Source organism: Thalassophryne amazonica, chromosome 12 (assembly GCF_902500255.1).
Source record: "Thalassophryne amazonica chromosome 12, fThaAma1.1, whole genome shotgun sequence".
NCBI lineage: Eukaryota > Metazoa > Chordata > Actinopteri > Batrachoidiformes > Batrachoididae > Thalassophryne > Thalassophryne amazonica.
In genome coordinates this window covers 56,654,826-56,718,886 of record NC_047114.1, presented here as the reverse complement: position 1 = coordinate 56,718,886, position 64,061 = coordinate 56,654,826, and the positions used below count along the sequence as shown (strand labels likewise).

The window sequence follows — 64,061 nt, the reverse complement described above, 5'->3', positions numbered from 1 at the left end:
AGAATGAATTTGTGCTGCCGTGATGAAAATGAGGTGCTTTTTGTCACAATATCACAAACCAATAGATGAATGTATATTTCATGCTGCTGAATCACGACTTGCCGTGAGACCAGGTTGCACACGGGTTCAAACGGGACTGTGCTGCCCTATTGGAGTAAGCGGTTGAAGATGAGTGAGTGAATATCATTCGGAGTACTGAGAAGTATTAGTAGTCATAAGTTTTTTCTCCTGTGGCTGATCTTCTGTCAAACCTATATTCATGTTTTATGTGACAACGAAATTAATGATTTTATTTGTTGCTTTCGATTAAACTGAAGACAATCTTCTTGCTTTTATGAAGTAAGGTGAGCGTGTTGTGCCCAGCCTCACCTGTGCCTCCTCAGGTTTTTTCTCAGGAGGTGCAGGAGTAGGAGATTCCTGGTCCAGATATCTCTGGAACCAGTCATCCAACGTGGTGTCGACGTAAGGGTCCTCCAAGGCCGATCTCTGCATTAAATAAACCTCTTCTTCCATCTGAATAAATCCGCAGTTAATGTCGTCCAGATAATGTTGTCTATCCATTTGCTGTAACATGGAGACATTAAAAATAATAATCACTTAATTAATAGAAAATTACAAAGTGCTTTACACAATAAAAGCATCAAACAGAAAGATTAGAAATCAAAACAATTGTTTCCATGATTGATGTTTCTAAATATAACAGCACTAAGAATCACTCTCTGGTGTTACTGGCAGGAAGTTAAATAAGATCGTGTCTCCAACACTTCAAATAAAAGTTTGAAAACCAAAATCCCGTGGAAGACTTTTACTGTGAAAGTCACAGCGTCATTGTTCAATGACACTGAGTCTAACTTGACGGCACAGAGGAGTTCGCTAAAATCTGTTTTTTTTTGTGCTAAAAATCCATTCTTTTACTAAAAACGACCAGCAGTGACAACCCGAAGCTTGTATCAAGTTTCAATAAGTAGTTCAGCTAAATTAAATCTTAACTTTGTTGTGGGTGAAACACTGAAATAAAGTGTTCTGGGTCAGGTCAACTGACAGTTTACTGTTTGAAATATTCTAAATGTTCTGTTTAATTAATGTCTCAGTCCCTCCAAATAATCTGTATACTATGAATTCTTTTTATTTTCATTTGGTTTTAACAAAAAGAGCAACAAACTTTAGACACTTTTTACAAACAAATCCACAATTTACACAAAATACACTCTGATATTAACAGTAACATACGTATATATTTTATTTTAAAACACTGTTAAATGTAAAGAATCCCACCTCTGTGGTGTGTTAACAGATTAAAACTTCTGCTCCTGTGTTTCTGTCTTCTCTCTTTGGGGTTATGGCAGAAGTGATTTTACAGTTAATGAAAGCTTCAGTTAGTAAGTTAAGAGGTGACGTCGGAGCGTTAAGCCCCGCCCACTTCGTGGCGGGTGCGATTTTATGTTTCAAAGATGGCAGAAAAAACGTCAGTCACAATCTCTGACTGGATGTTACTGGATCACTCATTGGCCCACACACTCCGAACAATCCGCTGAAGACAACTGGCGGCCATCTTGCCACTCCCAACTTATGCAGACCGCACATAGAAAGCTTATTAGACCCACTGATGTTACTGGATCGCTCATTGGCCCACACACCGTGCGATCCGCTGAAGCAAAGTGGCGGCCATCTTGCCACTCCCAACTTATGCAGACCGCACATAGAAAGCTTATTAGACCCACTGATGTTACTGGATCGCTCATTGGCCCACACACCGTGCGATCCGCTGAAGCAAAGTGGCGGCCATCTTGCCACTCCCAACTTATGCAGACCGCACATAGCTTATCAGAACGTCAATTTCAAGTCACAACTGATCTGATTCTCTCATTTACTTATTTTTGTTCTTCGGATAATGAAAGATTGATCCCTCCTAATCTATGTCTGCCATGATTAGCTATTTCATTTATTTTCAGTCTCTTTTCTTTAACACTTTCTTCCCATGTATTCTCAATTACTGTCTCTCTGGGACAAATACTCAATTCTAAAAATTATCATTCTGTAATCAAAGTTCATGCAGGTTTTGTGGAATATGTGTGTGTGTGTGTGTGTGTATTGGTACCATATCATGAACAAAAGTGGATGGATAACAAAAGTCATGATGGATAATAGAGAAATAGTGGATTTTTTTTTTTTTTTTAAGTAGTTGCACTAAAAGAATAAAACACCACTTAACTAGCTACAGGACAGTTAGCTTTCCCTGCAATGACAACATTTATTACAGCTCTATGAGCTTCAGCCTAATATAAGTAATAAAGCTCGTAGCAACAACGCGTAAAGCTCCAAAACTATGCACAAGTAGACCTAATAAATGTCTTAAACTATTTCATCCAACACAAAACACAACATGTGGCTACACATGTTGTGTTAATAAGCCACTTATTATTATTATTACTACATCTCAAAAGGCCCGCTATACTGAGCATGCAAAGCAGACCCAGAAAGTGGCAGTAGAACCAATACTTTATCCCCTGGGGAAAAACACTCTGCAGCTTTCTTGTCAAATCTGTGTTTCATCTTCCCTTGAGCCTTCTCCAAGTTTGCCTTGACAAGCTCACATGCCCTCTGGAGTTTGGATCTGAAACTACACGCAAACTGCAAGAGACCAGACTGAGCAGATGAGTCCTCTAACCATCTCTCTTTTAAGTGTTTTAATGGCCCACGCACTGTATGACCAAACACGAGCTCAGCTGGGCTAAAACCCAATGACTCCTGAGTCACTTCCCAAGCTGCAAAGAGAAGCAAGGGAACACCATCATCACATTCTTTCTCAAACTCCTTGCAGTAGACTCAACATATTTTTCAAAGTTTGGTGAAACCTCTCCAGGACCCCCTGGGACTCAGGGTGGTATGCAGAGGATGTGCAATGTTTAATTGACAACTGCCGAAACACCTGGGAGAAAATCTTGGACATAAAATTGGACCCCTGGTCAGTCTGCACCACCTTGGGAAGGCCAAACAGAGTGAAAAACTTAAGAACAGTGACGGCTGTAATCCTTCTGAGGGAAATAGCCTCAGGGAAACAAGTAGCCATACACATAACAGAAGATACTGGTTACCAGATTTTGTTCGAGGAAGAGGTCCTACACAATCTACCAAGATGTGTTCAAAAGGCTCTCCAATAACTGGAATAGGATGTAATGGGGCCTTGGGAATCGTCTGATTAGGTTTACCCACAATCTTGCACACATGACAGGTAGGCCAATAGAAGTGTCTCCTCACTCTATCTAGCATTTTCTTTACACCCATATGTCCTGCTAAACTATGGTCATGAGCAAGTATGAGAATCTCAGTACGATAAACTTCAGGAACAACAATTTGATAAATAGAACATTCATCCTCACAGGTCAATGCTGGAGGAGTCCACTTTCTCATGAGAACCCCATGGCTAATAAAATAAGCACAAGGCAGCTTCTTAATTTCACTTTCAGAAACAGCATTGTCAAACAAGGCAGTAAGTCCAGAATCTCTGTTGAGCGGACTTCAGCTCATTGTGAGAAGGAAAATGTTCAGTAAAACCAAAAGTATTCCCTTTGGCTAGGAATGTGTTAGACAGATCAACCTCAATGTCACTCTTAGTCGAGAGTTGTTTAGACATGGCACGAGTGATCGCACAGGCAGGAAAGCATCAGGATATCGCTGCTGCATTTAATCTGGGAACTCACAATGTAGGAGTTGAGACCACCACAGGGGCAGCCAAGACCTTGTCACCGGCCAAGTCATTTCCGAGAATCATGGACACACCCTCCATAGGAATGGAGGAGCACACAGCAACAGGAACATTTCCAGAAACTGATGCAGTGTGCAGGTTAACAGTATGTAGAGGCAAGGTTAAACAGCCCCCAAAACCCTGCACAATCGCACTACATTGTCAATGTCAGAGTTATCTGACAGCTCAGAAAAGGGAAGAACATCCTGCAAAATTACTGGCTGAAAAGCTCCACTATCCCTCCAGATTTGTATTGGCCGTCTAGTGTAAGGATCTGAAACCAAAGACACAAAACCATCCATTAAAAATAAAGAGGAACAGGCCACTTCACTCCTCGACTCGGGCACAACCTCTTGACTCAAACGCGGACCTTGTTCAGTCTTTAGAAAAGCCAGAGGTTTAGATTTCTTCCTGCTTAGGATGGGACAGTCAGCAATCAGGTGGCCAGGTTTCTTACAATAGAAACAAAGTTTCTCATTTAAACCATTGCCAGTAGTAGAAGTCTTTTTAAAGCCAGGACCACGAGATGAAGAGTTCGGCCTAAAAGATTTCAGTTTAGACTCATTCTTCTCAGCATTAAAACTTGATTTATGAGTCAACAGAAACTCAACGCTTAGCACTGCAGCTTTAGAAAGTGTTAGCCTTCTGTTCGGCGATGTATGTGCAAACCACTCCAGGCAAACAGTTTTTAAAGTCCTCTAAGAGAATCAACTGTTTCAACTCATCTACTGATTCAACCTTTTGAGATGAACACCATCGACTGAAGAGTGTTTCTTTCTCTCTTGCAAATTCAACATATGTCTGGCTTTCAAGTTTAACTAGACCTCTAAATCGCTGACGATATGCTTCAGGAACCAGCTCATAGGCTTGAAGAATAGCATTTTTGACAATGTCATAATTTTCACTTTCTGTCACAGTTAGAGATGAATAAGCTTCTTGAGCTTTCCCAACTAGAATACTCTGCAAGAGTAAGGTCCAAAAATGCTTAGGCCATCTGGAAATCAAATCAAATCAAATAAATTTTATTTATATAGCACCAAATCACAACAAACAGTTGCCCCAATGTGCTTTATATTGCAAGGCAAAGCCATACAATAATTATGGAAAAACCCCAACGGTCAAAACGACCCCCTGTGAGCAAGCACTTGGCGACAGTGGGAAGGAAAAACTCCCTTTTAACAGGAAGAAACCTCCAGCAGAACCAGGCTCAGGGAGGGGCAGTCTTCTGCTGGGACTGGTTGGGGCTGAGGGAGAGAACCAGGAAAAAGACATGCTGTGGAGGGGAGCAGAGATCAATCACTAATGATTAAATGCAGAGTGGTGCATACAGAGCAAAAAGAGAAAGAAACACTCAGTGCATCATGGGAACCCCCCAGCAGTCTAAGTCTATAGCAGCATGACTAAGGGATGGTTCAGGGTCACCTGATCCAGCCCTAACTATAAGCTTTAGCAAAAAGGAAAGTTTTAAGCCTAATCTTAAAAGTAGAGAGGGTGTCTGTCTCCCTGATCCAAACTGGGAGCTGGTTCCACAGCAGAGGAGCCTGAAAGCTGAAGGCTCTGCCTCCCATTCTACTCTTACAAACCCTAGGAACTACAAGTAAGCCTGCAGTCTGAGAGTGAAGTGCTCTATTGGGGTGATATGGTACTATGAGGTCCCTAAGATAAGATGGGACCTGATTATTCAAAACCTTATAAGTAAGAAGAAGAATTTTAAATTCTATTCTAGAATTAACAGGAAGCCAATGAAGAGAGGCCAATATGGGTGAAATATACTCTCTCCTTCTAGTCCCCGTCAGTACTCTAGCTGCAGCATTTTGAATTAACTGAAGGCTTTTCAGGGAACTTTTAGGACAACCTGATAATAATGAATTACAATAGTCCAGCCTAGAGGAAATAAATGCATGAATTAGTTTTTCAGCATCACTCTGAGACAAGACCTTTCTAATTTTAGAGATATTGCGCAAATGCAAAAAAGCAGTCCTACATATTAGCTTAATATGCGCATTGAAGGACATATCCTGATCAAAAATGACTCCAAGATTTCTCACAGTATTACTAGAGGTCAGGGTAATGCCATCCAGAGTAAGGATCTGGTTAGACACCATGTTTCTAAGATTTGTGGGGCCAAGTACAATAACTTCAGTTTTATCTGAGTTTAAAAGCAGGAAATTAGAGGGTAATGCCATCCAGAGTAAGGATCTGGTTAGACACCATGTTTCTAAGATTTGTGGGGCCAAGTACAATAACTTCAGTTTTATCTGAGTTTAAAAGCAGGAAATTAGAAGTCATCCATGTCTATGTCTGTAAGACAATCCTACAGTTTAGCTAATTGGTGTGTGTCCTCTGGCTTCATGGATAGATAAAGCTGGGCATCATCTGCTTAACAATGAAAATTTGAGCAATGCTGTCTAATAATACTGCCTAAGGGAAGCATGTATAAAGTGAATAAAATTGGTCCTAGCACAGAACCTTGTGGAACTCCATAATTAACCTTAGTCTGTGAAGAAGATTCCCCATTTACATGAACAAATTGTAATCTATTAGATAAATATGATTCAAAACCACTGCAGCGCAGTGCCTTTAATACCTATGGCATGCTCTAATCTCTGTAATAAAATTTTATGGTCAACAGTATCAAAAGCAGCACTGAGGTCTAACAGGACAAGCACAGAGATGAGTCCACTGTCTGAGGCCAAAAGAAGATCATTTGTAACCTTCACTAATGCTGTTTCTGTACTATGATGAATTCTAAAACCTGACTGAAACTTTTTAAATAGACCATTCCTCTGCAGATGAGCAGTTAGCTGTTTTACAACTACCCTTTCAAGAATCTTTGAGAGAAAAGGATTGGCCTATAATTAGCTAAGATAGCTGGGTCAAGTGATGGCTTTTTAAGTAATTGTTTAATTACTGCCACCTTAAAAGCCTGTGGTAAAGATAGATTGATCATATTTAAGATTGAAGCATTAATTAATGGCAGGGCTTCCTTGAGCAGCCTGGTAGGAATAGGGTCTAATAGACATGTTGATGGTTTGGAGGAAGTAACTAATGAAAATAACTCAGACAGAACAATCGGAGAGAAAGAGTCTAACCAAATACCGGCATCACTGAAAGCAGCCAAAAATAACGATATGTCTTTGGGATGGTTATGAGTAATTTTTTCTCTAATAGTTAAAATTTTATTAGCAAAGAAAGTCATGAAGTCATTACTAGTTAAAGTTAAAGGAATACTCGGCTCAATAGAGCTCTGACTCTGTTAGCCTGGCTACAGTGCTGAAAAGAAACCTGGGGTTGTTCTTATTTTCTTCAATTAGTGATGAGTAGTAAGATGTCCTAGCTTTACGGAGGGCTTTTTTATAGAGCAACAGACTCTTTTTCCAGGCTAAGTGAAGATCTTCTAAATTAGTGAGACGCCATTTCCTCTCCAACTTATGGGTTATCTGCTTTAAGCTGTGAGTTTGAGAGTTATACCACGGAGTCAGGCACTTCTGATTTAGCTCTCTTTTTCAGAGGAGCTACAGCATCGAAGGTTGTCCTCAATGAGGATGTAAAACTATTGATGAGATAATCTATCTCACTCACAGAGTTTAGGTAGCTACTCTGCCCTGTGTTGGTATATGGCATTAGAGAACATAAAGAAGGAATCATATCCTTAAACCTAGTTATAGCGCATTCCAAAAGACTTCTACTGTAATGAAACTTATTCCCCACTGCTGGGTAGTCCATCAGAGTAAATGTAAATGTTATTAAGAAATGATCAGACAGAAGGGGGTTTTCAGGGAATACTGTTAAGTCTTCAATTTCCATACCATAAGTCAGAACAAGATCTAAGGTATGATTAAAGTGGTGGGTGGACTCATTTACATTTTGAGCAAAGCCAATTGAGTCTAATAATAGATTAAATGCAGTGTTGAGACTGTCATTCTCAGCATCTGTGTGGATGTTAAACTCGCCCACTATAATTATCTTATCTGAGCTAAGCACTAAGTCAGACAAAAGGTCTGAAAATTCACAGAGAAACTCACAGTAACAACCAGGTGGATGATAGATAACAACAAATAAAACTGGTTTTTGGGACTTCCAATTTGGATGGACAAGACAGAGTCAAGCTTTCAAATGAATTAAAGCTCTGTCTGGGTTTTTGATTAATTAATAAGCTGGAATGGAAGATTGCTGCTAATCCTCCGCCTCGGCCTGTGCTACGAGCGTTCTGGCAGTTAGTGTGACTCGGGGGTGTTGACTCATTTAAACTAACATTCATCCTGCTGTAACCAGGTTTCTGTAAGGCAGAATAAATCAATATGTTGATCAGTTATTATATCATTTACTAACAGGGACTTAGAAGAGAGAAACCTAAAAATTACAAAAAGAGAGTGTCTACACAAAAGCAGCAAACTACAAGCGCTCTCAACACACAGGTAGGCCAACACCACAACTACAAAAGTAGCAACCAAACAGTCTACTCAGCAAAACTGCTAGACTACAAATTAAGCCCACACTCGGTCAAGCTACATACCAAAACTTGACAAAACACAAAAGCTGCTAACAGTTAGGATCACAGACACCAAAAGCTCACAATACTCACCTAACTAAACAAATTCTCCCCAAACACACACTAAGTGTACAACATACGAATGGTCCCCTGGTACCTACCTAACCAGGACTAAAGCCTAAGCTATCTTCTGAGGAGTGCCGGGCAAGAGGTGGCTTTAAAAGCAAACATCAGCGACTGCAAGGCCCTGACTCGCTTACCCCTGACAGGGACAGATTCCCCACCCAGGATTTCCTCAAAAATAAAAAAGGCAAAACAACAAATGAGTGGCCGAAGGAAAGATGACAAAGTCAATCTAGCTGGCACACTCCCTGGTCTAACCAGAGGGACCAAACCAAACAGGAACTTACCTGACAGTTAACAAAAGACAACAGCACCTTAACCAAATTACCCCCAAACTAACAAACTTACCATGGGAAAACTAAAAGCCTTAACCCAAGTACAACAAATCCCAAACGAGTCCCCAATATGTTACACCCTGGCTCTTGGAGTACAACATAACGGAAGACAAAACTAACCAAAAGGGTTAAACAAATTTATTGTCACAAACATCTAGGGGAATTAATAACAAACAATGAGGGTAAAAAGAAGAAAAAGATTCAAGCTGCTACTGTCTTACTGCCAGGTGGAGTGTGAGCAACCAAGGTCTTCTTCTTCTTCTTCTTCTTGTAATTTATTGGCGGTTGACATCTGGAACATTGCATTACCGCCACCAACTGCGCAATTGTGTAACAACAGGAGTGGAGCATCGACGAAGGAGTGACAAAACAAACAAACAAAAAAAACTAGATAAATAAGGTCAACTAAATCCTATCAAAACGTCCTGTGTCCTTAAGGAACTTAAACACAAATTTCCAAGCTGACGGCACAGAGAAGGAAAGTAGTCCCTCAAGAGAGAGCCTGGTCACCCCCAGTTCTCTGACCTCCCCTAGCAGAATACTTCTTTCTATGCTGTACGCTTGGCAGTCTAACAGAACATGACGAACAGTCTCCATTTCTCTGCAGTTAACACAATGACCGGTATAGCATGCTTAGCAACCAAGGTCAGGTTCAAGGCGGGCTTTTATATGCTCCAGGACTCTGCAGGCGGGAAAACCTGGAAACTGGAACAAACAATTACTCTCCCCCATAACAATTATTATTATTATTATTAATATCTTTGCCTATATGCTGGAATAAGGGATAGAATTATTCAAATTGTTCATTACTTCCCATTTCAATCATACTCACAGTTGAAATGTTTGTCCACAGCCTTTGATCTGGCAATTTGCGCAGGTTATAGGTGCACATGAAAGTTTTTTTTTTTTAACAAAATTACAAAGAATAAAGTTCCATGCTCCTCGTTAAAGATCAATAGAAAAGAACGATCAGGAGCGGAATATCAGAGTGGTAATATGCCGGCCGGTTTGCTTCAAAAATACTGGCCAATGAGCAATCCAGTATTATATAGAGATCAGTGGTCACAATCAATCATTTTTGAGACAATAAATTTTAACTAAAATGAGTCAGTTTAAATGGGGAAAAAATAAAAGATGAAACAGTTTAACTTTTATGATTGTAACATTTTTGAAATAAAGAGAAACTTTATCAAAGTTCAATTGATTCCCTTAGTTCTGTTTGGTTTATGAAAAGAACTCAAAGGTTTAATGATACATTTAGAAAATTCATGAAAATATTAAAACTAGAAGAGCATTCAGACAGCACATACGTACCTCAGCCTGATAATCACCAACCAACTTTTTCTCAGTTTTTGTATGCTGTTTTCCATGTGTTTATTTTTAATATTTACTCACTTTATAACCTCTGATCATGACAATTGTTTTATAAATCAGCCTTTATGATGAGCAGATTAATCTGATGTCTTTAAAACATTTGATTAAAATAATTTGTTTTAACAAACAAACCCACAAATTACACAAAATACACATTACAGTGCATCAACTTCATTATCATTTTGCAGTAATATTTTGTCTGTATATTTTATTTTGAAACATTGTTAAATGTAAAGTCTCACCTTGGTGGTTGGGTGTCACAAAATCTTAAAGTCATAAAAGATCATTTTTGATCAAATAAATTCAGTTCCAGTGGAGCAAATAAAAACATGAAACATTAATGTTATTTATAATAAAACAGAGAAAAGTGTAAATGACTCATTTATTTCTACTTGATTCATGAAAAGAACAGAGACGATCCATGATCTTTTGTGAAAATTCATTCAATCTAAAAACCGGAACAGCACTCAGACACCACATACTGTAATATACCAGATAATAACAAGCCAACTTTTATTCTGTTTTTATGTGTCTGTATTCTGTTTTCAATGCTTTTAATTTTTACTCACTTTATGACCTCTGATCCTGAAAAATAAACCTTTATGGTGGGCAGATTCATCTGATGTCCTTAAAACATATGATTGGATTAAATTGTTGAGGTCCAGTCACACTGGAGGTTGCCGGTGGTCGCAACCCGGTTATGATCTCCGTGACACAGGTTCAGTCAAAATGTTTCAGGTGTGCACCCCTGAGCAAGCTCTTGTATCTTGGTTGATTTTGTTCAAGTGAGCAGTAAGCTGATGTCACGCTGCCTTTCTTTGCTCTGACTGGCAGTCACTGTGTTCTTCCCAGCATCCTCGCACTGATCAGTGGGAGCCCCCATGGGATCTCTGGCATCATTACCAAATGTAGATCATGGCGTCTTATTGCTTGAATTTCTCTCCTTTAGGGATCGAAATTCGACATTGTACCCAGACAGCGTGAAGAAAGGAATTAAAATGTTGTCGTCTGTTTGGCTGCTCCTGTTAATGTTCAGGGTCGCCAAGGCAATACAGACAGATCCGCATTGGATCTGTCTGAAGTTTTGCGCAGGATACCCTTCCTGACGCAAGTCCTGTTTCACCTGGAGAAATGCAGCGGCTGGTGTTCCGAAGAAGTCTCCCATCCAAGTACTAACCAGATGCTGCACTGCTTAGCTTCTGAGATCTGACGGGATCAGACGCTGACACAGAGCAGACCGGCTGCGAAGAAAGGAAATAAAATAAAGAATAAAATTATAGCGGTGCCAAAGAATTTTTTTTATGACTTAAATCTTTAAAACCCCAGAGACGTCTAACACCTGTAACAGAAGAATGAAAATCCAAGTTTTGAAGGTCCTGCTCCTTCTTGTCTTATTGTATGGTTGTCAGACTTGGGTGATAACCAGAAACTTAAGCTTACAGCACAGTGTCCTTGGTCTCTTCAAAAGATCCTTGGGTACTGCTGGAGTGATGATGCATCAATCGAGCAGTTACTGATAGAGACTCAGATGAGAAGCACCACAGACCAGACCCAATTAAAATTAAAAGAAAAAGAGCATCACAGGATGTGGACATGGTGAAACGTGCTTTCTGTAAGTCACATTTTGAAAAATAACCTTCTTCATATGGGATCATTTAGTCTTTCTCTGCAACATTAGATCAACTGTTTCTCCACAAAGAGAGAGACAGCACAACTGATGCGACTTATGATGGACATGCACCAGTGCACCCTGCAAGACAAGATTTGTACTGATAACTGGACCATGAATCAGGATAGAATCAAGCAGCAGGATCACAGTAGCTGAAGCTTTTATTTGAAAATATGCAGAAAGGTGAAACGTGTCGTTCTTCCTGTTGGTTGGGTTCAGTTTAGCAGTTTGTGGAGTTGGAGGCTTCTGAAGCTGAATCCTGAGGACACTGTGGAGCAGATTGGTCGGCTGTGCAGGAAGTCATCTGACTGCAGGCTGCGGGCTGAGCTCAGCCGATGATAACACACTGCAATCAAACACAAAGTATGGATTTTCCCCTTAAGTGCTCCTGGGTGAATGTCCAGGGAGGACCACGGGGTGTCTTCCAACTTTCACTTACACAGCCTCACCGACCACTGAGGGACAAAGCGGGACTCACTCCCACCCGGGCACATGCCAATCTGTGGGCCCCGTGCCCCGCCTCGCTAGAGGAGTTTAATTCATCCAGGAATAGTTTAAAATCCACACTTTGAGTGCGCCGTGGTGTGTGATCACAGTGGAGGTTACAAATTGGCCGATTTTCGATTATGACTCGGGAATTCTCACGCTTGTCTTTACTGAGGGACTGGAAGTACATTGTACAGAAGTGATTACACACACACACACACACAAATAAATAAATAAAAATAGCCTGATCTCATAATTACAATATCAGGATCTCGTAATTATGAGATCTTTTCTTGGAATTATGGGATCTTCTCTCATAATTATGAGATCCTGATGTCGTTATTACAAGATCATTGGTCATTTTTTTTTAATCCAGTGAATGCTTCCATAGGCACGCTTCACAAAAATCACTTGTACACAAAAACAAAACTCATAGACAAAGTAATTAAAATAATAATCCCATGAATCCATTTGATCGCTTTGGGTGAACAGACTCTGTCTCAGAGCTCCGATATGATACATGCGGAACGTTCAGTCTGCGACACCGGTCCCAAGCCCGAATAAATGAGCAAGTTGTGACAGGAAGGGCAGCCGGCATAAAACAAGCTAAACCAAGCATGCACAGTACACATTGAATTTCCATACCGGATCGGTTGAGGCCAGTGGCGGCTGGTGAAAAAAAGTTTTGGTGGGGGTGCTGTGCCAATAGATTTCCTTGCCTTGTCCAGTAGAGGCATTCAAATGAACAGTCGGAAAATTACTACAATTCCACTATAATCATTTCATGTCCTTCTCAAAATCAGCAGTTTCACAGATAAAGTTAACCATTTACAGCTATATTAGGCCACATTTATACTTTGGAAAGGAACATTATCAAATAAAATACAACACTCAAGATCTGGAGCAAGGAACATTTCACCATTTGACACAAATTACACACAGAGTACACCAAACTGTACTACACAGGTCCTGGCCTTCACAATGTTTTTCCTTCAGTTGTGCATCTGTTGTTGGGTGCGCAGAGGTTACGCAGCGAAGGGCCCGCTCCAGCTCCTGGTTAGCCCGTTCTGCCTGGCCGTTTGTCTGGGGATGGTACCCGGACGAGAGACTCACAGTGGCCCCCAGCTCCTTACAGAATCTCCTCCAGACCTGCGAGGAGAACTGGGGACCACGATCCGATATGATGTCCGATGGTATCCCATGCAGACGCACGACGTGGTGGACCAGGAGGTCTGCCGTCTCCTGGGCCGTCGGGAGCTTCGGGAGGGCCACGAAGTGGGCCGCCTTGGAGAACCGGTCCACTATCGTGACGATGACGGTGTTGCCCTGGGACGGCGGGAGGCCCGTGATGAAGTCCAGGCTGATGTGGGACCAGGGGCGATGAGGCACCGGCAGGGACTGGAGGAGGCCCGTGGTCCTCCTATGGTCTGCCTTGCCCCTGGCACAGGTGGTACAGGCCTGGACGTAGTCCCGGACGTCGGCTTCCAGGGACGCCCACCAGAAGCGCTGCTGGACAATTGCCACGGTCCTACGCACTCCGGGATGACAGGAGAGCTTGGACCCGTGACAGAAGTCCAAGACGGCAGCTCTGGCTTCTGGTGGGACGTACAATCTGTTCTTAGGGCCGGCCCCCGGGTCTGGGTTTCTTGCCAGGGCCTCCCGGACGGTCTTCTCCACGTCCAAGGTGAGGGTGGCCACGACAGTGGACTCGGGGATGATGGTCTCGGTTGGATCCGACAGCTCAGCCTTGGCTTCCTCTTCGTGCACCCGGGACAGTGCGTCCGATCGTTGGTTCTTAGTCCCGGGGGGGTATGTAATCTGGAAGTCAAAGCGCCCGAAGAACAGAGACCAGCGGGCTTGCCTGGGGTTCAGCCGCTTGGCGGTCCGGATGTACTCCAGGTTCCGATGGTCCGTGAAAACCGTGAAGGGCAACGCCGCTCTCTCCAACAGGTGTCTCCACTCTTCAAGAGCCTCCTTCACCGCGAGGAGTTCCCGATTGCCCACGTCATAGTTGCGCTCGGCTGGGGATGGAGAACCTTATTGGACTCCCCGCTCTGGGACAGCACGGCTCCTATCCCTGATTCAGAGGCATCCACTTTGACAATAAACTGGCGATCAGGGTCAGGCTGCACCAGAACTGGTGCAGTCGAGAACCGACGTTTCAACTCCTTAAACGCGGCTTCGCACCGATCCGACCAGGTGAAGGGGACTTTAGTGGAGGTCAGGGCAGTCAGGGGGCTAACTACCTGACTGTACCACTTAATGAACCTCCGGTAGAAATTTGCAAAGCCGAGGAACTGTTGCAGCTCCCTTCGGCTTGTTGATTGGGGCCAATCTCTCACCGCCGCAACCTTGGCCGGGTCAGGGGCGACGGAGTTGGAGGAGATGATGAATCCCAAGAAGGACAAAGATGTACGGTGGAACTTGCACTTCTCGCCCTTCACGAACAACCGGTTCTCTAACAACCGCTGTAGGACCTGACGTACATGTTGGACATGAGTCTCAGGGTCCAGAGAAAAGATGAGTATATCATCCAGATATACGAAGACAAACCGACGCAGGAAGTCCCGCAAGATGTAATTTACCAAGGCTTGGAACATCGCGGGGGTGTTCATGAGACCGAACGGCATGACCAGGTACTCGAAGTGACCTAATGAGGTGTTAAATGCCGTCTTCCATTCGTCTCCCTTCCGGATCCGAACTAGGTGGTACGCATTCCTAAGATCGAGTTTAGTGAAGATTTTGGCTCCATGCAGGGGCGTGAACACCAAATCCAACAGAGGTAATGGGTATCGGTTGCGAACCGTGATCTCGTTCAGCCCTCTGTAATCGATGCATGGACGGAGTCCGCCGTCTTTTTTGCCCACGAAAAAGAAACCCGCACCCATAGGGGGAGGTGGAGTTCCGGATCAGCCCGGCAGCTAAGGAGTCCCGGATGTAGGTCTCCACTGATTCGCGTTCCGGACGTGAGAGGTTGTACAGCTTGCCGGACGGGTACTCAGCGCCCGGGATCAAATCGATGGCACAATCGTACGGTCGGTGCGGGGGAAGAGTGAGTGCCAGATCTTTACTGAAGACGTCAGCAAGATCGTGGTACTCCTTTGGCACCGCCGACAGATTGGGGGGGACTTTGACCTCGTCATTAGCCGTCATGCCGTGTGGAACCGAGGATCCTAAACACTCCCGGTGGCAGGTTTCGCTCCACTGCGTCACAACCCCAGACGGCCAATCAATCCGGGGATTGTGCTTCACCATCCATGGGAACCCCAAAATCACTCGGGAGGTAGAAGGTGTTATGTGAAACACGATCTCCTCCCTGTGATTCCCAGACACAACCAAGGTCATGGGCTGTGTCTGATGTGTGATTAATGGAAGTAGGGTGCCATCTAGTGCCCGCACCTGCAATGGTGACGGCAGAGCCACCAGGGGGAGCCCTACTTCCCTTGCCCATCTGCTGTCCAGCAGATTCCCTTCCGACCCCGTGTCTACCAGTTCTGGGGCATGAAGGGTTAAATCCCCACTCAGGATCGTTACTGGGATTCGTGCAGATTTGCGGGGCTTCCCCGCGTGTGTGTTATGGCCCACCCTTAGCCCAGTTTCTAAGGACGGGCGTTGTAGTATTGACCGTTTGGGGCAGTCCTTTTGCATGTGCTCACATGAGCCACAGAAAAAACACTCCCCGTGGGCCAGCCTCCTTTGTCTGATGTTTGCTTTCACTTTGGCCCTGCTCGTGTCCATAGCTTCGTCAGCAGGGGGAGCTGTTGCCACACGGAGCTCTCTGGCAGTGAAGCATGGGGACGACGGCACCCTTTCGGAACCGGAAAGGAGAGGGACGGCTCGTGCCTGGCCACGCCCCCCGGCCTGCTCCCGACGGCGTTCATTCAAACGGTTGTCTAAGCGTATAACCAAATCGACAAGCCCATCAAAATCCCGCGGTTCCTCCTTAGCCAGCAAATGCTCCTTCAGGACCGGAGACAGTCCGTTTATGAAGGCGGCGCGGAGCGCAACGTTATTCCAGCCGGACCTCGCTGCCGCGATGCGGAAGTCGACTGCATACTCAACTGCACTCCGGCGCCCCTGTCTCATTGACAGTAGCACGCTCGAAGCAGTCTCGCCTCTGTTGGGATGATCAAAAACGTGTTTGAACTCCCGCACAAACCCAGCGTAAGACGTTAGGAGCCGTGAGTTCTGCTCCCAGAGCGCCGTAGCCCAGGCACGTGCCTCTCCTCGAAGCAAATTGATCACATAAGCCACCCGGCTAGCGTCTGATGCGTACATGATTGGACGCTGTGCAAAAACGAGCGAACACTGCATGAGGAAGTCTGCGCACTTCTCGACACAACCTCTGTATGGTTCCGGAGGGCTTATGTATGCTTCAGGGGACGGTGGGGGGGGGGGGTCGTTGAACGACCAGTGGAATGTCTGTGTCGGGCCCAGGACCAGCAAGAGGAGGGACTGCAGCAGCGCCTTGATCGTGCGCTTCCACCCTGGCGGTGAGAGCCTCCATCCTCCGATTAAGGAGTACATTCTGCTCGGTCACCAAATCCAACCGAGCCGTGAAAGCGGTTAGAATATGCTGCAGATCACTCAACACACCTCCCGCTGACGCCTGCGCCTCTTGCTCTTCCATTGGCCGTTCAAGCTCTGGTTGACGCCCCTCAGGATCCATGACGATGGCCGAGAAATCCTGTTGGGAAGCTGTCGTGACACGGACCCACAACAGGGGGCGCTAAGGAACGGACAATGGATAAGCCAACGAGTACAATTTAATGTTGTGGAAACACACAACGGAATACAGACAGAAATACAGACTGCCAATTATACACCAGGTGACGTGTGGGCAGGCTCGAAGATAGAAGACCTCTGGCGAGAGAAGAGCTGATTCCCACACAGCTTCCACCACCAACGGGCCTGAAGAACACCGGAGCCGCCAAGTCCTGAGTCCCCAGGTGGCCTCTGCCTTCGGCTGTTGACCCTGGTACTGCTGGCAGAGAACAGAGAAAATCCAGGTGAGTGTGAATCCGCACACTCAGTAGTCCACTCACAGATAAATGTTCTTTAAGGAGGGAGCACCTCCACCTCCAATCACACACTTGTGCAGCTCCTGTGTAACCACTTAGCTGATATGGAGCGTGATGCGAAGTCGTCGCGGTCACGCCCTTACTCCAGCTCTGATAAGTACACCACAGGGCAAACGGCTGCAAAGAAGAGTTCAGTTAGCAGAGAAATTACCGCAGAGAAGGTTACCTCTTGGTTGCTGATTTCTCGGCGGGGAGGTGGAGTTGTAGTCCGGCTTTTATGGTGATGTGGAAGATGAGTGACAGCTGGTGCAGATGATGAATGACAGCTGTCACTCTCCGTTGCTCCGACGCCCTCTCGTGCTTGAAGCCCGCACTCCAAGCAGGGCGCCATCTGGTGGTGGCGGGCCAGCAGTACCTCCTCTTCAGCGGCCCACACAACATCTGTGTCAGCTTCTTTTCATAAGTGAGTGTTTTTCAGATAAAATGCTGATATAAACGGCTTCTGTGATGATACGAAAATAATCCACTTCAAAGTTGAGAACAAGTTAACACACTACATACACCTTTGACACTACAAGAGTTAATAAGATTTCAACTTGTTGCAAACATTGCTGTTAGTTTTGCTCGCTGGTTATGATGATGATAATAAACAGCTGAGAAATGCAGTTTGTTCCTTTTGCTTCTGAGTCAATCAATCCATGTGATATTACCAAAGGCCTCTGACTGATCATCTCAGATTTGCCTCATACTTAAAAACAACTGTCATTAGCATGGCCGTGGGAAGAGGATTTGGGTTGAGGTACTGGAGTCAGTGTTCCGCTATAGCCCCTTTCACACCAGGGCCAACGTAGAGTTGCGTATTGTGGCATACCTAGTAAGCAACCCTACGCAGAGTTTTTGCTCCCCAACACAGCAGTATGCTGAGGGCTACGCGAGGCGGACACATGAAAATAAACATGCTTATTTTTTTGGCATAGCACACTGGATGCAGAAAGTACGCAGTTTTTAAGCAAGTCTACACAACACTCCACTACTGCATGTAAATCTACACAACACTGTGCTACTGGACACCAAGCCTACACAATTCTACACGCAAGGCGAAAAATCTTTTTATCAGTATCGATTTTATTCATCCTGCTGGACTTTTCTGGCAATGAAGCTTCAAAACCACGGAAGAAGAGGCGAGCCAAGCTTCCACGTTCAGAGGACATGTCCATGTCCACTCCTCATGGACAGATGGCCAGCGAGAGGACATGCTCACATCCACTGTTCACTTCTCACAGAAGGATTGCTCACGCGACCGCCAGATGCAGCTCCGCTTTGCTTTCACCTCCTCCAGTTCTCTCAAGATTGTGGCAAGTTAAATAAAATCCATTAACTCCTGCTCACGGACAGATCGCCAGCAAGAGGACACTTCCACGTCCTCTACTAATGGATAGATCACCAGCAAGCGGACACATCCACTGTTCACTTCTCATGGACAGATCGCGCACACCATCGCTGCAGCTCCGCTTTGCTTTCACCTCCTCCAGTTCTCTCAAGAACACCCAAGCATCACAATGCAACTGTATGCAAGCGTGGTGTGAAAGGGGCTTATGAGACAAAGATAAGCTGAAAAGGCTGCACAATATTTAAATGGCACAAATTTATTGTATTTTATGTATACACACACATATCAGCTTAATAAATTCAATAATTAAAATTTAAAACTACAACCCCAGTTCCAATGAAGTTGGACGTTGTGTAAAATGTAAATAAAAACAGAATACAATGATTTGCAAATCCTCTTCAACCTATATTCATTTGAATACACCACAAAGACAAGATATTTAATGTTCAAACTGAAACTTTATTGTTTTTGTGCAAATATTTGCTCATTTTGAAATGGATGCCTGCAACACATTTCAAAAAGCTGGGACAGTGGTATGTTTACCACTGTGTTACATCACCTTTCCTTCTAACAACACTCAATAAGCATTTGGGAACTGAGGACACTAATTGTTGAAGCTTTGTAGGTGGAATTCTTTCCCATTCTTGCTTAATGTACGACGTCAGTTGTTCAACAGTCCGGGGTCCCCGTTGTCGTATTTTGTGCTTCATAATGCGCCACACATTTTCAATGGGCGACAGGCCTGGACTGCAGGCAGGCCAGTCTAGTACCCGCACTCTTTTACTACGAAGTCACACTGTTGTAACACGTGGAGAATGTGGCTTGGCATTGTCTTGCTGAAATAAGCAGGGCCGTCCCTGAAAAAGACGTTGCTTTGATGGCAGCATGTGTTGCTCTAAAACCTGGATGTACCTTTCAGCATTGATGGAGCCATCACAGATGTGTAAATTGCCCATGACATGGGCAATAACACACCCCCATACCATCACAGATGCTGGCTTTTGAACTTTGCACTGGTAACAATCTGGATGGTCTTTTTCCTCTTTTGTCCAAAGGACACAACATCCATGATTTCCAAAAACAATTTGAAATGTGGACTCAGACCACAGCACACTTTTCCACTTTGCGTCTGTCCATTTCAAATGAGCTCAGGCTCAGAGAAGGCAGCAGCATTTCTGGATGTTGTTGATGTATGGCTTTTGATTTGCATGGTAGAGTTTTAACTTGCACTTGTAGATGTACGAACAGTGTTAACTGACAATGGTTTTCTGAAGTGTTCCTGGGCCCACGCGGTACACAATGATGTCAGTTTTTAATGCAGTGCCGCCTGAGGGATCGAAGGTCACGGGCATTCATTGTTGGTTTTCGGCCTTGCCACTTACATGTAAAAAGTTCTCCAGATTATCTGAATCTTCTGATTATATTAGGGACTGTAGATGATGGAATCCCTAAGTTCCTTGCAATTGAAAGTTGAGAAACATTGTTCTTATACTGCTGGACTGTTTTATCACGCAGTTGTTCACAAAGTGGTGATCCTCACCCCATCTTTGCTTGTGAACAGCTGAGCCTTTTGGGGATGCTCATGACACTCACCTATTTCCAATTAACCTGTTCACCTGTGGAATGTTCCAAACAGGTGTTCCTTGAGCATTCATCTACTCTCCCAGTCTTTTGTTGCCCCTGTCCCAACTTTTTTTGAAATGTGTTGCAGGCATCCATTTCAAAATGAGCAAATATTTGCACAAAAACAGTACATTTGATCAGTTTGAACATTAAATATCTTGTCTTTGTGGTATATTCAATTGAAGATGATTTGCAAATCATTGTATTTTGTTTTTATTTACCTTTCACACAACATCCCAACTTCATTGGAATCGGGGATGTACAGTAGTGTTCAGAATAATAGTAGTGCTATGTGACTAAAAAGATTAATCCAGGTTTTGAGTATATTTCTTTTTGTTACATGGGAAACAAGGTACCAGTAGATTCTCACAAATCCAACAAGACCAAGCATTCATGACATGCACACTCTTAAGGCTATGAAATTGGGCTATTAGTAAAAAAAAGTAGAAAAGGGGGTGTTCACAATAATAGTAGCATCTGCTGTTGACGCTACAAACTCAAAACTATTATGTTCAAACTGCTTTTTTAGCAATCCTGTGAATCACTAAACTAGTATTTAGTTGTAAAACCACAGTTTTTCATGATTTCTTCACATCTGCGAGCCATTAATTTTGTTGGTTTGGAACCAAGATTTTGCTCGTTTACTAGTGTGCTTGGGGTCACTGTCTTGTTGAAACACCCATTTCAAGGGCATGTCCTCTTCAGCATAAGGCAACATGACCTCTTCAAGTATTTTGACATATCCAAACTGATCCATGATACCTGGTATGCGATATATTGGCCCAACACCATAGTAGGAGAAACATGCCCATATCATGATGCTTGCACCACCATGCTTCACTGTCTTCACTGTGAACTGTGGCTTGAATTCAGAGTTTGGGGGTCGTCTCACAAACTGTCTGCGGCCCTTGGACCCAGAAAGAACAGTTTTACTCTCATCAGTCCACAAAATATTCCTCCATTTCTCTTTAGGCCAGTTGATGTGTTCTGTGGAAAATTGTAACCTCTTCTGCACATGTCTTTTATTTAACAGAGGGACTTTGCGGGGGATTCTTGCAAATAAATTAGCTTCACACAGGCATCATCTAACTGTCACAGCACTTACAGGTAACTCCAGACTGTCTTTGATCATCCTGGAGCTGATCAGTGGGTGAGCCTTTGCCATTCTGGTTATTCTTCTATCCATTTTGATGGTTGTTTTCCATTTTCTTCTACGTGTCTCTGTTATTTTTTTTTTGTTTGTTTTGTTTTCTTTTTTTGGTCCATTTTAAAGCATTGGAGATCACTGTAGATGAACAGCCTATAATTTTTTTGCACCTGCGTATAGGTTTTCCCCTCTCCAATCAACTTTTTAATCAAACTACGCTGTTCTTCTTAACAATGTCTTGAACGTCCCATTTTCCTCAGGCTTTCAAAGAGAAAAGCACGTTCAACAGGTGCTGACTTCATCCTTGAATAGGGGACACCTGATTCACACCTGTTTGTTCCACAAAATTGACAAACTCACTGACTGAATGCCACACTACTATTATTGTGAACACCCCCTTTTCTACTTTTTTTTTTACTAATAGCCCAATTTCATAGCCTTAAGAGTGTGCATATCATGAATGCTTGGTCTTGTTGGATTTGTGAGAATCTACTGAATCTACTGGTACCTTGTTTCCCATGTAACAATAAGAAATATGCTCAAAACCTGGATTAATCTTTTTAGTCACACAGCACTACTATTATTCTGAACACTACTGTATACACCAAGGCTGTTTCAGACAGATGTGTCATATAAAATGACAAATGGACTGCATTTATTTAGTGCTTTTCCATCTGAATCAGAGAATCAGACTCTCAAAGTGCTTTACAATGATGCCTCAAATTCACCCCGATGTCAGGATGCTGCCATACAAGACACTCACTCTACACCAGGAGCAAGTAGGGGATTAAGGGCCTTGCCCAAGGGCACTTAGTGATTTTTCCAGTCAGGCTGGGATTTGAACCAAGAATCCTCTGGTCTCAAGCCCAACACTTAAACATTAGACCATCACCTCCCCATGTACAGAAGTATTTGAAAAGAGACTTTTTTTTGCTCACCTCTGTATATACCTCAACTGGTTTGAAATGAAGCAAGGAAGATGTGCTTGTACTGCAGACTTTTAGCATCAGTTCAAAAGGGTTCAACAAAACTAATACACCATATATTTAAGAATTACAGCCACTTACACCCCAGTTTCAAAGGCCAAAAATAACTGGATATTTGACTGACAAGGTTTCATTCCTGGCCATTCAGCGTTGTTTCATATCAAATTAAGCAGGTAAGCCTGGATTTGTCTCCATGTGTTGAATTTGTGTTTGGTAGCTGTTAATTGGAACTCTCAATGTGAGGACCAAAGAGGTGTTGATGCAAGCGAAGGAGGTCTTTAAAAAGCAAAAGGAGGTGGGGGTAACCTCAGACAGCAGAACATTTAGGAGTGCCACATCAACAAATCGGTACATTCTTAAAAAATATGGAATGCACAGGTAAACTAATTAACACCAAAACACATGCAAGATGTGACAAAGTGGATGATGGCAAAATTCTTTCATTGAAGAAAATCCCCTTCACAACACTTAGCCAAGTCAAGAACACTCTCAATGATAGATGCCAAGTCAAGAACACTCTTGATGATAGATGCATCAGTCTATGATGACACCTTCATGAATGCAAATACAGAGGAGTTCTAACAAGATGCAAACCACAACCAAGACTTTGCCAAAAAACAAACAAACAAACAAAAACATCTAATAAAGCCTGATCAGTTCTAGAACAAGAGGGTTTTTTTGGGGGGGGGGGGGGGGGGGGGGCAGCTTAAACAAAGATTAGTTTTGTACCTGTGTACCAAAATGATAGCAAGAGAAGTGTTGTGTGGGCCGCTGAAGAGGAGGTACTGCTGGCCCACCACCACCAGAGGGCACCCTGCCTGGAGTGCGGGCTCCAGGCACCAGAGGGCGCTGCCGCCTCACAGGAGCAGCCGGGGTGACAGCTGACACTCATCACCTATGACAGCTGTCACCACTCATCTGATCAGCATCGGTATATCAGCAAGACGTCATCTCCACCTCTTTGCCGAGATATCGTTCTACCTGGAAGGTAACGTACCTCAGCTGACTGTTTGACAGTATTCTTTTGTGACTTTGTGCGTTGTATTGTGGACTACTTTTCCAACGAGAGGTGGAGGTAGCTTTCCTGCCGTACGGATTCCTGGGTGCAAACGCGCCCTCATTTAATTGCCTTTTGTTCCTCGCCAGTAGTACCAGGTCCGACACGCGGAGGCAGTGGCCACCTGGGAGTTCGGGACTTGGCGGCTCCAGTATTCCCGGGGTCTGGTGGCGGAGGAAATCGTGTGGTTCCGGTTCTGCTTTGGACAGGCGTCTCCTATCTTCGAGCCTGCCCACACGACACCTTTGTGAATTGACTCTTGTCTATTGTTGTAATCTGTTGTATTTGTTGTGCACATTCACAACAGTAAAGTGTTGTTATTTGACCTACTCCATTGTCCGTTCATTTGCGCCCCCTGTTGTGGGTCCGTGTACCTACACTTTCCCAACAGGATATCTCGGCCATCGTCATGGATCCCGAGGGGCGTCAACCGGCTGTTGAACGGCCAATGGAAGAACAGGGCGCACAGGCGTCCGCAGGAGGAATGATCGGTGAGTTGCAGCGGATCCTCACCGCTTTCACGGCTCGGTTGGATTTAATGACCGAGCAGAACGTCCTCCTTAACCGCAGGGTGGAGGCTCTCGCCGCGCAGGTGGAAGCGCGCCCTCAGGGCGCTGCTGCGGCTCTCCCTCCTGTCGACCCTGTGCGTAACAGTGACGTTCCACAGGTCATTCAACAACCCCTCCCACCTTCCCCGGAAGCATACATAAGCCCTCCAGAGCCGTACGGAGGTTGTGTGGAGACGTGCGCGGACTTCCTTATGCAGTGTTCGCTCGTCTTCGCACAACGTCCTGTCATGTACGCGACTGATGCCAGCAAAATAGCTTATGTAATAAACCTGCTTCGCGGTGAGGCACGCGCTTGGGCTACAGCGCTCTGGGAGCAGAATTCACGGCTCCTTCAGACATATGATGGGTTTGTGAGGGAGTTCAGAACAGTGTTCGATCACCCAAATAGAGGAGAGACCGCTTCAGCCGTGCTGCTGTCAATGAGACAGGGGCGCCGAAGCGCAGCTGCCTATGCAGTCGACTTCCGCATCGCGGCTGCGAGGTCCGGCTGGAATAGCACTGCCCTCCGCGCCGCCTTTGTAAACGGACTGTCGTTGGTCCTAAAGGAGCACCTGGTGGCTAAGGACGAACCGCGGGATTTAGATGGGCTTATTGATCTCGTTATACGATTAGACAATCGGTTAGAAGAACGCCGTCGGGAACGAGACGAAGGGCGTGACCGGGCACGCGCCGTCCCTCTCCCTTCCGGTTCCGACCGCGTTCCGCCCTCCCCACGCTCCACGGCCCCTACGCTCCGTGTGGTTACAGCTCCCCCTGCTGATGAAGCTATGGACACGAGCAGGGCCACATTTAGGGCACCAGATAGACAGAGGAGGCTGGCCCGCGGAGCGTGTTTTGTTTGTGGCTTGATAGAGCATCAGGTAAGAGACTGCCCCGAGCGGTTAAACACCAACGCCCACCCCTAGAAACTGGTCTAGGGGTGGGCCGAGACATTCACGTGGGACACACCCACATTGCCACACGACTCCCAGTTACAATCCTTTATGAGGATTTAACCCTGAAGGCCCCAGCACTGGTGGACACGGGCTCTGAAGGGAATCTGTTAGACAGCAGATGGGCCCGGGAGATAGGGCTCCCTCTGGTGGCGCTTACCTCGCCTGTGCAGGTGCGGGCACTAGATGGCTCCCTACTCCCTCCAATCACACATAAGACACCACCAGTAACTCTGGTGGTGTCAGGAAATCACCGGGAGGAGATCGAGTTTTTTGTGACTCCTGCTACCTCCCGTGTGATTTTAGGGTTCCCCTGGATGTTAAAACACAATCCCCGGATCGATTGGCCGTCCGGGGTAGTGGTTCAGTGGAGCGAGACCTGCCATCGGGTATGTTTAGGTTCCTCGGTTCCTCCCGGTTCCCAGGCTAAGGAGGAGGTCAGAGTCCCGCCCAATCTAGGGACGGTGCCGGTGGAGTACCATGACCTTGTGGATGTGTTCAGTAAGGATCTGGCGCTCACCCTTCCCCCCCACCATCCGTACGATTGTGCCATTGATTTGGTTCCAGGCGTTGAGTTCCCGTCCAGCAGGCTGTACAACCTCTCACGAGCTGAGCACGAATCAATGGAGACCTACATCCGGGACTCTTTAGCTGCTGGGTTGATCCGGAATTCCACTTCCCCGATGGGTGCAGGTTTCTTTTTTGTGGGAAAAAAGGATGGCGGACTACGTCCATGCATTGATTACAGGGGGCTGAACGAAATTACGGTTCATAACCGATACCCATTGCCCTTGTTGGATTCAGTGTTCACGCCCCTGCATGGAGCCCAAATGTTCACCAAGCTCGATCTTAGGAATGCGTATCACCTGGTTCGGATCCGGAAGGGAGACGAGTGGAAGACGGCATTTAACACCCCGTTAGGTCACTTTGAGTACCTGGTCATGCCGTTCGGTCTTACAAACGCCCCCGCGACGTTCCAAGCATTGGTTAATGATGTCTTGCGGGATTTCCTGCACCGATTCGTCTTCGTATATCTGGATGACATACTCATCTTTTCTCCGGATCCTGAGACCCATGTCCGGCATGTACGTCAGGTCCTGCAGCGGTTATTAGAGAACCGGCTGTTTGTGAAGGGCGAGAAGTGCGAGTTTCACCGCACTTCTTTGTCCTTCCTGGGGTTTATCATCTCCCCTAACTCCGTCGCTCCTGATCCGGCCAAGGTCGCGGCGGTGAGAGACTGGCCCCAACCCACCAGCCATAGGAAGCTGCAACAGTTCCTCGGCTTTGCTAATTTTTACAGGAGGTTCATTAAGGGCTACAGTCAGGTAGTTAGCCCCCTGACAGCCCTGACCTCACCAAAAGTCCCTTTCACCTGGTCGGATCATTGCGATGCCGCGTTCAAGGAGTTGAAACGGCGCTTCTCGTCTGCACCCGTTCTGGTGCAGCCCGATCCTAGTCGCCAGTTAGTGGTTGAAGTGGACGCCTCGGACTCAGGGATAGGAGCTGTGCTTTCCCAGAGCGGGAAGACCGATAAGGTCCTTCACCCGTGTGCCTATTTTTCCCGCAGGTTGACCCCGGCCGAACGGAACTATGACGTCGGCAATCAAGAACTCCTTGCGGTGAAAGAGGCTCTTGAAGAGTGGAGACATCTGTTGGAGGGAACGTCCGTGCCATTCACGGTTTTCACTGACCACCGGAACCTGGAGTATATCAGGACCGCCAAGCGGCTGAACCCCAGGCAAGCCCGCTGGTCACTGTTCTTCGGCCGTTTTGACTTCCGGATCACCTACCATCCCGGGACCAAAAACCAGAGATCGGATGCCTTGTCCCGGGCACATGAAGATGAAGTCAAAGCGGAGTTGTCGGATCCACCGGAACCCATCATCCCGGAGTCCACTATCGTGGCCACCCTTACCTGGGACGTAGAGAGAACCGTCCGGGAGGCCCTGGCACGAAGCCCGGACCCCGGAACTGGGCCGAAGAACAGACTCTACGTCCCACCAGAAGCTAGGACTGCAGTCCTGGACTTCTGTCATGGCTCTAAGCTCTCCTGTCATCCAGGGGTGCGAAGAACCGTGGCTGTTGTCCGGCAGCGCTTCTGGTGGGCGTCCCTAGAGGCCGACATCCGGGATTATATCCAGGCCTGCACCACCTGCGCCAGGGGCAAGGCTGACCATCGCAGGGCTTCAGGACTGCTCCAGCCGCTGCCCGTGCCCCATCGCCCCTGGTCCCACATCGGCCTGGATTTTGTCACGGGCCTCCCGCCGTCCCAGGGCAACACCACCATCCTCACGATAGTGGACCGATTCTCCAAGGCGGCCCACTTCGTGGCCCTCCCGAAGCTCCCGACGGCCCAGGAGACAGCGGACCTCCTGGTCCACCACGTCGTCCGGCTGCATGGGATCCCAACAGACATCGTCTCCGATCGCGGTCCCCAGTTCTCCTCGCAAGTCTGGAGGAGCTTCTGCCGGGAACTGGGGGCCACGGTGAGTCTCTCATCCGGGTATCATCCCCAGACCAACGGGCAAGCAGAACGGGCCAATCAGGAGGTGGAGCAGGCCCTGCGTTGCGTGACAGCCGCGCACCCGGCGGCCTGGAGTACCCATCTGGCCTGGATCGAGTATGCCCATAACAGCCAGGTGTCGTCAGCCACCGGCCTCTCCCCTTTCGAGGTGTGTCTGGGGTACCAACCTCCTTTGTTTCCGGTGGTTGAGGGAGAGGTCGGTGTGCCCTCGGTCCAGGCCCACCTACGGAAGTGCCGTCGGGTGTGGCGTGCCGCCCGTTCTGCCTTGCTGAGGGCCCGGATGAGGACGAAGGCCCATGCAGACCGTCGGCGGACCCCGGCCCCTACGTACCGGCCAGGGCAGGCAGTGTGGTTGTCTACTAAGGACATTCCCCTTCAAGTGGACTCCCCTAAACTGCAGGACCGGTATATCGGTCCGTTTAAGATCATCAAGGTACTCAGTCCAGCCGCAGTGAGGCTTCAGCTTCCGGCCTCACTGCGGATCCATCCTGTTTTCCACGTGTCCCGGATCAAGCCCCATCACACCTCACCCCTCTGTACTCCGGGTCCGGCACCACCTCCTGCCCGGATCATCGATGGCGAGCCGGCTTGGACTGTGCGCCGGCTCTTAGATGTCCGTAGGATGGGCCGGGGCCTCCAGTATTTGGTGGACTGGGAGGGGTACGGACCTGAAGAACGCTCCTGGGTGAAGAGGAGCTTCATCCTGGACCCGACCCTCCTGGCCGATTTCTATCGCCGCCACCCGGACAAGCCTGGTCGGGCGCCAGGAGGTGCCCGTTGAGGGGGGGGTCCTGTTGTGTGGGCCGCTGAAGAGGAGGTACTGCTGGCCCACCACCACCAGAGGGCACCCTGCCTGGAGTGCGGGCTCCAGGCACCAGAGGGCGCTGCCGCCTCACAGGAGCAGCCGGGGTGACAGCTGACACTCATCACCTATGACAGCTGTCACCACTCATCTGATCAGCATCGGTATATCAGCAAGACGTCATCTCCACCTCTTTGCCGAGATATCGTTCTACCTGGAAGGTAACGTACCTCAGCTGACTGTTTGACAGTATTCTTTTGTGACTTTGTGCGTTGTATTGTGGACTACTTTTCCAACGAGAGGTGGAGGTAGCTTTCCTGCCGTACGGATTCCTGGGTGCAAACGCGCCCTCATTTAATTGCTTTTTGTTCCTCGCCAGCAGTACCAGGTCCGACACGCGGAGGCAGTGGCCACCTGGGAGTTCGGGACTTGGCGGCTCCAGTATTCCCGGGGTCTGGTGGCGGAGGAAATCGTGTGGTTCCGGTTCTGCTTTGGACAGGCGTCTCCTATCTTCGAGCCTGCCCACACGACACCTTTGTATTCACAACAGTAAAGTGTTGTTATTTGACCTACTCCATTGTCCGTTCATTTGCGCCCCCTGTTGTGGGTCCGTGTACCTACACTTTCCCAACAAGAAGCTTACAGAGAAGGAAAGGCACACCTCATGAGTATACCCCATTATCTTTCAAAACATAGCTGCTAAAGCAACCCAAGAGCTTGTCAAAGCAAAAACCAAAAACCAAAAACAAAACAAAAATTCCTCAATAGCCAAGACAGTCACCTTGTCAAAAGACATTTGCACAGGTAGAAACTCTCCCCTTATTGTGCATAATTTTAAAACATTCACAATCACTAGTCAAATTCATATTTTAGAAATGATTCTGTCCTGATCACAACATTAAAGGCAATCACAAATTTTGATGAAATTACAAGTTGAAATGACTAAATAAAAAAAAAAAAATCATCATGAGGTTTATGTCACAGAAATCCTACTTTACAATCACACTGCAGTCATTCTTAAATTATCTCCTGTTGCATTTATAATAAACATTTGTATTTATTTGCAGTGTCTGTTTTTCTGGTTGAAATGACATATGAATAATCTACCAGACTTAAAAAAAATGTACAAATTTCCATGTTATTTTATTTGTCTAAAAATAAATCTCCAAGGTTACAGGTGGTTTTAATTTACAGATGAAGAAAGGCTTCTAAAGAACCTTTTATTTATTTGTTTAGCTATTTTAATTACAACTGTTCTAAACTTTTTTAACAGTAATCAGAAATTTTGAGGTAAAAAAAACATTTGCAAGGGGCTTTCTTCCGAAAACTGCTCTATAAATGAGCAGTCCTGTGGCACGTTTCTGTTTTGTACAGATCAATGGTTTCTGCCACTAGTCTTCCGTGTTTTGGCCCGACGCGTCGTTCTTATTGGACAGCGCGAAGCTATGTCACAGCTCAGAGCGTCGAAAGTTGGATTGGGTTGAACTTTGACCGCGCCAGCCTGCCGACAAGCGGCAATGCGCGCTCCCGTCAGAAGCGGCACTTCAAAAGCTGAGCTAAAGCGACGCTTCTGACGCCACTAAAAAGCAATGCGTCTCATTGAAAATAATGCTTTTTAGACCGATTCCTGACACCTCTGACTCTTTCAGTGTGAAAGGTCCTTAAAAAACCAAAACAAAACCGAAACTAACAAAAGAAAAATTAAGGGAACGGTGACCTCGACGCTGTGATCACTTCTGCAGCGAGTCTGTACTCTCCACAGCCACCTGCAGCTGTGTTGTCTTGACAAGAGGTTTGTCTTCACTACAACAACGTGCGCATGCACATGCACGTTGCAGCCACAGACAGCTGCAACATGCGTAAATAGTTAAAGTAGTTGATCAAACATTCTTGGTGCTATTGTTTCTGTATGAAAACATTGCTTTTGGTCCCGCACATGGGACGAAAAGCTGCCCTGGCTATGTGCTTGGGGCCATTGTCATGCTGGAAGACCCAACCACGACCCATCTTCAATGCGCTTACTGAGGGAAGGAGGTTGTTTGCCAAAAACTCGTGACACATGACCACATCCATCCTCCCTCCAATACGGTGCAGTCGTAAAAAGGAAAAAATATTGAACATCCATACATCTTCAACTGCTTATCCGGGATTGTGTCACGGGGAGTATTGAACATGCTTACTGAAATTTATTTAATAGGTAAGTCCCTTCGGATGCTCCCTTGTTTGCACTCGGGGTAGCCACAGTAAATCCAAGGTGGATCTGCATGTTGAATTGGCACAGGTTTTACACCGGATGCTTTTCCTGATGCAAATCCACATTATGTGGAAAAATGTGACAGGGGTGGGGTTAGCGGTTAGTGCACTAGGTTTCAGTGCAGAAGATTCACGGTTCAAAATTTATTTAGTACTTCTTACTAAAGCCTTTGTTGGTAATGACAGCTTCAGGACACCTCCTGTATGGAGAAACTAGTCACATGCATTGCTCAGGTGTGATTTTGGCCCATTCTTACACACAAAGTCTTCAAATCTTGAAGGTTCCATGGACGTCTTCTGTGAACTCTGATCTTTAGGTCTTTCCATAGATTTTCTATTGGATTCAAGTCAGGTGATTGTCTGGGCCATTCTAACAGATTTATTTTCATTCTCTGTAACCAGTGGAGAGTTTCCTTGGCTGTGTGTTTGGGATCATTCTCTTGCTGAAATGTTCACCCTCGTTTCGTTTGGATTGTTTGTTGCTGTGACGCCACTCTGAACTTCTCACGCGGTGCTGTAATTAAATACAGCTACTGAGGATTGTTTTTCACCGGCGCGGCTCCACCTGAAGCCCGAGGCGTCAGCGCAGTTCCACCGGCGCGGCTTTACCGAGGCCCGAGGCGTCAGCGCGGAGTTATCTGACCATGGGTCCGAAGAAGGCACTGACGGCGGAGGAGGGAGACGATATCAAGAAGTCCCTGGACTTTTTGTCTGAGGAAATCTCTGTTGTTAAAATGCAGCAGAAATCCATTATGGAGCTGGTGGAAGAAGTGAAGGCTCTCCGGATCCAGAATGCCGAGAAAGACCGGCGTCTGGTGTACCTGGAGAACCGTGTTGCAGAGTTGGAACAGTACACAAGGATGAACGACGTTATTATTACAGGAATTCATATTAAACCTCGATCCTACGCACGAGCGGTGTCAGAAGACAGCGGAGGGGAGGCCAGTGAGCAGGAGGCCAGTGAGCAGGAGGCCAGCTCAGTGGAACAACAGGTGGCTGACTTCCTGCAATCTAAAGGTATTCAAATGGACTGTAATAACATTGAAGCGTGCCACTCCCTGCCCAGGAGAGAGGATGAGACAAGCGAGCAGTTATAATGAGGTTTGTCAACAGAAAACATAAAATGGCATTGTTAAAACAGGGACGGAAACTCAAAGGAACAAACGTATTCATCAATGAACATCTGACCAAAAGAAACGCAGACATCGCCAGGAAAGCTCGTTTCTTAAAAAAGCAGGGAAAAATTCAACAGACATGGACATCCAACTGCAAAACATTTATCAAACTGAATGGAACACCAGAACAAGCGAAGGTTATGGTAATCAGGAACATCGAGGAACTGGACAAATACGATCAATAAGGTATGAGGACACAAACACATCACAACACCATGACACAGACCAGAGGAACCTATTCATCTACTACCTATTCATCTACATCTGGAGACAAGAAGGATATAACTCAAAGGATTGCTGATCACGGAAAACTAGAACTGAGAACATTTAAATACACAGACCACAATGTACTGGACTTGGAGCACGATATAGACCCGGACAATAATTTCTTCTCAAATATCAATGACAGTTGTTGCTATTATACAGATGAACAGTTTAATCGGATCATTAAAACAGATAACAAATTATCAATAATCCATTTCAACAGCAGAAGTCTATATGCAAACTTTAACAACATTAAAGAATATTTAAGTCAATTTAAAAAAAATATTTAACATAACTGCTATATCAGAAACATGGATCAATGAAGATAAAGGAATGGATTTTGAACTGGATGGATATGAATGTAATTGTGTAAACAGAAAGAATAAGAGTGGAGGAGGAGTGGCTGTGTATGTGGATAAGAACATGGATTATAAAATAGTAGACAATATGACAACTGTGATTGATAACTTATTAGAATGTATAACTATTGAAATATGTGAAGAAAAAAGCAAAAATGTATTAGTCAGCTGTATATATAGAGCACCAGGATCTAGTATTGAAACATTCACTGACTGTATGGGAAAAATGTTCTCAAAAACTAATCAAAAAACTGTGTTCATTTGTGGTGACTTAAATATTGATCTGCTCAATCCAAATAAGCATAAAATAACAGATGAATTTATCAGTATAATGTACAGTATGAGTTTATATCCAAAAATCACCAGGCCAAGCAGAATTACATCCCATAGTGCTACCTTAATTGATAATATATTCAGCAATGATATTGAGAATAACACTGTGAGTGGATTATTAATCAATGACATTAGTGATCATCTACCAGTTTTCATCGTTTATAATAGAAACCATCGGCGGAATCAGCCAGAGGAGAAAATAAAATACAGGCGAGTGCGGACAGAGGAAAACATGAACACACTAAAGAAGGATTTACAGGAGCAAAACTGGGAAAAGGTATACAGTGAATGTGATGTTGATAGTGCATATGAAACTTTTTTACAAATATTTACATCATTATATGATAAAAATTGTCCAATTAAACAAGACTACAGAAAACAAAAAATCCAAGATCGACCATGGATGACGAAAGGGTTACGAAATGCATGTAATAAGAAAAATACACTGTATAGAGAATTCATAAAACTAAAGACTAAAGAGGCAGAAAATAGATATAAGAAATACAAAAATAGATTAACTAATATTATACGGGTATGTAGGAAGGAATATTATAGTAACATATTATATAATAACAAAAACAATATTAAAGGAATATGGGATATATTAAATAGCATTATCAAAAATGGTAATAAAAAACAGAGTTACCCTCAGTATTTCATTGATAATAATGTCAAGAAGGAAAATAAGGATGAGGTAGTCAGCGGTTTTAATAATTTTTTTGTAAATATTGGACCAAGCTTGGCAGAAAAAATTCCCAATTCCCAACCTGAGGATTGGGATAATAATCTCATAGAAAGAAATCCCTGTTCAATGTTCCTCACAGCAGTGGATGGAAAAGAAATTATAGACATTGTGAATAATTGTAAATATAAAACATCTACCGATTTAAATGAAATTGATATGGTGGTGGTAAAACAGGTCATTGAATGGATTGTAGAACCATTAACATACATCTGTAACTTATCATTTCAAACCGGTAAATTTCCCAATCAAATGAAAATAGCTAAGGTTGTGCCGCTGTATAAGACTGGGGATAGACACCACTTCACAAATTATAGACCTGTTTCTTTGCTTCCACAATTTTCCAAATTATTAGAAAAGTTATTCAATAATAGATTAGACAAATTCATAAATAAACATAAATTACTTACTGATAGTCAATATGGATTCAGAGCACATAGTTCAACATCACTTGCATTAATAGAATCAGTTGAGGAGATTACAAACGCCATAGACCACAAATTACATTCAGTTGGAATATTTATAGACCTTAAAAAGGCTTTTGATACAATTAATCATGACATATTAATCAGTAAACTTGAACAGTATGGGATTAGGGGGTTGGTGTTGCACTGGGTGAGAAGCTACTTAAGTAACAGAAAACAGTTTGTGAAGTTGGGGGAATATACATCATCATGCTTGGACAATGCTTGTGGCGTCCCACAGGGGTCAGTATTGGGTCCAAAACTGTTTCTAATTTATATAAATGATATTGTCAATGTTTCCAAAATATTAAAATTAGTATTATTTGCAGATGACACAAGCATTTTTTGTTCAGGGGGGGATTTGCAGGAGTTACTGAGGAGGATCAGTATAGAAGTGGGAAAATTGAAAATATGGTTTGACAGAAACAAATTATCATTAAACTTAAGTAAAACAAAATACATGTTATTTGGCTATTGTAATACAGACATACAGGTTCAGTTACAAGTCGAGGGGGTAGATATTGAAAGGGTACATGAAAATAAGTTTCTGGGGGTGATAATAGATGATAAGATAAACTGGAAGACTGATATAAAACATATACAAAGTAAACTGTCAAGAAGCATTTCAGTTCTAAACAAAGCGAAACATATTCTGGACCACAACTCACTCCGCATTCTTTACTGCTCACTGGTTTTACCATATTTACAGTACTGTGCAGAGGTATGGGGTAATACTTGTAAAGGTACAACACAATCACTATCAGTAATGCAGAAAAGAGCTATAAGAATTATTCATAATACTGGCTATAGAGATCATACAAATCCACTATTTTTACAATCCAAATTCTTAAAATTCACAGACTTGGTTCATTTTCAAACAGTACAAATCGTGTATAAAGCAATAAACAATTTACTTCCAGCAAATATTAAAATATGTTTTTAACAGATCAGGGGATTGCAGTCTGAGGGGGAAATTTAATTTAAAGCATCAGTGGGCATGAACAACATTAAAAGCTTTCTGTATTTCTGTCTGTGGGGTGAGGATGTGGAACAGATTGGGAGTGGGGCTCAAGCAATGTCCAAGCATGAACCAGTTAAAACAGCGATACAAAAATATGGTTTTTTCTAGGTATAGGGAGGAGGAAGGGTAATGAGGGTTAGGGTGTTTTTGTTTTTTGCTTCGGCTTGTAAATATATAGTATTTTGTATGTAAGTAGGTATGTGTAGGTGTATATTTATGTTTGTGTATATATGTGTGTATATATGTATATATATGTGTATGTATGTTGATGGATATATATATATATATATATATATATATATATACATATATATATATATATATATATATATATATACATATATATATATATATATATATATATATATACATATATATATATATATATATATATATATATATATACATATATATATATATATATATATATATATACATATATATATATTGATATTGGTTTAGGTGTGTAGGAATCTATGTGTATATGTGGCAAAGGGTATTACTGGTTGTGGGGAAGAAGGGGTAGGGATAAATAAGCTGATGCTTCACCCTACCCCTTTTCGGACATGTTGGGTACACAGTAGGAACTTTTTTGTTGTTGTCTTTACTGATCTATCTTGTAATTGTTGTTGTATCAAATGTTCGAAATAAATAGTTTTCATTCATTTTTCATTCATTCATTCATTCATTCATTCATTCATTCATTCATTCATCTTCATCATCCTGGTAGATGGCAGAGCAGATGTTTTATCAATAATGTCACTGTACATTCTTACATTCATCTTTCCTTCAATTATATGAAGTTTGTCAGTGTCGTATGCTGAAAAACAGCCTCACACCATGATGTTCCCACTTCTAAACTTCACTGTTGGTGTGATGTTTTTGGGGTGATATGCAGTGTCTTTTGACCTCCACACATGGTGTGTATTATGGCATCCAAAGAGTCAATTTTGGTCTCATCTGACCAGACTATATTCTCCCAGTATTTCACAGGTTTGTCTAAATGTTGTGCAGCAAACTTTAAACAATCTTCAACATGCTTTTTCTTCTGCAATGGAGTCAATTCCAGCTCTAGGATTTCCCCTCTTTATGCAGCTTCTCCAGTGATGCAATCATTGACTCAGCAAAGATCACAGCATTTTCTGCGAAGTCCAAATCAGTGAACCTTTCCTCACAAAGGTACCTAAACTGCTGGTTTCCACAACCTTACACAATGCCCACTTTATTCAAGCATTGAAAAGTGTTAGAACCAGAACACATCTCTGACTCTGTCTCCACTCCAAGGACCAGCAACTTTTTGGGGGTCTCACCAATTATTGAGACTGTCCCATAAAACAGTCCAGTCAGCTGAATCAAAGACTTTGTGAAATTCAACACTGGCTGCAAGAAGCGCTGCTGATATTCACGCTTGTGTGCACTAAGTACACAGACAGACTAACGAACGTGTGCTTCCAGTTAATTACGTTAATACAAACAGGGCCAGAGATGTGCATATTTCTGCTGAGGATGATTGGAACAGGTGAGACTGAGTTTGTGTACGACCAGAGAGACAAAGGAAATGAGAGACAGACAAAGAGAGAGAAACGTACCCCTCCACTGGCTCCATGGACAAGGACAGTCTCTCCAGGCTTAGCGTGGCCTGTGCAGTGGGCAAAACATAAGTTCCATCACCAAAGGTAAATCCAGAACATCTGCTGAGAGATTCAGCATGCCAAAGGAAAATGTCAGCTCTCCCTGGTTTCTGTGTGATCGAAGCCATATAGACATACATACACAGAGGCCACTTGACTATTATAATATTAATTTTGTAGGATTAATGATGTGTCGTTTTCACCAGTTATGTATGTGCAGTACCTAGTTATGCATGGAGAAAGGAAAATATGTGACAAGCTGTAACGTACAGCAAATTCATCTCTCTCCCTGTATTGCGGTGGGGGTGATCCACCCCAGACATTTCATGGAATTAATAAAGGTTTAGTTCTAAAATGTAGCTTAAGATCACCAAATTTCTTCATAATTGTTTGTTTATTTATTTGTTTGTTTTTGGTTCTCTTACATTACTATGCTTTTGGGATGCTCCTTTCCAAGCTTTGTAAGAGCTTTTCAACGAACATCATAGCCTTTAAGATGCTTTTGGGAATCCAAGCCCAGATCTGGTGAATTGTGTGAGTAGATGGTTGGCAGATGAATGCACTGAACACTGCTCTGGCTGCTGAATGCAGCTCCACAATTGCACCTGTTGGAGTTAGTGTTGGTGCCAACTCTGGCTCTCCTGTGCAGATGACTACAGAGAGAAGCAGACCTGCTGCTGCCCTCCACAATAACAGCTCCAACCTTTGCTTGCAAATCCAAAGTTCTAAGTCTATGAGCAGCTCTGCAGTGGCCCACAAGGACTCAAGAGTTTCATTTTCTGATTAACACAATTTAATTGTTGAATACATTTGTCACTTAGATCTGATGTGTTTTTCACACTTTTGTTTGAAGTTGTTGTTTTGTAAAAGACGAGAATGTCTCAAATGTCTGAACTTGATATTTTCATAACAGTGTCTTTTTTATTGTCAGACCTTTATTGTGGTGACTCCCTCTCCAACAGCCTCCACCACTCCAGCTGCATCAGTGCCAGGTGTGTAAGGTAGCACAGGTTTACGAGTCCACTACGGATGTACGTCTCCACAAGGTTCACACCTCATGTATGCATCCGAATCAACACCTACATCAGAACACAAAGAGGACAACACATCACAATAACCACAACCACAAGTCAGCCAACGTCTGATATCAGTCAGGTACATAAGTACATGCTATATCTCTCATGGTGGTTTGGAACAGAGAAGGATTTTCTGTCATCAAAACACGAAATTTCAGACAGTTTCCCAGAAAGAACATGTGCACTCATGCCTAGATTTGACCTGTTTTCTTTATTGAAAAAAATTTCTCTTTCCACTAAACAGTGAAATTGTGATGGTGGTGCAACGGACAGAGCTGCACTGTGCAGTTTCTCCAGTCACATTCAGAGAAGTGGATAATTCCTTCAGTTTTCATGGATGTCCTCATTGTTTCCCTCACAAGGCTCCTATCCTGTTTACACTGAGGTTTTGAGAACTGCCCACACCAGATCTGTTACCGTTTGTATTTCTTAATGATTGAGTAAATTAAATCCAAATTATCTTCAGTGTTTTGACAAAGTTCATGCATCCAACCCTGGGCTTACCAAAAGAAAACTGTAACAGCAATGATTTGTCTCTTGAATCTATTTGAATCAGTCTGTCCAATTATTTATAGGTTCTGAAAATGAAGGGTCTGTGTACAAAAGTGGCTGTAATTCATAAATATTAAATGTAATATTTGTGTTCAACCTTATGAATGAAAGGAAAAGGTCAACATGACAAGGACATTTTGAGTGTTTCATTTGAACTTCTAAAAATTGTGTCAATATCTAAATACTTTTGATATTACAATTACCATTCAGTTACCGCTTGTTTCTTTTAATGGGCGGATCTCTTATTCTACTGTTCATATACGCTCAATGGAACATTAGTGCCTCTTACTCTCAAATAAGACAGGAGAAAAATATATTTTCAACACTTTATCTTTTAAAAAAGCTACTCTTTGTTAATAGGAGAACGATAAGGCGTTATAACGAGACGTCTTTCTCGTTCCAAAGAGAAAGTGAATGTTTCTCTTGATGATATTCTTGTTTTAAGGACAGATAATATGTGCTGTTATTGTGAAAGAACCATTTGCGCGCGCTTACTGTAGTATCATAAGTGGCCACTGGAGACCAGCATAGACATTAGACAGGTGTGGCAAAAACAAAAAAAAACAAAAAAAAAACACGGTGGCAAATACTAATCATAAATGTTTGCACGCGCTTATGAATGATTTTCTTGTAGTATATAAAAAGGCTCACCTCCAAATTGTTGGATTTCTGAATTGCCAAATTTTGCAAAATAAAATATTTTACAATAACAAGTTTCAATATTTTGATAAAGGTCAGCATTTTAACTTTGATAGTGAAACTTGTCAGATTATTAAAAAATAGATAATAATAATAATAATAATAATAATAATAATAATAATAATAATAATAATAATAATAATAATAATATACCAAGTCGTGAGTATGAAATGGCCCGTGTATGTCCTTGTATTCCTTTCAAAGCACAACAAAATATAAATTTTCTGAACATGTCATAATTATGTATATGGATATATTATATTTTATCCATATCCAGATACATCGTGTGTGTGTTTGTTGTGTGTTTGCGCGTATGAATGATTTTCTTGTAGTATATAAAAAAGGCTCACCTCCAAATTGTTGGATACAGCTCCATGGAATTGCCAAATTTTGCAAAATAAAATATTTTACAATAACAAGTTTCATTATTTTGATAAAGGTCAGCATTTTAACTTTGATAGTGAAACTTGTCAGATTATTAAAAAAAAAGATAATAGTAATAATAATAATAATAATAATAATAATAATAACATACCAAGTCGTGAGTATGAAATGGCCCGTGTATGTCCTTGTATTCCTTTCAAAGCACAACAAAATATCAATTTTATAAACATGCCATAATATGTATATGTATATAATATATTTTATCCATATCCAGATACATTGTGTGTGTTTGTTGTGGATTTGAAATAATGTTCATTTTGTTACTCGTAAAAATACTGTGGCTTTTTTCCTTCTAAAATTACCGTATTCTTCTATTGTAACATTTTTGTGACATCACCTGTTTTACAAAGCATTAACTTAAAAATCACCTGCAAATGAATAAATAAATCGTTATCGTTGCTTAATTCGATCGATAGTGTTGCAGATTGACTTTTTCTGTCTGAATATATTGCGTCATATCCGGGTTTTTTTAATCACACATTTTCTACATGAATGGATGAAACAAGTTGGTTTATTTGATAGTGAAGGACTTCATCCAGATGAACAGAGGGTTGTGAAAATCCTGTCGGACTGCTGATACGATCAACGGAGTGTGACACCGGAGAGGTTTGGTTCCGTGGACTCACCTGAAACACTCCGTCTGATCCACATCCTTATAACAGCGTTAACATTTCAGGTAGACGATTTGTTTTTGTTTTTATATACAGCATTAAATAACAGACAACCTTCATGTAATTCCAGCTTAATGGGGCTGTTGAAGCTAAACTTCAGTAATTCAAGTTTTGGTTAGTCGTGGAAAGGAGTCTTTGTTTAACTAATCATAACTATAACAGCCCCTCTTCCTCAGGTAATCTGTGATGCTCTACTTTTAGTTTAGGATTTGACCTATTAAAGGGGACATGTTGTACACATTGTTCGTGATCACATTGTGAGGACTCAGTGGATGTCCTGATTGCAGCACTTGAGAACCTGAGTGAGGAGTCGGAGCTTCTGGGTTTGAGATTGTCCTGGATCAAAGGTGTACTCAAGCAAGAAAATCCATATTGTGATCCCCAAAGTTTAGTTTGTTTGACTCGTGTGAGTTTCCATGCCCTGCATGGTCCTCTGACCTATGCCTGGGCCCACTTGAAGAGGTGATCTCCTGGTTCAGCAGGACTCAGTCATGGTACACATCTAGTGTGATCACGAACCGTGCCAGAGCATGGTTCTCTGACCTGACGTCAATAATACAAACGTTCCGTTTAACAGTTGCATGTAACTAATAATAACAGTAACTAATGTTGTTATTGCTGCTTAGGTAGTCCACTCTCCAATTTATTCAAGAACATTTGGGTTAAAAACATTTTCTGACCTTTGTGATGACCATGAAACATTGTCAGTGATTGAAGCTGCACAATGCTGCCTCGTCATCTGCTGCCTCTAAAAATCTTGTCATGCGTATGATTGACTGATAAATGTTGTATTTATCGTGTTTGGCATGCGAGAGCTCATCAAAGTGACAAAATGACTGGAAATAAGCCACAAAGTTAGGAATGATTTAGTGATGTACTCCATTATTGTGGTGTGGTAAAATTATCTTTTCAAAACAAAAATTGTGTCATGGTGACGCAGATGTGCTCAGTGTCATGGACTGAGATTACCCCATACCAGATTTGTATATTCACTGTCTGTGCATGTGTGAAAAACTGGAATTTTGTTCTGTACTTAGTTTACCCTTTCTGTGTGTGGTGTCACGTACTGAGATGACTCCTGTGTCAGATATTGTGTATATTTGCTATCTGCACATGTGCGATAGAGGGGTTATTTTTCTCCATAATTTGAAACTAGCTGTCAGTCCTTTCCACTTTGGACACCATCTGGCTGGTGTAAAGAGCTATAGAAATAAATATTGATTGATTATTTTAAAGATGTGTCAACGGACCAGTGGCCTGCCTGGGTGGTTGCCATCAATGCCCAGAGAAGCTTCTGAGGTGTGAATGATGTGGTGGATACCAGTACATACTTGTTGACTTGACCTTTTAATGAGTTATTATAAGTCATCAGATATCCTAACAACTGCAAGTTTTCAAAATTGTAGACAAAAATGCTGCACGTACAGAGGTGATGCATCTTAAAAGAATAAAAACTCCCCATTTATCGTGATATGGTGCTATGGTGCCTGTGAAAGTGATTTACTGTGGGATTTATTGTTCTAATTTTAGAACTTAGAATAGAATTTTAGAATATTGTGTTATTATATTGTTAATTAATTAATTTTAATTTATTTATTGTTAGTTTATTTGATGTACCCAGGGACTGCGCATGGAAATGAGCTATATACAGTAGTGTTCAGAATAATAGTAGTGCTGTGTGACTAAAAAGATTAATCCAGGTTTTGAGTATATTTCTTATTGTTACATGGGAAACAAGGTACCAGTAGATTCAATAGATTCTCACAAATCCAACAAGACCAAGCATTCATGATATGCACACTCTTAAGGCGATGAAAGTGGGCTATTACTAAAAAAAGTAGAAAAGGGGGTGTTCACAATAATAGTAGCATCTGCTGTTGACACTACAAACTCAAAACTAAAACTGCTTTTTTAGCAATCCTGTGAATCACTAAACTAGTATTTACTTGTATAACCACAGTTTTTCATGATTTCTTCACATCTGTGAGCCATTAATTTTGTTGGTTTGGAACCAAGATTTTGCTTGTTTACTAGTGTGCTTGGGGTCATTGTCTTGTTGAAACACCCATTTCAAGAGCATGTCCTCTTCAGCATAAGGCAACATGACCTCTTCAAGTATTTTGACATATCCAAACTGATCCATGATACCTGGTATACGATATATAGGCCCAACACCATAGTAGGAGAAACATGCCCATATCATGATGCTTGCACCACCATGCTTCACTGTCTTCATTGTGAACTGTGGCTTGAATTCAGAGTTTGGGGGTCATCTCACAAACTGTCTGCGGCCCTTGGACCCAAAAAGAACAATTTTACTCTCATCAGTCCACAAAATATTCCTCCATTTCTCTTTAGGCCAGTTGATGTGTTCTTTGGCAAATTGTAACCTCTTCTGCACGTCTTTTATTTAACAGAGGGACTTTGCGGGGGATTCTTGCAAATAAATTAGCTTCACACAGGCGTCTTCTAACTGTCACAGCACTTACAGGTAACTCCAGACTGTCTTTGATCATCCTGGAGCTGATCAATGGGTGAGCCTTTGCCATTCCGGTTATTCTTCTATCCATTTTGATGGTTGTTTTCCATTTTCTTCCACGCGTCTCTGTTTTTTTTGTCCATTTTAAAGCATTGGAGATCATTCTAGATGAACAGCCTATAATTTTTTTCACCTGCGTATAAGTTTTCCCCTCTTCAATCAACTTTTTAATCAAACTACGCTGTTCTTCTGAACAATGTCTTGAACATCCCATTTTCCTCAGGCTTTCAAAGAGAAAAGCATGTTCAACAGGTGCTGGGTTCATCCTTGAATAGGGGACACCTGATTCACACCTGTTTGTTCCACAAAATTGACAAACTCATTGACTGAATGCCACACTACTATTATTGTGAACACCCCCTTTTCCACTTTTTTTTACTAATAGCCCAATTTCATAGCCTAAAGAGTGTGCATATCATGAATGCTTGGTCTTGTTGGATTTGTGAGAATCTACTGAATCGACTGGTACCTTGTTTCCCATGTAACAATAAGAAATATACTCAAAACCTGGATTAATCTTTTTAGTCACATAGCACTACTGTTATTCTGAACACTACTGTAGCTATAATCTGGTACAACTCATCTTTGTCTTGATGAACTAAATGATGTTGTACACTGTCCCTCAAATAAACTAATAAACTAAACTAAGCTAAAAATTTTAAGGTCTCCAAGAAATAAGTTGTTTCTGCGTTATTATGAATAGAAAGGTGCTGCTGCTTGCTGTGTTGCTGTTTGCATGGGGTGGGGGCTTGGTCGCTTGCCATATGCCTCAACAGTATGTGTTGGTGTGTCTCACAGAGCCCAGATCAGCTTAGTGGGTCTGTCTCATAGATCAAGCCAGAATCCAGATTTAGATTTCTGTAACATATGTCATTCATTTTCTGTACCTGCTTATTCCAGTTAAGGATAGTGGGGGACCTGCCTGGCCTGTCTCACCATAGGGTGAGAGGCGGGGTAAACCCTGGATAGGCCACCAATCTGTCGTAGGGCCACATATAGACAGACAAACATATACACATCTACGGTCCATTTAAAGTCCCCAGTTTACCAAACCTGCATGTCGTTGGATGTGGGAGGAAGCTGGAGCACCTGGACGGAACCCACACAAACATGGGGAGAACATGCAAACTCCACATAGAAAGGATCAGGTGGGAAGTGATTGCAGGACCTTCTTGCTGTAAGGCAACAGTGCTAACCATGAGGCCACTGTGCTGTCCCACATATGTCATGCAAGTTAAAAAAAACAAAACAGCAGTTGTTTAACACCAAATTTTGCTTAAATTAGGGGATGTCTGCATGCACAGTCATAGAATTTCAGACTTGAGGATGTTTCACACGAATATTCAATTATATTTAAATGTAATGTGCAGATAAATGTTTTAAATCTTCGTGTTGCTTAACTTTATGTTTGCAGAAAATGACAACTAAAAGCAGATTGTTGGTTCAGAGAATGCTGAGTGGTCTCAGAACTCACACGATCTACTATCAGAGCAGGATCCTGACCTCAAGTCAAGATTTCCTGCTGTGGAAAACCCACCAAAGAGGCCTAAGCTGCTCCCCCAGCTTCCACAAGGCACCCACCACAGGTAACCTGGTCTGATACTGTGCAAGATACTGATTGACTGATTGATTGACTGACCATGTGAGGATCACTTGTTGATTTACTGCAGATGACGTTTAGACAGCACATGTTCTGTGTGATCTCCGTACAAACAAAAATAAAAAAATAAATAAAAATGAAGGCAACAAAGTAAATATGTGTGACAGACAGATACTTGTATAATCAAAAGTTTGTAAACATTCAAAAATGGTCCACTTCAAATGGTTGCCTTCTTTAAAATGTCACAGAAGCTGAATTAGTATGATAGCTCTTGAAATATGTGTTTCTGCCCACCAGAACCAGATGAATCATTCAATCTGGGTCATTTCTTGGAGTTTGACATATTTGAATCAGTGGTGGGCACAGTTCCGATAATCCGATAACCGATAATTGTCAAAGATAATGTTTTCATTATCGGATTATCTTTTTAGATAATTTTAAAAACCATTATCGGACTAATTATCTTGCGATAAATTTTTGTTTGATAATTTTTAGACTAACGTGATAAATAAAGCTGAATAGCTACAAACATTTATAAAAATTAAAATCAGTTGAGCACCTACCTGTTAAATGTTTTGTAGCAGATGTGTAGTTCTGCCCTCTGCAAAACAGAGGAGAGCTGCTTTAAAAAGAAACCGCTTTATCCTCTGCAGGCAAAGGAGAACTGCCCCGCTCAAAAAAACTAATTTTTTTTGTAACCCCATACTGAAACTGAATCCTCACGACGGGGAGACGCTTCGCCCTCAGCATCCTTTTTAATGTGCTTAAACTCCAGATGATGCCATGCTGGGTAGCTGGAGTTCTCTGTATGTCCTTGTGTGCCCAAACCATGATGATACACTCTGACCACATCTATTTCTAATGGGTAAATGTATTACAATGTCTGCTGGTTTGTTAGCTAATAGCCAACATTTATGTGTCAAGACCATATTGAGTGCACGTTTTACAAATTGTGGCCACGTTTAAGTAGATTGTGCTCTTGTTTTACTCAAACGATGTGTAAAACGAGCGCACAATATAATAAAATGTGTGCACAATATAATAAAACGTGCGCACATCATAAAACATGCGCACAGTATAATAAAATGAGCGCACATTCTCTCCACATGCAAAACATTTTGCGATGACACTTCCAGCGCTCCATATTTATCTGTAAACACCAACACACGTCACATTAACGTGTTGGTTTACATAATGAATGACTGAACCAATCAGTGTTTAGAAGAGGCACATTTTACCCAGAATCCTTTGCGATCTGTCTGTGTTTGTTACAAAACTTCAGAATTAGTGCATTATTCAACATTAAAAGATATATGTTGTATTTTAACTTTGTACAAATGACAGAATTGGCATTAATGGAGTTATTCTATCAGTATTCATTTTATTTATACACCAAACCATAACTCAGCATTGCTTTATTATCCAAGACCTCCGCCTGACTGGAGCGTTGTGATTAGGTAGACAGCTGGGCTTTGTGGCTGCTTTCAGCTTGCTTATGTGCTGGAAGCCATGTAGTAAACAAGAGCTTCCAGCAGGGGGCAGGATGTTCAAAGACACAAGTGTGGGCTCATTGGGTCTGTTGCTACCAGAAGCGATCGTGGTGTTAAAACTCAAATTCTGCTTGTTAGTAGTTGCAAATATACCAGAGACAACACTGGAATTTATCGGTTATCTGTAACTTCCGATACATTTTTGGGTGGTTTATCTTTTTGTCTTTATCAAAGATAACTTTTCAGTTATCTGATTATGTTATCGAAGTTAATTTTTTGGTTATCTGTGCCCATCACTGATTTGAATGAGAACTGTCACCTCTTACATCTCTGTGTTTGTGATCGAGTTGAACAGAATAACTCAACACACGTTACCTACAACCCCAATTCCAATGTAGTTGGGACGTTGTATAATGTAATGTAAATAAAAAAAAAAACAAAATACAATGATTTGCAAATCCTCTTCAACCTATATTCATTTGAATACACCACAAAGGCAAGATATTTAATGTTCACACTGATAAACTTTATTGTTTTTGTGCAAATATTTGCTCATTTTGAAATGGATGCCTGCAACATGTTTAAAAAAAGCTGGGACAGTGGTATGTTTACCACTGTGTTACATCACCTTTCCTTCTAACAACACTCAATAAGTGTTTGGAAACTGAGGACACTAATTGTTGAAGCTTTGTAGGTGGAATTCTTTCCCTTTCTTGCTTGATGTACAACTTCAGTTGTTCGACAGTCCGGGGTCTCAGTTGTCGTATTTTGTGTTTCATAATGCGCCACACATTTTCAATGGGCAACAGGTCTGGACCGCAGGCAGGCCAGTCTAGTACACGCACTCTTTTACTACAAAGCCACGCTGTTGTAACACGTGCAGAATGTGGCTTAGCATTGTCTTGCGGAAATAAACAGGGATGCCCTTGAAAAAGGCGTTGCTTGGATGGCAGCATGTGTTGCTCCAAAACCTGGATGTACCTTTCAGCATTGATGGTGCCATCACAGATGTGTAAGTTGCTATGCCATGGGCACTAACACACCCCCATACTTTGAACTTTGTGCTGGTAACAATCTGGATGTCTTTTGTCCGGAGGACGCAATGTCCATTTCCAAAAACAATTTGAAATGTGGACTCATCAGACCACAGCACACCTTCCCCTTTGCATCTGTTCATTTCACATGAGCTCGGGCCCAGAGAAGGCGGCAGAGTTTCTGGATGTTGTTGATGTATGCCTTTCGCTTTGCATGGTAGAGTTTTAACTTGCAGTTGTCGATGTAGCGATGAACTGTGTTAATTGACAATGGTTTTCTGATGTGTTCCTGAGCCCACGCGGTAAGATCCTTTACACAATGATGTTGGTTTTTAATGCAGTGCCACCTGAGGGATTAAAGGTCACGAGCATTCAAAATTGGTTTTCGGCTTTGCTCCTTATGTGTAGAAAGTTCTCCAGATTCTCTGACTTTTCTGATTATATTATGGACTGTAGATGATGGAATCCCTAAATTCCTTGCAGTTGAACGTTGAGAAACATTGTTCTTAAACTGTTGGACTATTTTTTCATGCAGTTGTTCACAAAGTGGTGATCCTCACCCCATCTTTGCTTGTGAATGGCTGAACCTTTTGGGGATGCTCATTTTATACCCATTCATGACACTCACAATTAGTGAGTGTCAATGAGTATAAAAGCCGAACCACAGAATTTTGTCTCTGCTGTTTGCGGACAATGTGGTTCTGTTGGCTTCGTCAAATCAGGACCTTCAGCGTGCACTGGGGCACTTTGCAGCCGAGTGTGAAGCATCCGGGGTGAAAGTCAGCACCTCCAAATCCGAGCCCATGGTTCTCGACTGGAAAAAGGTGCTTTGCCCTCTTCAGGTCGGTGGAGTGTCCTTGCCTCAAGTGGAGGAGTTTAAGTATCTCGGGGTCTTGCTCATGAATGAGGGATGGATGGAGCGTGAGATCGATAGACGAATCGGTGCAACAACTGCAGTGATGCGGTCGCTGTATCGGACCGTCGTGGTGAAGAGAGAGCTGAGTAGGGGGGCAAAGCTCTCGATTTACCGATCGATCTACGTTCCGATCCTCACCTATGGTCATGAGATTTGGCTCATGACAGAAAGAACGAGATCGCGAGTACAAGCGGCCGAGATGAGTTTCCTCCGCAGGTTGGCTGGGCGCTCCCTTAGAGATAGGGTGAAGAGCTTGGTCACTCGGGAGGAGCTCGGAGTCGAAAGGAGCCAGTTGAGGTGGCTCGGGCATCTTTTCCTGATGCCCCCTGGACGCCTAGTTGGAGAGGTGTTCCAGGCACATTCCATCGGGAGGAGGCCCAGAGGAAGACCCAGGACACGCTGGAGGGACTGCGTCTCTCGGCTGGCTTGGGAACGCCTTGGGGTTCCCCCGGATTTGCTGGGGGAGGTGTGTGTGGATCGGGCGGTCTGGGCAGCTTTGCTCAAGCTGCTGCCCCCGCGACCCGACTCTGGATAAAGTGGAAGAAAATGGATGGATGGATGGAAACTGGAGTACCCGGAGGAAACCCACACAGACACGGGAGAACATGCTAACTCCATACAGCCAGGGCAGGAAGCAATCCTATGACCTTCTTACTGTGAGGCACCAGTGCTAACTACTACTAAGCCCCCGTGCTGGTGACATGGATGCGTCACATGGAGCAGAATACCTTTTGCATTTTCAGCCTTCAAGTGTTTCCGACTATTTTTGTACAGTCCTACTATTATCTTTCACACTATAATCTTTTAGTGTCTCTTATCGACTAAACATAATTTCAAGATGCTTCCATGGACAAACGGATTAAATCCATTTCAATCATCAGTGTAGCCTAGTATCTTGGTGGTACATTATGCACCCAAAGTGCTTAATGTTGAATTTAATGCACAGTCAGACTAACCCAATCACAATACCCTCTCTGCCAACACATCCACAACTTAGCATTTAGATATTTGTCACTCTGTTTTACCCACTGTATCGTGTAGTGGCTCATTTCAGTTTTCTTTATATTAAATTCAATGAAATTCAACACCTCTTAGTGGGTCAAAAATAACAAGCATGACTTCTGATATTTTGGAAACTATTTTCAGGTGCCAGCAGTCTGTCATTCAGGAGTCACACCTGTGGAGAACTGAGATCACAGCATGTGGGACAGAAAGTTACCCTCTGTGGATGGGTCCAATACCTCAGGTGTTACACTCTGATTACTGTTAACATCTCACTCTTAGTGCTGATTATAGCAAAATAAGCATTTAAAGCAGCATTAAGCCACTTTGACACTTGCACGAATTTGATCCCCTCACTGGCACGCAATCTTGCGTGACAATGAGTAAAATCGTCGTAAGCTGTTGTACACTGTGCAAGACCCTGCGCACAATGACACACATTGACACACAGTGTTTGCGAGCTTTTGATGTTTGTTTCACTGTGTGTGTACTTTTTCTGTGTTCTTATTTTGTGTTTCAAACAGACAAGACCTGTTTGTCATCCTGCGAGATTTTAGTGGCATGACACAAATTCTAATTCCTCATGAAGTAAGGATGAACAATTCAAATACTATCACTGTGTGTATCAGTAGTACCAATACTCATTTTATTAGGTAACATAAACAGAATAACAGCAGTGTGTAGCTCTTTCATGCACAGAAAATACTACTTTTCCAAAAAATTATTGTAGTCTATATTACAATAATGTCAGGAGTTACTTCAAGTAAATGCTACACTCTGGCTTTTTCTTTTGCTTTTAACCATTTTTTTTCTTTTTACATTTCAAGTCTCAGTCTAAGTTGAAAGCTGTGTTGCAATGTCTCACGTCCGAGTCTGTTATCAAAGTCACAGGAACTGTGATACGAAGGCCAGAGGGACAAGAAAACAAGGTGTGTGCAGATTTGTGTGAGCACATATGTAAACGTGTTGAATTCGAAGACTAAAGTGCTCACAATGCTGAATCATGCCAAAAGCAAGTCCTTTCATTGAGATGTGATAAAGCTGGATAATGCCGGGGCTGTATTCATGCAACACCTTAAACTGGAAAAATAGCTCTTAACTGCCAGCTTTAGAAGGAACTCCAAAACATTTAAGATTCCAAAGATTTTGGTTTTAGAATAATTCATAAAGCATTTTAGCATAATGCTTCACTCTGTGAGAAGACAGAGGTGATTCAGACAACACCTAACTCACTAAGATCTACTCAGTCAGGCCTGTTTAATGAACTTTTCCTTGACCCAGGTCTCACCCCATACTAATTTGTTCTGGTAACAAAGGCACAAAGGGAGAAATGGTAACAAAACCATAACCTCCTTGGTAGGGGTAATAATAACAGGAAAGCTTCCTGCAACCCAAAATCAGAAAATGTTGGGATGGCATAGAAAAAAAAAATAATAATAATAATCCTGCTGTAATTTTTACATTTACTTTGAATTCTATTTCTTTGCAGACAGTATGAGGCCAAGATATTTCATGTTTTGTATGGTCAACTTCTTTTCTTTGTTAATATATATTCACACACACACACATACACCCGCCCCGAAAAAAAAGTTGGGACGGGGGCAATTTTAGTGTAAAAATTGGGGCTTTTAATAAAAAATAAATAATGATGTTATACTCCTATTCTACAGAGCACCGTTCTTTCCCATTTCACCCCGAATAGCAAATCAGGATGCATTTTGAAGCACCACAGTAACTCCTTGGTCCATCTTTTGTTGATCTTGGGCAAACTTGGTATATGCAGTAGTTATGGTCATCATCCACACCCGTTTTGAATTTTTTGAGCTGTTCGAAAATTTCATCCCGATTCACCAAATCGGTGTCATTACGTGGTCACTTCCAGGCGTTCATAGTGTTAACAACTTCAGTCATGTTCAGACATCTTTAAATTGGGTAGTCCTAGTGAGTACAGCTTGATAACTTGTTTGACTGTGATCCATCGGGCTCAAAATTTGAAGCAAAAGTAGTGTTTCTTGCATTTTTGGTTGACAACTTTACTTTAGTTTTTAAAAGGGTTGTCAGGTCTGCACTTTATACGCCAGCCTGATAGGAGGCATCCCAGAGTTGGCTGTTTCATCCTGTTTTTGCACTTTTTCTGGATCATGGGAGATCATAATATAATTATGTCCTTTGAAATAGGAGTGTTATTTCAAACAGGTGATCTGATCAGGTGACTATAATGATAATTTTTATACAAAATAGTATCCAAACAAGTTGTATTCTTTGAGGAGTGAAGATGGGCAGAGGATTTCTAGTTTGTCAACAAATGTGTCCAAAATTTATCAGTTTAAAACATCTGTTGAGGAAAAATTTAAAGGGATTTGCATATTACTCCTTTTTCAGCACATCATAATATTAAACTATTCAAGAAATCTGGAGGAATTCCAATCCATAAAGGGCAAGGATGCAGACCTAAGCTGAACCCTGGAGATCTCCGATCCTTCAGATGGAATTGCATCAAGCGCTGTCATTCATTATTAACTGATATAACCACACAGGCAAGGGATTACTTTGGCAAACCTTTGTCAAGTACTACAATGCTGAGTTACATTCACAAATTAAGTCTTTGCAAAACTGATGACCATATTTTGGCCATCAGTCCCAACTACTTTTGGAATGTGTTGGAGACCTTAAACGCAGGAATGGATGTATATTAACAGCTTGGCCACACAAGCATGAAATATCTTGGGTTCATAGTACTGTGCAATGAAACAGTCCAAGAAAATGTAAGAATCACTGCATTTTTGTTTTTATTTTTTGTTGTTGTTGTTGTTGTTTGTTTGTTTTTACTTGCATTGTGCCTGAATGTTTTCCATTTTGGGGTTGTAAAATCTGGTTCATGAGTTATTTATTTGTTTATTATTTGTAATTATGCTTTAGACGTTAACCCAACAAGCATCCGTGTTGGAGGAAATTACAATCTGCAAACCACAAAATTTTTGTTAACCTCCATTAAAAAAAAAAAAAAAAAAGTCTCTGAATGAATATTTGTACGTCTTTAGTGGTGTAGCTTGTTCCATGTTGTTTATTTGACAGGAAATGCCAACAGGAGAAATCGAAGTTCTGGTTGACAATGTGGAGGTTTTTAATGTGTGCCAGAAGTTGCCTTTTGAAATGAAAGACTTTGTCAAAGTAAGTGGAAATGTTATGTATATCCGTGTGCCATTTAAAAAGATTTTAACGCAGTGATTGCCATATTTCTACAAATTGTCTCTTAAAGTTCATATTTCATAGTAACTGCTCATGTTCACTCTTTCTCTTAAGCAAGATTATAATATGTTTCAGTGTAGTTAATAATCACTTTTCTTGTTACTGTCCAGAAATCTGAGTTTTTGAGGATGCAGTATCGTTACCTGGACCTGAGGTCCTCACAGATGCAGTACAACCTCAGACTGAGATCTCAGCTTGTGATGAAAATGAGGGAATATCTCTGTAATATACACGGTATGGACAAAAAAAAAATCTTCTCTCACAGGCAACTTCTCAGTTTGGTGTCCAAAAGAATCTTTTGCTGTTCAAGTAAATTTGTATTCACTTTATTTATATAAGCCGCAAATCACAACACGTCACCCCAAGGTGCTTCACAAGAGTAGGATCTGGAAATTAATGAATGCGGTTTGGTTGGGTGACCACCTGCTCTGGCCACCATGACAAGAATAAGCAGTTAAAATTACCTTGACCAATGCAACACACAAGGAATTAGTCACACACAAAACAAAACCATTGCAACAGCAACCAAAAAACAAGTTTTAAACAGTTAAGATAAAAACACGGTAGAAGAAAAGAATGATTCAGCACAACTAAGTCCATTTCAGTTATAAGCACTGGTGGGCACAGCTAACTGAAAAGTTAGCTTTGATAACCATTAACCCACTAACTGAAAAGTTAACTTTAATAACGCTAAAACAATAAACTGCTAAAAACTTTAGTGGAGGTTACTTACCGCTAACCGTTAACTTTTAGTATTGGCTCAGCCGCGGCCGCATCAGATTACACTGTCAGCTACTGATAAAGCAGTTTTGAGTTTAAGCGCCGCAGGGGCTGCTGGGTAAATTCAGGATCACAAACACAAAACGAACGCACGAAAAATAAATAAATAAAAAATAAAACCTCAAACACTGTCATCATCTTTATCAAAAGCAGTAAATCGCAGTATTAGAAGCCAGTTTATCTTTGTATTATATTTATAAACTGTTACAAGAACGGCTCACCTGTGTTGCCTTCACAGGCCTGGTCTTCACTCAGGAGTAATGTGGTCAAACTTTCTTCTCGTCATGACCTGAGCAGCAGTGTTCTGAAACATTTGAAGACCCTTAATTCTCATATGGGACAAGCCAGAAAACAAAACAACTGTTCTGTTTTGTCTTTTGAGACCCAAGATTAATTAATACAGGCAAATATGTCCATCCAGGATGCAGTAGATATGTATGTAGACTGTAACGCCCCATAGTGAAGTTCAACCTAAATTACTGCAAAGATTATTTAACCTCCTAGGGCCTGGCATCCACATATGTGGACATGACATTTTTGGTTGTCAAGACCATAAACTAAGTTTTGTTTTATGAGAACCTCCGGGTCTTAGGAGGATAAAGAACTAGAAATGTATTAAGTATTGTAGACCAGTTTTTGACAACAAATCATGTGTTGCCTACTAGCTTACGTCTGAAGTACCCTGACTTGTGTTTGTACGTTTGTGCGCAAGTGTGTGTCCGATGGTAAAGTACTGTAGAAATGCAGTTCATCTGCCATTTTTAATGGCGTCCTTACTAATGACAACAATCAGTTAATTAACCCAGATTTTAACAATTTCCTTTTGTAAATTATAGGATTTGTAGATGTGGAAACTCCCACTTTGTTCAAAAGAACACCAGGGGTAAGAGGTCATTGTTACTTTTTCATTCTGAATTTATTCAAGCCAATATTGTATTTAGAATTTTATGGCAAGAGCCTATATGTACATTAATTGAATAAATTTTCTCCAGTTTAACAGAAGTTCTTATTTTGTTTGCAATCATTGTGTAATATCAAAAAGAACCCAATCAACTTTCTTCTTGTACTGCCTGATGATGACTTCAATTACAATAAATTAATTTTGACATTTCAAAGCAACTTTAATCTCCAGTCATTCCTGTGGCTACCACTATCTCACTTTTAAGACGCAGCACTTGTTCTCGTTTTGTCACCTCATTCATTACTGTATATTTCAGGGAGCCAAAGAGTTTGTTGTTCCATCCAGAGAGCCGGGCCGGTTCTACTCATTGCCCCAGAGTCCCCAGCAGTTTAAGCAGCTTCTCATGGTGGCGGGTGTAGACAGGTGTGTCAGGGTGGCGGCGGAGGAACTGTTTTGTGGCTGTGTTTTATGTCTAATCAGCTGCTCTTGCTAACATTAATGATCATACATTTTGACATTGCAAGATCTCATACTGTGTAAACGCATCAACATCAACAATCATTTTGGTACATCCCTAACACTTTGATTCTGGATTTCCCTCACATGCAGTACAACAAACACAAACAATGGAGTAATTATTTGGTTGCTAAATGGCTAATTATTATTTTTAGGGATGATCTGATCAGATCCAGTCAATTTTGTTTTTTGATTGATCACATCTGTTAATTAAACTTGAGTCAAATAAGTGCTTGCATATTGTCTGCTTTGCTTCATGAGCACGACACTCGTGGACTGAAGATAGGCTGTGTCCCAGTTTGGTGACTGCATGCCACTAAGGCTGCAATCATCAGCCATGTGTGCAGTCTTCTTTCCCCCACAAATGAGGGGTACATCAGGTGGATCCTTCATGGTCCAAACAATCCCATGAGTCATTGTTTGAGTTCACCATATTTTTCTGTGCAGTGCATCTTATGGTTTATTTATTTGTTTGGTGAGTACCACTGGGGCTGATAAACAGTTTAGAGGAAACATTGAGCAGCTTAAAGAATCCCAATTCAGGATATTGTTAGGGGAGGTGATGGACTAGTGGTTAAGCATTGGGTTTGAGACCAGAGGATCCTGATTCAAATCCCAGTCTGACCGGAAAATCACTAAGGGTTCTTGGGCAAAGTCCGTAATCCCCTAGTTGCTCCTGGTGTGTAGTGGGCGCCTTGCATGGCAGCAGACTGACATCGGGGTGAATGTGAGGCATTGATGTATAAAGCGCTTTGAGTGTCTGATGAAGATGGAAAAGTGCTATATAAATGCAGTACATTTATGTAAATGCAGTCCATTTACTGTTTATCAGTTTATGTGGTCACATCCAAGAACAGTTTGAGTCCAGCAGGAAGAGTGTGCTCAACCTCTGTGTCGTCTGTCTCAGGTACTTCCAGCTGGCTCGATGCTACCGAGATGAAGGCTCCAAACCAGACCGACAGCCCGAGTTCACCCAGGTAGGACAGCGTGATGATAGGAAGTGAATGGTATAAAAATATATATGGGACACTTTATACATGATATACAGATGGATTTGCCAAAAATATGTATTTTGAAGATGATTTATAGTTTCATTTTGTGTCTCAGATAGACATAGAAATGTCTTTTGTGGACCAGTCGAGTATCATGAGCCTGGTGGAGGGTTTGTTACAGCACGCCTGGCCTGCAGAGAAAGGTCCAATAAAGGTTCCTTTCCCAATGCTCACATATGAAGAGGCCATGAGGGACTACGGTGTGGACAAGCCTGATACCCGATTCGACATGAAGGTGAGGCTTTATGAAAAGAACTAACCCTGAAGGACGTTACTGGCCAAGGGAGACTTTTATACTTTTACTGCATATATTAAATGATATGTTGGGTAATTGAGAACCCTCTTCACCTCTTTTTGTGTGTGTGTTTTCATTAGCTAAATAAGTGTTTGTAGGTTTTATGTTCACCCCTTTCTGTCTGGCTGTGTGTACAATTGGTGATTTATGAATTTCAACAGAAATTTGTGAAAGATGGTCACTGGGGTTAAGGAAAACATTGAGTACGCTTTATTTCGGCAGTAACAGGTATCATAAACATAATATTCTAGAATTTGAGATTAAGAAACAGAACAAACAGTAACGCCTCAGGGAACAAGGTTAACCTGAGAACAGGTTCATGATGTTGCAGTTATCAGAGGTCTATTTTAGTTTCATATAGTACTTTAATAGCGTGTTGACAACTCATTGCTTTCTGATGTAATATCATACTTTTGAACATATGTGTCATGATGCCTTGATGAAACCACTGCAAATGATATCCTTTACCAATGACAGGTAAAGGCCCTTCTTCTTCTTACTATTATAATAATAACCCTAATAATAATAATAATGACTGTTATTACTATTATTATTACAGCCTTGTTTTGATGGCAGACAAAAGGGGGGGGGGGGAGGGTCCCAAAGTGACAGTGTTATGCTTTCATAATTTTGGTGCAAAGCAATAAGAAATTGTCTACCTCAATTGTTGTGCGTACTGAGAATTAAGTAACCAACATGTGGGAGGGTTGTAACATTGGTACTATTCATTATGTTTGGCAAGTTTTGTGGCCCAAATCTTACTCAGTGTGCAGAAAATGATGACATTATTAGAGACTCAAGCTGTGCTGCTAAAACTTAAACCCTTGACGGTTCAATCTGAGTAAGACAGGCTTTACTATGGCGATTTGGGGTGTGTACATACTGAGTAAATAGTGAGTGCAGAAAAAAGTCTGATGACCAATTTATTTACAGAATTTCATAATTAAAACACACTTCAGTTGACTAAAAATTGATGTATTTGTTGCTGTTAGGTGTTTTTATTAGCCAACAACATATTAAAGTGCTCATAGGTTCAAACTCTACAAAGCCAGCTAAAATCTCTTTAGCAGGTTTTTTTTTCCATCCCATGAAAAATGTGAACCTTGATACAAAGAATGAAGGCTGTGTTAATAAAAACACAATGATTTTTGAGTCATAAATCACTGCTGTCAAAGATAGAAAAGTTTTTCCTTTGTGTCCGTCTGTGCAGCTGATTGACATCAGTGAGGTTTTCTCAACCACAGACGTTGAATTCTTCAAATCAGCCCTTAGCCAATCAGGAGGCTCTGTTCAAGCCATCTGTGTTCCCAGTGGAGCGGTAAGGAGCATCACATTTTTCTGGGAAAGCAAATGTGTGAGAGCATATTTAGTATGATAAAAAGATACTGTAATCAGATTTAAAAAGGTCAGCAAACATGTCTTGAAAAAGGAAGAGTTTTGTTAATTTCCATGTTTTATTTATCCTTGGGTTCTTTGAGATTGTCATGGTGATATTGTCTGCTGTGTTTCATGACAGAAACATTTCAGCAGCAAAGATTTAGAAGAACTACATCAAGCAACCAAGACTCAGTTTTTACAGGTAATGGAAAATAACAAACTCATGAACAGTGTATTAAACAGCAAAATCTCTCATTTAATCATCTTAAAAGTGAATGCTTGTTTTCATTGCATTGTAAAAACTTAGAAAATGGGTTGGAACCATTTTTTAAGTCACTTGGTGGCTAACGAGTGGAGGCAGTCATGCTCACAGGCAAAGATGAGGGAGGGAAAGATGGATCGCTACCAAAGAAGGACATCAGTTTTCACTGAGAAAAAGTCCGTCTCTGTCTCTGCTACATACAGCACTCACAGTGTCTGTGTATAGGCTGGCTATAATGCCCAGTATCTTCTTGGGGATTGCATGAATGCTCTGGATATTCCAGTGAACAGTGTCATCAAACAGTGAACAGTAAATCAAACAGTTTTATGAAAATCAACAAGCCAATACTTGGCTGAGGTCCTCCACCTATTATGCTGATATGTACATGTGATGTGTACATGCAGGGTTTAATAGCTAATTGTGGGCATTGAAAACATGAGTTTCTACAAAATGATATGCCAGAAGCAACTTCAGTGTACAAATCACTGCTGAAACTGAAGTGCATCTGTACTGTTAAGTATAATTATTATTTCAGACCAAAATCTGTGCATAAAAGTGAAAGTGACCATTTCTGGGATCAGACGGTGCCTTTTTTCACTAATTGGCATGTTTGACCTTGACCTCCAAGGGAGTCAGGGTACATGATTTCCTATAGATGTTCAGTACAAAGGTAAGTTGCAGAAGTGATATTTAGAGAGATAAAGTGACAATCTGGGGCCAGGCAGCTGGTGTCTTTATTGGCCATTATCACTTTACCGTGGCGTTGCTAGGCCAGTATTGTAGATTTACGTCGACGCTACCTGGCTATACCCACCCGCTGTGTGTAAACAAATGACGTCATAGCGCGCAGCCCAAAAACTGTCCGCAGAGGAAAAAAACTGTCTGCAGAGGAAAAGATGAAAAGGCGAGAAGTGTGTTTTGGTCCCAATATGGATATTCTGGTTGATTTTCTCATGGATAGTACGACAATGAACAGCAGCTAAAGCAGCCAGCTTGATGAGGGCGCACTGCTGAATTTGAAGAGCAGCGCGCGCCAGCTGACACAACAAAAGTTAAGTGAGCCAACTTGTTATGTATGCGTTACGTGTTGTGTTGTGTGTTGTGTATCTCAGTAAAAAGCGATAATAATGCAAATAACATGCTGTTGTCATGCAGTATGCAGTTCTGAGTCCCTCTGTTCACGGCCAGTCACCCAAAATGACAGATATTCACCCTTGTCTAACTTGGGCGAATATCTGTTATTTTGGATGACTGGGCGTGAACGTCAGGCTTCTGAAAATGCATAGCGCCCTCCAAAAGCATGTTATTGTATTATTATCTTGGATGACCTCGAAAATCAGGGCCAAGGTCATATGCCTGGATGTCACATTTGTGTCTGTCTACAATATAGTATAGGCGTGTAGTATGTATGCAAGGGGTTAGAGGGAAATCTAGAGCCCTCAAAACATGACGAACGAATGGACTCTATTTCAGTCGTCCCCCTTATTTCATGGCAGGGGGCAATATAGGCTGCAAAGAAGTGACTCTGGTCACTGAGCAGCAAGTAGCTGAAACTAAGAATAATCTTTGGAAGTGCCTTACCTGGCACAGAGCAGTGTGATACCTCTATAGTTGTTACACTCTGTACGATCACCCTTTCTAGATTAAGAAGTCCTTTTTTTCCAATCTGTAGAGATGATACCCATCTCCCAGATTGAAACAGATATCGTTTGCAATGCCAGGAGAACAGCATTTTGAGGGGTTTGGAGGAACTCTGCTCTAATGCCACAGATCCCTGGACACCTCACCCCCCCCCCCCCCCCCCCCCCCACACACACACACACACACACACACACACTCAGCTGTTTCATGGCCTTTGCGGTCTCAGCAAGATTTAGTAGGATCACAAGGATTGCCAAGGAATGCTCTGTTATTTTGAGATAGGCATTTTCTAATTTTTGGGACTGTAAGCCATAATGATCAAAATTAAAATAAAGAAATGCTTGAAACATTTTAGTTTATATCAGTGAGTCTAAAATATACAATATTTTCACTTTTCAGAATAACTGACAAAAAATACTGAACTTTTGCACAATATTGTAATTTTTGAGATGTGTATAGACAGTTGGCAACTTACATGCAGGACAAACAACACTGGTTTAATTTGACTTTTTTTTTTTTACTATGTTGACCTACTCCATCTTTGGGGCTCTCACTCACAGTTGTACACATATAAAGCAAAGTGCAAATGGCTGGTTTATTGTTTCCATGCTTATTGTGCAAGTGTTTTTTTTTTTTTCTCCCCCTCCAGAATTTCAGCGCGGTATTAGTTCGGCCAGATGGGATATTGAAGTCTCCGCTGAAGAAGCTGCTGTCTGACACGGCCACAAGTGAGCTGCTGCAGAGGACCGGAGCCAAACCAGGAGACCTGCTGCTGATCTCAGCTGGGCCCCTCCACACTGTGGTGAGTGAGGCAATGACCACATGAAATGGAGGTTTGATTGTGACAGCAGCAAAGTTGAAGTAGATACAGCAATGAAACATAAATATGACGATAGTATTATCTTTCTTTTTTGTTTCTTGCCATCCACCACATGACCGCATCATCTGTTCACAGCGTCCATTGTTAGGTAATCTTCGCTTGAATTGTGCAAAAGTGCTGGAGTCTCGAGGAGTTTCTGTGCACGGCCAGTCGGTTTTCCACTTCCTGTGGGTTGTAGACTTCCCTCTCTTCCTGCCCAAAGAAGACGATCCGGATAACTTTGAGTCAGCCCATCATCCATTTACTGCCCCACGGCCAGAGGATAGAGACTTGCTTTATACTGAGCCACACAAGGTTCTGTTATCAAAATCCATTTCTTCTGAGATACTATATAACCTGTTTTTTAAATTGCTGTTGTTGTCATTATTATTATTGTTGTTGTTATTGTTATTATTATGGGGTAGAGTAGAAATGACTGCACACCAGTAGCTCCACAGATGACACAAGTAATGTTTAACAATAAAGACATAAAGCGGGTTGGTTAAGATGGTGCCTGTAAACATTTTATATATGTTTAATCTTTAGGGTTTTGGTTTCCAGGCTGTTTTTCTTGACACCTCTCAATATGAAGCCATTTCTCTTTGTACTCATACTGTGAGCTCAAATATTGACTTGACTCAAGGATATAATTATACTTAGGTATCCCACCTCTAAGTTCTAAGTTTGTTAGCTGTCCATTCCATGACAGTGGAGAGGATGCTGTCAGCACACAAATGTAGTGAGGAAGTATGACTTCATGATCCCCGAGAAATGTGATGTATTCCATCCATCAGAGCCCCAAATCCACTGGAGACCAACAGGTTAAACAATATTTGCCACCTGAAAATTATTTCAAACCTTTACTAATCAGTTTACTCAGTCCATCATAGATTAAGAGCAAAATGTTTTCAAGGAAATAAACAAGTACAGTTGACCTGACCTAACTGACTTGTATATACAGTACCAGTCAAAAGTTTCATTACACGGGTCACGTAGGAGACATCATTTCTCATGCAGTCTGTTTTTGCAGGTACGTGGACAGCACTACGACCTGGTGCTAAATGGCTGTGAGATTGGAGGAGGCTCCATCCGCATCCACAAGGCCTCAGAACAGCTCTATGTCTTAAAGAATATCTTAAAGGTCAGTTTTGTTTGAGTGACAGTTGTCCATGAGGGTTACAGTACAGTTTATTTATAAAAAAAATATATATATATATATATATATATATATATATATTAATATATTAATATATATATATATTAATATTTCAATTTTAGCTTGTTAGTCAAGTGTAGCTCTCATCTATGTGTCAGTCTGCAGCCTGTTTTAGGTGCTAAATAACTAGTTGTTACTGGTTTTGTCTTGCGCGTGCTCCAGGAGGATCCCTCTCTTCTTTCTCATTTATTGGAGGCTCTGGACTCTGGAGCGCCACCACATGGAGGCATTGCTCTTGGTAAGGTTTGCTCTGCACTTAACCAATATACGTAAGATACATAACACAATGGGTTAATTTAATACAGTTTTAAAAAACTAGTTTGATATATATTTCTTCTTTTTTATCGTTAATGTACCTACTTATTAATTCTTTTTTTATTAGTTTGTTTAAACATTCTCTGTGGTTTTATCCACATGTGATCTATTTGATTCAGTTGTTTTGTCTGTTCTAAGGGTGACGTGGTGGCCAAGCGGTTAGTGCGCTTGTTTCCAGAGCAGAGTGTTCCCGGTTCAATACCATCCCTGCCCATTCTCCATGTTACGTTGAGTTATGTCAGGAAGGGCATCTGGCATACAACATGCCAAATCAACATAACTCACCGGTTTATGAATTTTTGAAAATTTATTCAATGTTACAGGATAGGGATTTTTTTCCCAATGTTCAAAGATTTTTCCTGACTTTGAAATTTGACCTATGACCTTGAAAATTAAATCAGTTCTTGCCCATCAGGATGCGAATCCTCTGTAAAAAGTTCATAACGGTATATGAAAAATTGTGGGTTACAGGCTGTTCACACACAGACAGACAGACAGACAGACAGGGGTGAAAACATAATCTCAGCCCAAGAGCTGCATTAATGTACAGAACAAATATATCCACATAACAGTCTTGATCTCTATCCAGAACTACTGTCCAGCATAGAGACCATCTGAGTGAAATAAAGTTAATTTCACTCAAAGGAGGTGTCTTTTGTCCGGATGTAAGGAGTAGAGTTACTCTAATTTGGGGTACTTACACTGCTAGCTTTACTGGCCCGTGATGTGTACATACTCCAAACAAGTTGTTGGAGGACATCACAGCCGGCCTGTACGCCAGTACTGTGAGTGCTGTGTGGAGCAGGGGCAGAAGCTGTGTTTTTTTGTTTTTTTTTCTCCCCTCACGGCTGTGTTCTGGCTCCTAAGTGGTTTAGTTCTTGTATGGACTGGGTCTCAGTTACGGTTGTGAGTCAGAGGCTTAGGTGAAGCAGAGCTTCACTGGCACACACCACTGACATGTCTGTGAAGCTCTACTTGTAGTTCTCATTCCAACTTCAAACCAGCCCCACAGTAAGAAAAAGATCATTAATGTGTGGAATATAATTTGTAGGCAGTAGAAATACTTTAGACTTTCAGCTCCAGACTGAGTAAAGTGCTTAGTAGAAGTAGAAGAAAGTCCGATGTAGGCCCTAAGGCCAGTTGGTGCCGGTGCTTATACCCGCATTCTGTAGCAAGCGGAGGAGAGTCTACAAGTCCCCTTGGATGGGACACCAGTCCGACGCAGTTTACTTCCCCAGCCAAGGCCAGTACCCATTTCCAGTTGGGTGGGCTGACCCAATGTAGTGTAGGTGTCTTGTCCAGGGATGCAAACAGGTTGCATGAGTGGGATTCAAACCGAGGTCTACATATTGGCAGGCCAGCTCCTTATCTACTCAGCTACCTGCGCTACATTAAAGTGCTTGGTCATATATTTAAAATGCACATTTAAATGAGCCAAACACAAAGGGGTCAACAGTTTATTTTTAAAATTCTCTTTTTCTTGCTCTGTTGTCATCCTACATTTTTTAGGTTTGGACCGGCTGCTCTCCATCATAGTCGGGGCTCCCAGCATCCGTGATGTCATTGCCTTCCCCAAGTCGTATAAGGGTTACGACCTCATGACCCATGCCCCTGATTTGGTACCTGAGGAGGAGCTGAAGTGTTATCACATTTCTGTCAACTGGCCAATGGAGAAAGGAAGAGGAGATGAGAAGTGAGGAGATAAAGAGTCTGTCAGCAGGATACCAAAGAAAAGAAGATGAGGAAGAGGAGCTCAGATGTAATGACTACAGTGTGATATAGAAGCTGAAGTCCCTCAAGGCTTTGCCAGACTCAGAGGAGAGGAGGTGGTGTTGTGTTCATATGTCAGCGTCTTTAATGTATGGATAGAAAATGCTAGAAGGAAACTGTCATCATAGACAAGCAAGACAGTAAATAAAGAACATCTGAAATGTGTGTCTCACCGTAGAAGAAATGGTTCCTGCTAAATTTCATTGACAGAAAAGGAATTTTCATCTGATTCTATTTAATACCCCAAACCCAAGAACATACAACAGGCAGTCTTTTCATCATGTTTCAGAATTGCTAATAGATCAAAGACTTTTTGCGATCGATGGGTTCCATGACTTCACTGACTAGAGAGAAATGGCTCGAAATATAGACGAGCACGAGGATGCAGGTCGCCATCCCTACCGATGCCATCAGCTGGTTATTCTGATGATTAGTATCCCTCCACTCAAGTATGGCCAGTTACCAGCATCGAGTTCCTCCATTTCATTGCCTGATAGCTCTTTGCACTCAGCACTTCTGATTGGCTCACACAGATACAAGCTATTTACAGCACTGGCTGGTGCCCTCCTCCTCCTTTGCTACTGTGCTCATTTTTATGCATGTTTATTTTTCGCCACATAAAATTCTATTCATAAATAGTTTTGTGCCCAAGTGTTGGGTTTTTCACATGTAAGAACATGTAAGAAAACCGCTCAGTTCAAGGCTTGACGCTGCCCCTGTGGGTTCCGCCAAACTGTCACTGACATTTTCCCCGTTGCTGTTTTAAAGAAAATCCTTCTCTGTTTTGCTGCACTGTGAAGATGTATAAGTTGGTACAACAGCCAAAAGTAACACTGTGCACATTTTATCCAGACACAAACACCTGTAACTCCTTCAGAGTTGACTGGGTGTCTTGCTGGCTTCACTCACGAATCTCCTTCATGCACAATCCCTCTGTTTTTTTAAAACTCTGTCTACTCCAGTCAGATTTCCAGTATCATAAAGTGTGTATTTGTTTATGAATGTAAATGAAGTCCAAGACGTTCAGTGACTCTGACCTGACCTGACCTGAAGAAAGTGATTATTTAGTTTTTATACTAATGTTGACACACACTTGTGCATTCCATTATTTTTAAAGGGCATAATTTTAGAAATTTTAATATCAACACGAAATTATGTTCTATTTATTAAAATTTCATTTATTTTTCTTTTTTTGGCCACTTTTGGATTGCAGTGGTAAATTGATATCTATCATAAACATAAAATGTGTAAAAAATGAAGTGGTCCAACTTTTTCACAGCACCGTAAG

At 42.3% G+C, this 64,061-nt stretch overlaps 1 protein-coding gene and 1 long non-coding RNA gene across 3 annotated transcripts; one reads left to right on the top strand and one right to left on the bottom strand.

Moving 5' to 3' along the window:
• Positions 1–34,612: 34,612 nt before the first annotated feature.
• Positions 34,613–37,564, bottom strand: LOC117521938. Its single transcript, XR_004564092.1, has 3 exons — positions 37,451–37,564; positions 36,154–36,158; positions 34,613–34,622 (listed from the first exon to the last, which is right to left on the bottom strand). It is a non-coding gene; the product is annotated as an uncharacterized LOC117521938 (long non-coding RNA).
• Positions 37,565–39,770: 2,206 nt separating this feature from the next.
• Positions 39,771–63,014, top strand: dars2 (aspartyl-tRNA synthetase 2, mitochondrial). 2 transcript variants are annotated; one of them, XM_034183301.1, is made up of 18 exons: positions 39,771–39,964; positions 43,913–44,084; positions 48,685–48,784; positions 49,065–49,128; positions 49,368–49,469; positions 51,616–51,711; positions 51,900–52,023; positions 53,406–53,452; positions 53,787–53,893; positions 54,894–54,963; positions 55,094–55,273; positions 56,544–56,651; positions 56,850–56,912; positions 59,263–59,415; positions 59,569–59,787; positions 60,503–60,613; positions 60,851–60,926; positions 62,513–63,014. In XM_034183301.1, exons 2-18 carry the CDS (start codon positions 43,916–43,918, stop codon positions 62,698–62,700), a joined length of 1,977 nt encoding a protein of 658 aa, XP_034039192.1. In that variant the 5' UTR covers positions 39,771–39,964; positions 43,913–43,915; the 3' UTR covers positions 62,701–63,014. The 2 variants fall into 2 exon arrangements, with proteins under 2 accessions (XP_034039192.1, XP_034039193.1); XM_034183302.1 differs by having other exon boundaries at positions 39,775–39,894.
• The last annotated feature ends 1,047 nt before the right edge of the window (positions 63,015–64,061 follow it).

What these genes read in the sequence shown, in the direction of transcription:
- dars2 (XM_034183301.1), top strand. Translation starts at nt 43,916, where the DNA reads ATGACAACTAAAAGCAGATTGTTGGTTCAGAGAATGCTGAGTGGTCTC. An exon ending in AAATTCTAATTCCTCATGAA is followed by an intron (nt 49,129 to 49,367) that starts GTAAGGATGAAC and finishes TTACATTTCAAG; the next exon opens with TCTCAGTCTAAGTTGAAAGC. An exon ending in CAGAGGGACAAGAAAACAAG is followed by an intron (nt 49,470 to 51,615) that starts GTGTGTGCAGAT and finishes TTTATTTGACAG; the next exon opens with GAAATGCCAACAGGAGAAAT.